At 40.5% G+C, this 72089-nt stretch overlaps 2 protein-coding genes and 1 pseudogene across 4 annotated transcripts in view; 1 reads left to right on the top strand and 2 right to left on the bottom strand.

Moving 5' to 3' along the window:
- The first annotated feature begins 32132 nt into the window (after positions 1-32132).
- pnoca (prepronociceptin a) lies at positions 32133-44666 on the top strand. The gene is made up of 3 exons (XM_047031229.1): positions 32133-32227; positions 40196-40346; positions 43058-44666. Exons 2-3 carry the CDS (start codon positions 40224-40226, stop codon positions 43679-43681), a joined length of 747 nt encoding a protein of 248 aa, XP_046887185.1. The 5' UTR covers positions 32133-32227; positions 40196-40223; the 3' UTR covers positions 43682-44666.
- A 6709-nt stretch (positions 44667-51375) lies between these two features.
- LOC124474886 lies at positions 51376-55729 on the bottom strand (annotated as a pseudogene).
- Positions 55730-70482: 14753 nt separating this feature from the next.
- The window catches only part of znf395a (zinc finger protein 395a), a 9925-nt gene continuing 8318 nt past the window's right edge, over positions 70483-72089 (bottom strand). For all 3 annotated transcript variants that reach the window (XM_047031588.1, XM_047031591.1, XM_047031589.1), the window contains one exon: positions 70483-72089. In XM_047031588.1, coding sequence (XP_046887544.1) covers positions 71978-72089 — 112 coding nt within the window. In that variant the 3' untranslated portion in view covers positions 70483-71977.

Genomic DNA, 72089 nt, shown 5'->3' with positions numbered 1-72089 from the left:
TTTCAGGAAATATCAGTACTGAAACTGCTCTGACCAAAATAATTAGCGACCTCAGATTAAACTCTGATGCAAATAAAGTCTCTATCCTTATCCTGCTAGATCTTAGTGCAGCATTTGATACCATTGATCACGACATCCTAATCAATAGACTGGAAAAGCTTATTGGGTTCACGGATAGTGTATTGAACTGGATAAAATCATATATCACAGGAAGGAAGTTTTATGTTAGTTTAGGAGACCATAGGTCCAAGAAACATGAGAACTGCTATGGGGTTGCTCAAGGAAGTTGCTTAGGTCCATAACTTTTTTCTCTTTATGTTACCACTCGGCGACATAATCAGAGAACATAACATAGATTTCCATAGCTATGCAGATGACACACAACTATATATATCCACTGAACCCAACGATGCAACGGCCATCAATTCCATTACCAACTACCTGTTGGCAATAAACAAATGGATGAATGTTAACTTTCTTAAATTAAATGAAGACAAAACCGAAGTCCCACTATGTGGCCCCAAATCCAAAAGAGAGATGCTTACTAAGAATCTAGGAGGCTTAACCCCCTGTCTTAAACCAGAGGTGACGAGTCTCGGTGTAATCCTGGACTCAGATTTGAATTTCAACTCTCACATTAATAAAGTGACCAAAACAGCTTTCTTTCACCTGAGGAATATAGCAAAGGTACGACCATTCATGAACCAAAATGATGCAGAGAAGTTAATTCATGCTTTTATGTCCAGCCGGCTGGACTACTGTAACGCACTTTTCACTGGTCTTCCCAAGAAAACCACTGAAGACTACAGCTCATTCAAAATTCTGCAGCTAGATTATTAACCAAAACTAAAAGGAGAGAACACATTAGTCCTGTCCTAGCTACTTTACACTGGCTCCCTGTTACCTTCAGAATTGACTTTAAGGTCCTTTTCCTCATATATAAAGCTCTACACGGACAAGGACCTAGCTACATTGCTAACTCCCTTATAAACTACACACCAGCTAGAACACTCCGATCATCAAATGCAGGCCTATTAGAGGTCACCAGAAGCAGTCATAAGAAGATTGGTGATTCGGCCTTTGCTAATTATGCCCCAAAACTATGGAACAAATTACCCATAAATATTAGGGAAGCAAACACGCTAGACATTTTTAAAAGACAGCTTAAAACCTACCTTTTTACCGAAGCATTTAAGTAATTTTATCTCAGAAGGGTTTTACTACTTTTATTAGTTAAATTATTGTTGCTATTTTAATTACTTTTAATTATTGTTATTTTATCACTTGTATTATTGTTTTTATTGATTTTATGTAAAGCACCTTGAGGTACAATTCTTGTATGAAATGTGCTATATAAATAAAGTCTTACTTACTTACTTAGAATCCTGCCGGTTTTTCTTAGGCAATGTGTGTAGTAGGTGTCCTGTAGGGCTGGGAGCTTCCTGCCGATGGTGAACTCAGCAGAACGGACCACACTTCATAGGGCCTTGCGGTCCCTGTCTGTGCAGCTCCCATACCACACTGTAATACAACCAGTCAGAATGCTCTCGATAGTGCATCTGTAAAAGTTAGTGAGGATGACTGAGTCCATACCAAACTTCTTCAGTCTCCTCCGGAAGAAGAGGCCCTTACGGGCCGCTTTGACCACCTTGTCCGTGTGAACAGACCAGGTGAGGTCATTGCTGATGTTCACCCCGAGGAACTTGAAGCAGCTGACCTTCTCCATATATATATATACTTATATAAGGGGTAATTACCATCCTTGGGAGGAATTTTACTTGAAAAGTTTTTAGGTCCAGTTCTGCTGAACAAACCCCAAATTCTGGCTCCTGAGTGTTTCAGAACCCGGTCAGTAACTCTATTAGTAAGAGGTTATGCCCCAATGGCTTTTATTGAATGACCAATGCCAGATACATCTTTTTACTGTTAAATATTTCTTACCTTAAACTCTCCAGTGATTTCTCACAAAACATTTTGGCAGGATGAAAACCATCAAACCAACTTAAGCTCTCATTACTGTACTGCCTGAAACCACAATTGGGTGGTTGGCTGATGGGTTTTCTAGAGCTGAACTGTGGCACGAATCCAAACTCTGCTTGTTTGTTCTCTTTCTCAACCATATAGACAATCAAGTCCTACCAGGTTCAGAAGTCAATGAATTCTCCCAGCTGCATGGAGATTGGATCCCGACTTGCAGCACCTGCAGAACAGAAGATAAGTACCCTTATCTCTCCCCCTCCCAACAAACCCAGCAAACCCATCTCTCCACTCATTCTCGATCCATCCTTCACCCTCCTATCCCAGTTCCCCGATCACAGAGCGGATGAGGTAGCCCAGAGTTAATCAGTAATTAAGGTCTTGACTGGGTGATTAGAACATCCAGAACCGAGAGGAGGGTCCAGTTATTGTGTTCTCCAAGACAAGTCTCATATCATAATGGGAGATCATCCCTGGACATTGGCAGAAAAAAGCAGTAATCTTTCTTCTCATTTGGAATATGTGTTCCTCCACCATGGAAACTTACAGAGGAAACAAAGGGTATTTTTAGATGTAATTTTCACTAAATACTATTTATCCATCAGTCATTTCCCTCCACGCTGGTTGGTAATGATGAGTAGCTAATGAGTCAATGAGTGACATTGATTAATTCAATAGGGAAACACTCTCATCAGAACAGATGTACAAAAAAAATTACACACACACAGACATGTGCTTTCACACCACATCACACCTTGCACATGCACACACAATCACACTTGCACACAAATATTCACGCACACACACACATAGACATTGCCAAATATCTAAGTGACAAGACATGCCCCTACTTTTTTAAGGTCTTATGAAAAGAGAAGCCCCATATCGCTCTAATAATGCCAGGGATCTGTGTGTGTTTGTGTGTGTGTACAAATTAGAATGGGTTTAGTTTTGCACGATCAACTCAAGAACCGGGCACTCTGCAAAGTTCAAATTCGGCAGGTGTCCTCTTTACAACCCAATGGAATGCAGTGCCGCGTTTGACGTTATTTGGAAGATCATTTCGACAAGCATTTGGATTAGTATTTGTCTCAGCTTGGCTTGCTCTCTACATGTCACAGTCCCTTCACCCTGATTGGTCCTCTGCAACGAGTTTATTACGACTATCTCGACTCGAGAACCGGAACTCGGAACTCTGCAAAGTTAATATTTTGCAGGTGTCTTTTTTATAATCCAACTGAGTGCAGTAGGCTACCGCAATTGAACTAATGTGATCAACAAATTTCTGTTATTAACTAAATGTTTAGATGTTTGTGCTGGTAAGACATTTTAACAGAGAACCAATATAGTAGATGTTGATCAACGTAAAACTAATTTATAACGTAGGAAGCAGGAGACAAATAAAGGCTACATAATCATCTGCACGAATGTAGGCTACCACAGCATTGGCAATTTGACTAGAATAGATGTGGAGGTTAAACAAGTGCTTCAGAGATGACAGAGAATTTCCATTGTGATCTGAGAAATATAGGTACCAAAATCACTGAAAAAAACTGTAATCACCAGCTGCATCACGGGAACTGCACTATCAATCTATAATTCCAGAAATCTGTGTGTGTGTGCCACCAATTTTATCACAGGCACTATTTTTATAGTTCAAGGAATCTGTATTTGAGTGTTTCACTGACATCTTAATCACTGATTGAATCATGGGCATTGTGCACTGGTACATGTTAAAGGGGGAGAAATTGTTGAAGAATAACAACTCATTTGGAAAGTAAAAATCTTTTATTAGCCTCACAATGCTGAATAATTGATCATTTAGCATATTTTCTCTTGGTGATGTTGCTGTAAGGCTGGGTGTCAAACTGCCCCACCTCATATGCTAAAATCTGGAGTTGCTCAACAGGGTCTCAACTTGATGGCTCTCACACCCCATTGTGTAACTTACTGTAGCATTGCTAGTCATATTACAGTGTGGTATGGGAGCTGCACAGACAGGGACCGCAAGGCCCTACGAATTGTGGTCCGTTCTGCTGAGTTCATCATCGGCAGGAAGCTCCCAGCCCTACAGGACACCTACCACACACGTTACCTCAGGAAAGCCGGCAGGATTCTAAGAGACTGTTACCACCCATCCTTCAGCCTCTTTACCCCGTCGCCTTCTGGCAGGCATTACCGCAGCTTCCGGTCGCGCACACGCAGACTGGACAACAGTTTCTACCCAAGGCCCATCAGGCTTCTGAATGGACACTGATATGGACTTTGAAATTGAACTCATATGATGATAGGTAAGGGTCAAGAAGTGGTCTGATTGGTTGTTCTTGTGTATAAAGGGAATTGTTCTGTGGATTCTTGATCTCCTGAGACCTTCTCCTCAGCTCTGGCTTGTCCTTGTACTCATTCTCCTTGCTCACTTGCTGTCTCTCTGATTTACAATAATCATGGTAGCGTAGGTAAGAGTTAACCTTAATTTCATAACATGTTTGCCTTGAAATTGATTTCATTAATTTGCAATGTTATTAAATGTATATTCCATTTTAACCTTACTATGACCAATCTTGCTCTGGTTTAACCCATAGTCAAATAACTGTAATTTGATTGGTATTGACATAATTTGGTTCATGTTAATACAATGTTCAGTTTCCCATCTTCCTTTAAACCATAGAGGGATTAGTTTTGATTGTTTGGCCAATATTCAACTCCCTACATTGCCAACAGTCTTGAATGTGTCTCTCTTTTCCTACAAGTATATGCACACTCAACAATCCGCACAAGGTGCCCTCCACAAACAAGATAAATTATCAGGGAATTGGCAATTTGACCTCATGACCTTACCTGTCATCTGTGTGTGTGGGGGATGTGTATGCGTGACCTATTGTGTATGTGGGTGTGTAATATGTAGTTTAGAGTGATAAACAATACTTGTAATCACAATGTAAAGAACAGAGCCCCTGAAGAGACCTGTGCAAAAAAACAAAACAATACTTTGTAGTCCGCAAGAGAAACCAGAGAAACCATTCACCAGACATAATTTGTCCACATGTAACTGTCACAGACAATTTAGAAACCTATTTAGATCACCACTAATGTTGTTTTTGGCAGCCTGTTTTAAATTTAGTTTTAGTCTAGTCTTTGTGTCAAACTGTCATTTTAGTTTGTATTAGTTTAAGTCACTTTCATACTCTTTTTAGTCAAGACATTCAGTTGACTAAAAGTCTGAGTGTTTTAGTCTTATTTTAGTCAGAATTATCCATTACTACATTTGTCAAATTTTAGTTGACGAAGACTGATGACATTTCAGTCTAGTTTGAGTCAATGGAAATTGTTTAAATTTGTTTAAATGTATGTATTGGTCTATAATATGGTATTCAAAGTCATGTTGTTGATGCCAAATTCAGTTCAGTATGATTGCTATGTGAATGACAAAACTAGCTACAGTATTTGGCCAACATGGGAATGCTTATGTAACGGATGTGAAGCGGTGAAACTCACTCCTCAAGTCTATAAAAGGCCACCTGCGTCAATGAAGAGCTAGCTTTTCATTGGGGTAGCTGGTAGTGGTCACGCTTGGCATGTCAGAGGTGGCGTGTTCGAGCCCAGCGAGTGGCGAACATCGGCCCGTAGACCTTGTGACGGAGCGTGGCCACGACTGTTACATAACTGTCACACTTAGTACACATGCAGTCAGTCAGGAACTAAGAACCCACTTTACACTCTCTCACACAAACAAATACACACACACACAGTAGGCTTGTTTTCGTCCCGTGATAAATGTTCGTTGACGACAATATTTATTCATAATTTTCGTTGGCCAAAGCAACACTAATCACCACCATCACCTAATTATCTTCACAATCGTCTTCACAATCATAATTGTAACAAATATCATCACCATCATCCAATAATTCAGAACTTTAACTCCAGTAGAACTGATAGTTAGATCAATCTCTGTAGAACGTTTCTTCTCTATCACCCATGGGCGCGCCCACCCACGGGCGCTTGGGCACGTCAGGATAAAATAAATATTTCAAATTCTCCTTCCTCTACTGTAATAGAGCAGCGATGGACGAAAAATAAAATTTTGGGACAGGAGAGAGACTCGTAAAAAGAAGGAATGAGAGTGGGAGAAGAAAATACTTAGAAGAAGATGGATAGAGCAAGTGTATATGTGAGTGAAAAAAAGAGAGAGAAAGAGAGAACAAGCAGAGTAATAGGTTATTGACCTCTTGCCCATTATCAACAGTAGCTAGCCACTATCTGTATCTTGCTGCCTGACTTCTTACCTACCTGCTTGTCCGTCTGTCTGTGGAGAGTGACATAGGAAGACAGGCATCATGTATCTTCTCTATCAGCCTGTCCATGTGTGGGTGGGGCCTGGAAGTTGGGAATTTCAGGACAGGCTTGTTAGATGACTTCTTACCTCAATTACTGTCTCATAAAGAAGCAAAGATGAATAGAGATGAACTGCCTGCCTGTCAAAGAAGCAAAGGCCCCAAATGAAGCCTGTCCGTATTGCATTTCCGTTTTGGCACTCTCAGGGTTGCCAGGTCCAGCAAAAAATTCCAGGTCCAGCTAAAATGTCCAGCAGTTTATTACAACAAATAATTTATCATTATCATGACGCTTCCTATCACCACAGAACAGAGACACAGAGCAACAATTACTTTATGAAAGTGAGGAGACACAGGAAGTGTATGTAGGTTATGAACTCTGAACTCTCCCCACACACTTTCCCCATCCGTGCTGTTTCCTTCTCTCCCAGCGCAGGCCACCACAGGGCAGATAATGCGGCAGCCGCAGTGAGATTTAGAAGTAGCCCAAAAACCCGCCACCCGCGAGCAATACATTTTCACCTGCGCCACTGTTTTCGAAGTAGCCCAATTTGGCTAGAAAACCGCGGACATGGCATCCCTGGGCACCCTGCTTTTTCCGGTATATTTATTCTTTTGACTCCAGTTAAAAAAAATCAACTCTCTATATGGAAACTGGCACCCCATTTTTTGGTTTATACCAAGACAAGTTGTCAGGAACTTAACTAAAGGGCATAAGCACAAAAGGGTACGTTATTAGTCTATTGCTGATTTACCTGGTGCTGACCTGGTCCAGGGAGAATAAGATCTTGTTAGATTCTTTAACAGTTTCGGCAACAACTGAGTAAAGTAGCTGGTTTTGCACATGGTGGCACACATACAAAGAAGAAGGCTGTTTAAAGAGTTTTAAGCACATTTTACAATTTTGTAATGAAAGTTATTATGTTTATGACATAACAAACATTATTATGATAATATGTTTAGTGACATGAGCATAGATTGTAGACATGTTTATCTGAAGCAAAGACATGAATACATTAAATCTGATGACCACAATATTGTCATAGTTATGCAACATTCAATCTCTTAACACTACAACAATGGCTTTAACAGTAACATTAGTAATATGAGCAATAATAATCATCATCATAATAGTAACAACAAAACATTATGTATAATATATTCCCCACCACCACTATCATCATGTTTTGTGTATTTGTTTATTTTAATTGTCTTTCTGCTGTACATTAAACGGAGGATAATGCATCTATCGTCTTGACTTGGCAACTACACAATTCACTAATCAGATGAATTGTGTAGGGAGTCAGATGGCTGAGCGGTGAGGGAGTCGGGCTAGTACATTGGACATTTAGTCATTTAGCAGACGCTCTTATCCAGAGCGACTAGTAATCAGAAGGTTGCCGGATCGATTCCTCGCCGCGCCACATGATGTTGTGTCCTTGGGCAAGGCACTTCACCCTACTTGCCTCGGGGGAATGTCCCTGTACTTACTGTAAGTCGCTCTGGATAAGAGCGTCTGCCAAATGACTAAATGTAATCATAAGCAAATTAAGGTTGTTTACTTAAACACAAAGCACAAAGACCAACATATGTGGTGAGTTCCATATATTTCTAACAATGCAGTCAAATATATACTATGCATGGGCCAATATACAGTAGCCTAATTATGGCACTGATTGTCATAAGCAGTTTGTCAGCATTCTCGTATGATATCTGCTTCTTAATTAGCCTTGCTGCCTATTGCTTACATCAGTATAATCATGGAAATAATCAATCAAATAGTGATTGGGTATTAGAAATGAAAGGGCTTAATTAAAAACAAGCTTGATGTTTTTTATTAAGCTAGATTCTATGTGAAGTGAAGCTCTCAAAACCGAGAAATGGACAGTGCCATGTTGAACTTCTGACTTGTGTGGTCTCGCTATGCTCCTAGCTCCGGAGCTCTTGAACGCTCGAGTCCAGTCGAGCCAAGTGAGCCGGTTCCATGCAGTGGAAAAGTGCCATATGAGCCCACATTTCCACTGCAGAAACGTTCTCCATGAGATTAGCCAAATTAGTCAGATGATATGTACATCTAGTTCTTATTTCTGGGGTATAGTTCCTGTGGTGGTAATGCGGACTCATATGACCACTATAGAAGAGAAAGCCCTTTGAAGAATCAACTTTCACTTGCCATGTGCAGGCTGCTTTGGGCTGGCTGATAAAATAGTAAATTAGTAGATGTAGCAAAAAAACTATTGGTCAACCATTTCTCCATGATTTTACATAATTTAGACAGGAAGGATTTTACAACACATTTTGACTGTTTTCATGAGTTTCCTGTGTTCTGTTTTATCCAAAATAATATTATATTACTTAACATTTAAAATTACAGGTCCAGGGTGCATCATGGTGCAGGTGCCCTCCTTTTTTGACAACATGGTGGTGCAAAAAAAGAGGTTTGGAATAATATATGCTCTGACCCAGTGTGCAAAATACGGGGAGTAACCCCCCCGATTAACCCATGGGCCTCCTGAAAGCCTCAAAAGCAAAATTTGAAGGGGGTCTCAAACATTTTCAAAATAAATAAATATTGTTACTAATGGTCACTAAAGTGTTTTTAATCTCACCATGTCCAGTATTCAGAATTAAAAACATTTATTCACAATTGTTTTTGCCAAGCGGAGCCAGCCAGTCCTGTGTACGTGTAGTTAGCCATGTGCGCCAAACAGAAACGTTGAGAAGTCAATGGCTAGCAAGCAAAAGCAGAGTGTATCATTCACACACTTTGGGTTCACATCCAAAAAGGTGGCACTCAGAGATGAAGAAGAGGCATCAAATGACAATGGCCGGGTTTCCCAGATTCATTAAGAAGCTCTTAACGCTAAGAGCTTCTTAGGGGCGTTCTAAGAACGCTTTAGAACGCTCTTAGAATGCTCTTAAGAAGCTCTTACCGTTAAGAGCTTCTTAACGAATCTGGGAAACCCGGCCAATGCTGTTGCAGCTAGCACAGTGGGCCCACTCACTACCAGAACAGACGATCCTCTCCCACCCAGTGATTCCCCAGAAGAACAACGTTTAGTTGAGGCCGAGTGCTCCGAAGACGCAGCAGGTGCTGAGGTAACGTTAGCTGCTACTACTGCTAGCACAAGTGACTTGCCGGATGGTTGGTCAACGAAGCAGGTGGGCGCATGGAAAGGCTGTCTCCGATAGGCTACGCCTGCCATTTATTCAGTTAATAGCTCTTGTAAATGCGCCAGATTGGTGCCAATCATTTGTCATGTCTGCATTGTAATGCACAACTTTGCCTCCTTGTTATAAACAGACCTGCAAACTCCTCAGAGTAAAAAAGATGACAGTGTTGCAGGCAGGGGCGTAGCCAGTATTGGACCAGGGCGGCACTGGCCCACCCACATTACTCACTGGCCCGCCCAGGCAAATTTGATCAAAATGCATTTTTTGTTTGTATTATTCAAATTTATTTAAGAAGATATATTAATAAAAACCTGATTTATAGTTGACTGGTGTGTGTGTTTAATTTGTTTTACCGAATAAAATGGAACTGTTGAAGCAAGTTGTAGAACGATAAGAGGTAGCTATGGTTTCTAGGGGTTGCAAAGACTCTTACCTAGCTAACAAAGAAAACACAATTAAATATACTTTTCTTCATTTTCATATCACCTCTGGAAACACAGACAATACAATAAGACCATAGTGTGCATCCCATGTAATTCAAATTGGATAAAAAAAAATAAAAAAAACGGGAGACCTCCCACGAGGCCCCCCGTCCCTGTGAGGCTCCCCCCGCGGTGCGGGGGCTGGGGGGGTATTCTGTACGGGCCTGTGTTTAGATAGTGTTTTGTTGTTGCCTTTGCTGAATATTGTAAAGCAAAGGTGTCACTGTTTTTGCAGTTCTATTATTTTTTTCTACTCTTTAAAACCATGTTTTAACTGGATGCGAGCGTACGACTGACGCGTTTCATGGATACAGTGTGGACGCTCTCTGTCCACACTGTATCCATCAAATTCACTTCTGTAAACTAACCACATGTGCTAGACTAGGAGCTTTCAACGCGAGCGACAACAAATAAATAGAAACAGGGCGTCCAACAAACATTTTTGCCACAACGTAGAGCTAATTATTATTCAAGTCTTTTTTTTCGAGGAAAAATTATAGGCCCACTCTCTTTTGCACTGGCCCGCCCAAATGACAATTTCTGCATACACCCCTGGTCGCAGGGGGTGGGGGGGGGGCATGCCCCAGGCTCGATTTTTTTGTGATTTTAATATGCAAATGACACATTTCTGAGCATGACTTAAAGGCCATATTGCAGGTTAAACATCACTGTTGATAAATGGGTACATGAAGCACTCAAGATATGTATTTCATTTTTTGTGTTAGCATTAGCATATTAGCGCAATTTGGTGATGACGTCACGTTGGGGAGACGTGGAGGAGACTAGGCATAGATATCCATAGACATAATATAGATATCTATGGAGACTAGCCTCACATTAGTACTAGAACTATGGCGAATGACTGCGACTCACCCGGACGCTTCACCAACTCCACTCATTCTCCTCGGACCATGTAACTACATAAAACATTTACACAATTTCTACAGAATGAAACACTTTCTGTTATGTACGCTATGGCAGCTTCGTCCCAAGATCTCTACAGACCATGCAGCTAATTTAATGCTCAACACTTGAACACAGGGGCTTATTATTTGAAAGACGAACTATAGATGGTACAATTTATGGGGAAAATTGTAGGGAGTACGTTGATTGCAGATGGGTCAGTTTATTATGAAACAAGCCAAACCCCCTTTGAAACTAGCTATTTTAACAACGTTGTCACCAGCAGTATTTTTCAGCTGGAATTGCGATTCAAACAGTACCATCTGCCAACTCAAAATATGCAGCCAAACACGTAAATAAGCTTGATATTTATTTAGGGGGAAATGGCTAATTCAAAAGAAGTTTGCTGGAAGTGATCATTGTCAGTAAAAAAAGCAGACCATTTGGTCTCAATCTAGAGCCCTGCATGGAGAAGCTGCAAGAAGAAGCTACGAGCCAGCTAGCCTAGCTGATGTTGCTAGCCAAACTTCACTGAATGTGCCGGTGTTGTCGCCCAACTGGTTACCACGCTAACTGGTTCCCCAGCTGTGCGTTCACGCATCAGTCTTCCTCCATCACCAGATTCGTCACAAATTCACAATTTATCATAATATCGTATGGGCGATTTTCAGGTCGGATCTCATATTTGCTGCGGCGAATATGAAAGTGTGAACGTATAGGCTACGTGCGCACTACATTACATCCATTCACAACTAAATAAATGGAGACAAAATAAAACATTTGCATGCTCGCATGAAGTGGGATTCGATCGCACTAGAGCAAAAATACATTCGTAATGGCAGACCATTGCCTTACACTGAGAGCTAGTTAGCTTACAAAATGATAGTAAATCGGTACGTATTTATTAACTACGTTGGCCTGCAGGTAACTTGTTTTGGCTTCTTCTAAAACAACTGGTTCCCATAGACACCCGAATGTAGGCTACTAATCACGTATTTGGGGTTGTTTCGAGCCAATAGCCGTATTTTCCACGACATCACAGCTCTTTCTGACACCACATATTCAAAATTCATACTAAGAACGTTGCTGCTAACCCAGATAATACGATCAAAATAGCATACGCGTAACCCTTTGAAACACAACATGTGTCCATTCGTTTCCTATGCGATTTCGTGTATGGCTGAGTGTTTCTTTACTGTATTTTTTCAAATCAGTTCATTTCATAGTTGTAACCTATATGTAGCGAGCACTAGCGTACAATACAGCCATTCGCCAGGATAAAATAAATGGAAGCTAAGAAAATAAAAGATTCGAGTGGGATTCGATCCCACGAGCAAAAACACATTCATCATTGAAGTCAAATGCATTACACAGCGAGCTACTGAAGCTGATGAGAATGTAAGTTTCAGTCACAAATTTATAAACTACATTGGGTTTCAGGCAACATTTTGTTTTGGCTTCTTTTGAAACAACTTGTTACCGTTAACACACTACCCGAATACTAAAAACTTATTTGACAAATGTATGCGACACTAAAAAGCCTACTGTGTTGCGGGTAGAATTTTACCCCATGTATAGACTGCTACTCGGCAGTGTTCGCATTTAAACTGATCGTATTGTCTGGGTTAACAGCAACGATTTAAGTATTACTTTGCAATATGTGGTGTCATTACGGGGCTGTGATATCTTGGTAAATATGGCTATTGCCCCAAATGAAAATACTCCCCCCCAATACGAGTCAACTCCCCCCAAATCGGATGACTTGTTCACCTCCCCCCAAAAATGAAAATACTCCCCCCCAATACGAGTCAACTCCCCCCAAATCGGATGACTTGTTCACCTCCCCCCAATACAAAAACGCGCTCCCCCCCCAATACGAGTCAACTCCCCCCAAATCGGATGACTTGTTCACCTCCCCCCAATACAAAAACGCGCTCCCCCAAATGGAAAACGACATTACAATAACTCAAAAACACATTACATTAACTCTGAACGGAAAGGGTAGGTACTACACTTTAGCGCTGATTGGATGCAGTAGGCTAACTAACAAGAAATAAGAAATTGATTGACAGAAGTACAAAATGCAATAGCCTGGCAGAGTTACGTGCACCAGAACATTTGTTTGGCTACCGAAGAATGTAGCAAATAGTAGGCTTCTTAGGCAAAAGTATTTCGAGTTAAATGTAAAAATCGATAGCCAAACAACTATCCCTGTCCACGTTACTCTGTCATTGTGGCATTTCATTCTTCTGTAGTGGACTATTAGTTTTTTCTTCTGAAAAGTCCTGATTCCTTCAACTGCGTTTTTAGCGTGCGCATAGGCTAGGCTACTTATATTGTGAAACGTTAACAGCAGATCTAAGATTATTTCATAGGAATGACCCTGATTAAAATAAAGAGTAGTGTAATGACTCTGAATTGTAAACATTAATGTTTCCTCTTTCCTTCAAATCAAAACAATTAATTTCATGATAATGACAGAGTTACGTGGACTAGTTGTTTGGCTATCGATGTTTACGTTTAACACTGCAATTTATGCTTTTGCATACATGCTTCGATACCCAAATGTCCTGGTGCACGTAACTCTGTCAGGCTATTGCATTTTGTACTTCTGTCAATCAGTTTCTTATTTCTTGTCAGTTAGCCTACTGCATCCAATCAGCGCTAAAGTGTAGTACCTACCCTTTCCGTTCAGAGTTAATGTAATGTGTTTTTGAGTTAATGTAATGTCGTTTTCCATTTGGGGGAGCGCGTTTTTGTATTGGGGGGAGGTAAACAAGTCATCCGATTTGGGGGGAGTTGACTCGTATTGGGGGGGGGGGCGCGTTTTTGTATTGGGGGGAGGTGAACAAGTCATCCGATTTGGGGGGAGTTGACTCGTATTGGGGGGGAGTATTTTAATTTTTGGGGGGAGGTGAACAAGTCATCCGATTTGGGGGGAGTTGACTCGTATTGGGGGGGAGTATTTTCATTTGGGGGATGTACTCATATTAGGGGGTGTCATTTGCACTTCAGGGCCACCGTACCAAATACGTTTTTGGTAGCCTACATTCGGGTAGTGTGTCAACGGTAACAAGTTGTTTCAGAAGAAGCCAAAACAAAATGTTGCCTGAAACCCAACGTAGTTGATATATTTGTGACTGAATATTTAATTATGCCATCAGCTTCAGTAGCTCGCTGTGTATTGCAACGGACTTAATGATGGATGTGTTTTTGCTCGTGTGATCGAATCCCACTCGAATCTTTTATTTTCTAAGCTTCCATTTATTTTATCCTGGCGAATGGCTGTATTGTAAGCTAGTGCTTGCTACATATAGGCTACAACTATGAAATGAATTGATTTCAAAAGATACAGTAAAGAAACACTCAGCCATACACGAAATCGCATAGGAAACGAATGGACACATGTTATGTTTCAAAGGGTTACGCGTATGCTATTTTGATCGTATTATCTGGGTTAGCAGCAACGTTCTAAGTATGAATTTTGAATATGTTGTGTCAGAAGGAGCTGTGATGTCGTGGAAAATACGGCTATTGGCTCGAAACAACCCCAAATACGTGATTAGTAGCCTACATTCGGGTAGTGTCTATGGGAACCAGTTGTTTTAGAGGACGCCAAAACAAGATGTTACCTGCAGGCCAACGTAGTTAATAAGTATGTACTGATTTAGTATCATTTTGCTCTAGTGCGATTGAATCCCACTTCATGCGAGCATGCAAATGTTTAATTTTGTCTCCATTTATTTAGTTGTGAATGGATGTAATGTAGTGCGCACGTAGCCTATACGTTCATACTTTCATATTCGCCGCAGCAAATATGAGATCCGACTTGAAAATCGCCCGTAACATGTTTGTGAATTTGTGACGAATCTGGTGATGGAGGAAGACTGATGCGTGAACGCACAGCTGGGGAACCAGTTAGCGTGGTAACCAGTTGGGCGTCAACACCGGAAATGAAAAACCTTTCTTTTGACATAAAGTTTAGCCTGTGGCATTGAAGACAGCGACGCACCACACAAGCTCGAGTTTAAATACATTATTTAATGTGACATTACTTACTGCACATGCAAGTCTTGAATTGCTTAAATGTATGATGCTGCCAGTACACCACAGCACGATAGATAGTACTTAAGCTACTAGTACTAGTACTGTACAACAGTCTATCCCATAGAGCGCTAGCTAGTTCTATCCAGCCTAGCACATATATGCACGTCGTATCTACTGCGTCGTCTCAGTTAAACTATCAGGGCTTGGAAATACTGAGACTTGCTAAACACAGACCTGGAAGACCCAGTGAAATGTTATATACAGCTAGCTAGCAAACTAACGTTAGCTAGCATCGCTAACGACATTGGCTAACTCAACTTCGGTAGGCTATCCTCAGTGCAAGCTGGCCAGTGCAAGTAACAGTTGACGCTGTGTGCTCAAAGATTCTGACGCAAGTGCTAAGATTCCGTTGGCCAAGAGAAAAAGTGCCAAGATTCCAATTGGCCCAGAGAAATGTCAATTATAAGAATGATACAATAATGTTTCGCAATTCTAAGCCTGCATGGCATGCAGAAGAAGGGAAGCCCCCCCCCCAAAAAAACTCTCTGGTTCTACACGATTCACGTAAATGACCCAATTGACCAAGAAAACGGCGATTGTCGCCGAAAAGCGACAAGTTTGCAGGTCTGTATAAAACAACGTGCACCCAAACAACTTTAGCCAATGCAACCTCTTATGGCAGTGTTGCTTTACGAATACTAGCCTACCATATAGAATAATACTACAATAATAGCATATAGGATTATCATAAATGGTTAAGTGTGTGCGTGTGTGTTTTGTCATGTAGGTTATAGACTGTTGTCTTGGTTTGCATCCATGAAATAGGTACTATATACCTACGGCCAGTAGCGGACTGGCCATCGGTAGCGCCATGTTTATTTTACATAAAGCTCCAAAAACAAATTTTTGCTCCAATCAGCCCCAAAAATGTCCTGTGGAACTCACTAGCATCACATAAAACCCAGGATGTACATGCATTAGCAGGGCACTGTGGTTGCGTATACGGGGACCGGTTCTGGTGGGCCGATCTGGATCTAAGTCCAAGTTCAAGTTTTTCAAGTTCAAGTTTCAAGTTTATTATCATTTACTCATAAACAGCATTTATCAGTAATGAAATTCTTTGTGCTCAATGTCCATTCAATTTAGAGAATAAATAAATTAAATACTGGAGAATGGAGAAAAAGGGTACGAAAAAGAGAACAAAAAAATAGTAGTGCAAAAAGTTATTTCAAGGACAGTTCAGCATCCTGATGTAATGTGGGTAAAAACTATCCCTGTATCTGCTGGTACGGGACCTTATACTCTTGTATCGCCTTCCAGAAGGCAGGAGGGAGAAAAGACTGTGGCAGGGGTGACTAGGGTCAGAAGTGATTCGCTTGGCCTTCTTCCTGCAGCGCTGGCTGTAAAGGTCCTGAATGGATGGCAATGCAGTCCTTGTAATACGCTGTGCAGATTTGACCACTCTTTGTAGTGTCTTCCTGTCCTGGGCAGTGCTGTTGCCAAACCATGTTGTAATTCCACCAGTCAGTATGCTCTTAATGGTGCAGCGGTAAAAATTGGTCAGTACAGTGCAGTCCATGCCAAATTTCCACTGTCGCCGCTGAAAAAAGGGCCTCTGTTACGCTGTCCTTGTAACCAAACCAATATGGTGTGTCCAGCTCAGATCCTCGCTGATATTGATACCAAGAAATCTGAAACTTTTGACTCTCCACAGCCGTGCCCCCGATGTGAATGGGTGCATGTTCTCCCTGCAGCCGCCTGTAGTCCACTATCAACTCCTTGGTTTTTGCTACATTAAGCAGCAGGCTGTTATCCTGACACCAAGATGTCATTGTTGCCACCTGTGCTCTGTAGGCAGACTCATCACCATTCTTAATGCAGCCGATAATGGTGGTGTCATCAGCAAACTTAATGATGGTGTTGGAGCTGTTAGTGGTTGCACAATCATAGGTGAACAGGGAGTACAACAGTGGGCATAACACACAACCCTGTGGGGCACCAGTGCTGAGTGTTAGACTGGTTGAGGTGATGTTACCTAGCCATACTGCCTGTGGCCTGTCTGTCAGGAAGTTCAATATCCAGCTGCACATGGAGGGACTGATGTTCAGGTCCTGTAGTTTCATGATGAGCCTGGATGGTACTATGGTGTTGAAGGTGGAGCTGAAGTCGATGAAGAGCATCCGCACGTATGTGTTGTTCTGATCCAGGTGAGAGAGAGCAGTGTTCAAGGCCAAAGCTACAGCATCCTCTGTAGACCTGTTCGGCCTATATGCAAACTGGAGTGGGTCTAATGCAGGTGACAGGCAGGATGTAATGTGGTCTTTGACTAACCGCTCAAAGCATTTCATCACAACAGAGGTGAGTGCGACAGGGCGGTAATCATTGAGACAACTCACTGATGGTTTCTTAGGGACTGGGATGATGGTGGCCCTCTTGAAGCTATTGGGGACGACAGACTGGGACAGGGAGAGGTTAAAGATGTCACTGAACACCTCTGCCAGTTCAGGAGCACAGGCCTTGAGAACACGGCCAGGGATGTTGTCAGGTCCTGGAGCTTTATGCACATTCACTCTCCTAAATGACTTGCACACATCAGTCACAGATACCTGGAGAGGGCAGCTGTCTTGCTCAAGCAGTACCTCTGACCTGGTGTGGGACTCAAATCGAGCATAAAAGGTGCTCAGCTCTTCTGCAAGAGAAACAGAGACCTCTGCTTGATGGCTCTTTCCTTTATAATCAGTGATAGTCTTCAACCCACTCCACATGTCTCTGGTGTTGGATCCTGTGTAATAAGACTTGATGGTTTTTCTGAGTTCATATCGGGCTATTTTGTACTCACATGGGTCTCCAGAATGATAGGCTGCTGTACGGGCTTTGAGTGCTGAAGACACTTCTCCAGTCACCCATGGCTTCTGGTTTGGAAAAGTTCTCACATTCATTCGCTGTACAACGTCATCAATGCACTTACATATATATCCTAATACAAATTCAGTGTATTCATGGATGTTAACAGCGGCATCCCGAAAAATTCCCCAGTCTGTTGTTTGAAAACAGTCACATAGTGCCTCATCTGACTGCTCTGTCCAGCGCTGTATTGAGTGAATCACAGGCTTTTCACGTTTCAGCGTCTGCCTATAGCATGGTAGTAGGAGAACAGAGGAGTGATCCGATTTGCTGATGGAAGGTCCAGGGCCTATTTTTACTACCAGTCTGTCCCTGCCAACTCCATATTGAGCAAATTTAAATCGGTATTGGGCAACAATCGCGAGATGGGGACCCCCCCGAATATTGACGTGTATTTCGCACACTACTCTCAGCCTTCACTGTAAAAACTATAGAAAAACGAAGAAATAACTAAACTAAACTAAGAATAAAGGAGGTAACATTTACCATTAACTTTGTTGGGTGAACTCCTGGGTATTCTTTACTTGATTACTGTATTACTTACAGTTTTTCTCAATTGCTAAAACACTAAAACCCATTGGCTGAAAAGAGTTCTCAGTTGTCTGAACTCATTTAGCTAATTGTGCAGTCTGTTGTCAATACCTTAAACCATTTCACATGGTAAACCACAATTTGCAGATCTCAGTTTTACTTTTCAGCAAAACTCTAAACACATTCTCATTCTCAAAACACACTCTAATGGACATGTCATCCTTACCAAAGTGGTAACAATCATACAAATATAAAAAACATGTCATTGATTAAACACAACCACTCAAAATAGATTTCACTTGTTTCAAATGATGTGGCACAACCAATATAAGCCAGTTCAGAGAGCAAACAGGTTGTTGAGGGTGGGAAAATATTGCTTGTGATGCCGACAAAGTGCTCTGGCCTGACCCAGCCCAAAGACAAAAAGAAGCACATTACAGGTTTACACGATTGCTAAAACACATTTCTTGAAACAGTCACCCATTTTCTCAAAACTGTAAACACAAAACCTCATCTTCAAGCACTATTTACAAAACCTCTGAATCCTCTTGCAAAATGAAACTTTCGCCTCAAAACAGATTTACCTGTGCTCAAAATCAAACACTGCTCATCTTATCATAAACAAAGTGATCAAAATCATATACACTATCAAGCAGTCAGTGAAAACACATTGTTCAAAACATATAGTTCTCAGGGAGAAGTAATAAAAAAAAAAAACATTTATCCGTAAGAGTTTTTTGATTGAGAGGGAGAGGAAGACAAGTACCAGGACAAGGGAGAGGAAGACAAGCACCAGGACAAGGGAGAGGAAGACAAGTACCAGGCCACGGGAGAGGAGTGGGGCATGGGAGAGGGAAAGGAGTGTGTGGTGGTGCTCAGAGAAGGCCCAGAGCTTGGGTAATACTGTAAATGGAAGCTATATTGCATATTTCTTGCAGTAATGTCCTGTTGCAAATGAAGTCTTTACTGTAGCAATTACAGTACGTGTCTGTCTTCTTTTTTTCAAAACAGTAACCGTACATTCTATAAAGCTACTCTGAGATGGGTCATTCATTTTTTGTTCTGAATTTATGCAGCAAAAATAAACAAAATGCATGCATTGTTCAAAACCCAACAAAACATAAATGTAGAGAGGCTTCAGAAGAAACTGCATTACAAACACAATCTATAATCCATATACTGTGAGACCTGACACATACTTGCATAAACGAATGCAGTTTCTGTAATTCCATCGGATGTTAGTGTTTTTTATTACATTGTGCTATGATTGACCAAATGTTCCTGTGAAAAGAGAACGTGTGTTAGTGTTTGGTACACATGGTGTCATGTTTAGTGTATTTTTGTGTTATGACAATTAGTGTTTGAGTTTAATTTACAATGTGTGATTTTGAGCATTAAATTAACAGTTTTGCCAATTGTGTGTGGTAGGTGTGTTGGTGCGTTAAGAGTTTAGAAAACTTGTTTAAGGTATTGAAAAAACTGTCATAGCGATTGTAAAAATCTGTAAATAAATGTTATCTTTACAAAATCATCATTTTTTATAAATAAATGTATTTATTTATTGATGTCGGTAAATGGATTCAGTTATGTAATTATATAATACTATATTTATATATTTATTGCCATCTTTTTAAATTTCAGAATTGATTTCATAGCCACATTTATTTATGTATGTATTTATCTATTTATTTACCTATTTATTTATTTAATTTTGACTAACTGCGTTTCTACCGATCCCCTTTTCCGAGCATGATAGGGTTAGGGTTACACGGCATATCATTTCCTGCTTCAGCCGAGCGATCTCGAACAAAATTGAATTCGCTTAGTTATACGCCGGGAGACGATTTTAAGACTGAAGTTTGATGTACTTTAATTCCTTGATGAATACCTAAGTTAATGTTACCATTTCCTGTCACAATCTGTAATTTATTTTAGCAACATTCTCAGCCCTTGGGCCTTCATCGCTAGTGCAACTCGCCGTGGACTTGCACTCAGATTTGACCAAATGCCTTTTGGCACTGAAATAAAGACAAATTATTGAAATTGTATTTGGACTTCTTTAATGCCTACAAATAAAATCTAACAATGAGTAGCCTATTTCTATCGGCTATTGTTCCTACAATTTACATGATTAATATGATTCCTACAATTTACATGGTGTACCGTCCTGTAACTGTTGTTTCAGCAAATCTATTTTAACATTGTTGTGGGTATATTGGCCAAACAACCAAAACTAATTCCCCTATGATTTGAAGGAAGATGGGAAACTGAACAGTGTATTAAAATTAACCAAATAATGCCAATACCAATTGAATTACAGTTATTTGACTCTTTGGGTTTAATCAGAGCAAGAATGGTCAAATTAAGGTTAAATAATATAATCATTTTATCATATTGCAAATGAATGCAATCAATGAAGTTAACTCTTATGCCTACTCTACCATGCGTATTGTAAACCAGAGATAGAAAGCATGAGGTGAGGAAGAAGGAGTAGGACAAGCCAAAGCTGAGGAGAAGGTCTCAGGAGATCAAGAATCCACAGAACAATACTTCACAATTTCATTTATACCCAAGAACAACTACAATCACACCAGAATCTTACTTATCAACATGTGTAGCAATGCTACAGTAAGTTACACAGATGTGAGAGCCATCAAGTTGAGACTCCATCCAGTAACTCCATATTTTACCATAAGAGAGGTGAGGGCAGGTTGATAGCCTTACGAGATCAGCCTTTATTCTTCTGCCCTAAGTACAACATCTCTCGGTCAAAATAGAAATTCAGCAAATTCAACAATTAATATTAATGTAGATTATTGTTCCTACAATTAACATCACCTGTGACCATGCATCCTCCCGTAACTGGTGTTCCGGTAAATCTTTTTCGAGATTAGCCTATATTCTTCTACCTTAAGTAGGCCTACACCATCTCTTGGTCAGTTTTTGGCACTTTCTTCATGAGGTGCAATTTGTACAACTCATTTACTTGTAACTGGGTATACATGAGATTACATTAGCTACATTTCACAGTTCCACATGCTAAATTCATCTGCCATTACTGTAAATGAACATCTCACTATATACAGCATCCATGCTCTGTTCAACAGGATCAGAATGTGCAAATAGTTTTTTAAATATTAGTTATTCTCACAATGTCAGTGCAACTGACAATTCCGCACAAGCCTGTAAATAAAAGTAGATGGGGAGAGAACTACCAGTAGCTACCATACATAATTCTCTGCATCCATTTCTGCGGCAGCAGTCAATGTCTCTTCGTCATCTTAATCATCATCATCTTTTGATGAAAAGCATTCCGTTGGGGGAAACTGCTACTACAAATTGAAATAGGCACCAATTGATATTTACTTAGTATCATGTCGAATATAATTAAAACTAAGGTGACCTCGAGGCTACAATCACAAGCGTATAGCCTAAGCAAAATATGCGTTACCTGTTCGTAATATGTTTTTACATTTAATAAAACATTGAACACTTTTTCTCCTGTAATATTACAGTTTTTCACAATTGTTAACACACACAAAGCTAAACTTTGGCACAATTTTCACAACCTTAACGTCATGTACCAATTGCTCGACCCAATTTATCACTACTTTACACTCCCTTATCTGCATTAGACTCTGACTTTCCTTTCCTTTACACACTGATGTCAATTACACATCACCTTGTTGTCAAAACACTACACACAATGCTCAGTTGTTGCACACACTTCTCAAGTAAAGTCTCAAAGCATGAACCTACAACACACAACTATTCATATCTCTAAACACTCAGGTCTGGTGAGCAATTTGCGATCAGGACTGCAGCATAAAAAGGGCCTCTGTTTTGTTTGGTGAACAAAGGAGAACTTAGAACATATCAACAACCAGAGAAGGAGAGGGGTAACAGTGAGAGGAGGAAGAAGACAAGGAAGAGGACAAGGAAGAGGATGACAAGGAGGAGGAGAAAGAGGAGAAGCAGAAGGAGGTGGAGGAGAAAGAAAAAGGAGAACGGTGATCTCTAATGAGATTCGGGCCACCGTGGTTGACCATGTGCTCAACCTTGGTTTGAGCATGAGGGAGGCTGGCCAGAGGGTCCAACCCAATCTCAGCCGCTTCACAGTTGCTGCCATCATTAGAAACTTTAGAATGGAGAACGGGTATGAATTATATTTGCCTTGTGTACTGAAATATTGCATATCAATAGTATACAGTGTGCTCACTGTATTTGTATTTTGCAGGACTGAAAGAGAACCATGACCATGCCACATTCAGAAACATCCAGACCGTTACCCTCTCTACACTGTACCGTGTTCTCTGCAGGAATGCCATGTGGAAGAAACAAGTGTACAGGGTCCTATTCGACCGGAACACATCAAGGAGTTACGGCAAGAGTTTGTAAGTCCCATACATTCAGCACTGACACATGCATGTATTGCACCTGTAATGTGTCTCACTGTACCCCACTGTGTTGACCCATCTGTGTCCATACTATACAGTAACTTGCATCATCATGCTGTCTGTTCTAGCAGATCCAGGATCATGACACAGCTAATGATCTATATGAATACATAAATACATATTCATTGATGAGGTTTGGACTCAACCTGGTGAAGAGGAGGCGCCGGGGCAGAAATGTAATTGGCCAGCGCACCATTGTTGAGGTCCCCTCTGAGCATGGTGGGAACATCACTTTGTGTGCTGCAATGGGTTGAGCAGGCCCGTTGACTGTACTGTACTGTTAAAAAAATAAAACTTTTTTTTGCTGCATATATTTACATTTACATTTAGTCACTTAGCAGACGCTCTTATCCAGAGCGACTTGTAGTAATTACAGGGACATTCCCCCCGAGGCAAGTAGGGTGAAGTGCCTTGCCCTAGGACACAACGTCATTTGGCACGGCGGGGAATCGATCTGGCAAACTTCTAATTACTAGCCCGACTCCCTCACCACTCAGCCATCGGACTCCCCTAAAATATGTGCATATGTGTAACTACATGTGCACAGCATATGTGTAACTACATGTGCACAGCATATGTGTGTTTGACTATGAAAAAATGTGGCTACACTGAGACATTTTACAAAAGTTGAAATGGCTCATTCTCCAGAGTCATTGTCATTCATATGGTGTGTTCCATTTTGAGAATTGTGTTTTCAATTTTGCACTACTGTGTGCTCTGAATGCTTGGTAGTGTGCAGCAAATGCTTTTTGTGTGTACTGTAATGAATGGTATGTGTGTGTCATTTGAAAATATGGCTGTGTGTACCAAATGAGAACACAAGTTCCATTTTGTGAACAGGTGAGATATTTGATGGCAAAGAGTCCTCTTGCAAAGGGATGTCAGGTTTAGCATTTTGTGTGTGAGGTTTTCAGTTTTGTGTGTGCAGTTTTGAGAAAGACGTTATTGTTTTGAGAAACGTGTGTTAACAATTGAGAAAAACTGTAACAGACAGTGGGGTTAAGTGTTCAATATATGGACTGGCTATTGCCTTCAAATGTATGCATTGACTCGGCAGTAATTGTCTCCCACGCCACTTGTATACGCTGCTACAGCCGTGTTGCTTTTTTCCAGGAATATGTGCTCGACCATAAACACAAAATAAAACTTGTATCTGAAGTTTAGTGGAGTAGGACATTGTTTTTTGTTGCCGGGTGGCATGGTGGATCCTAGTATCGGAGCTCCATTGATGTTGGCTTTTATAATAGTTCTCATGCCCGCGCTTACTGTAACTCTGAGTTGACTTACTCCGAGTTGAGTTAACAAATTCATATCAGCTTTTCTGGAACCAAATTTTTGGGAGTTTCCCATGTTAGAGTAACTCAACTCAGAGTTCAGGGTTAATCTCAGACTTTGTTAAACCCGCTACCCGGAATATCCCCCTGTACAGCTGTTTGCTCTCTGAACTGGCTTATATTGCTGAAACAAGTGAAATCAATTTGGAGTGGTTGTGTTTAGTCAACGACATGTTTTCTCTATTTGTATTTGATTGTTGCCATTTGTGTTTACCAGTATGGATGACATGTGCATTAGAGTGCAGAATGTGTTTTGAGTTTTGCTGAAAAGTCTAAGTGAAATCTGCAAATTGTGTTTTACCCTGTGAAATGGTTTACAGTTTTTCTCAATTGCTTTGACCGGTTTAAAGAAACTGGGATCCACTCGGTTTTCATAATCACTGTCTCAGCAGAGCAGAGGACACCTCTTGCAAATGTGTTACTGTAACACTTTCTCATTGGATTGACACATTTTCCCCACCCTTTTACAGAACAGTTACAGTTTTTCACGATTGCTAAAACAAATTTCTTGAAACAGTCAACCATTTTCTCAAAACTGTAAACACAAAACCAAATTTTCTAACTTAATTTCCAAAACCTCTGACTCTTCTGGCAAAATCAAACACTCGCTCCTAAACCATGTAACCTGTGCTAAAAATCAAACTATGCTTTCAGATCATAAACACAACCAATCAATATATAAACACTATGGAGCAATCATTAGACACAGCACAGAAAAGTGGAGAACACAGCATCCAGGGCATGTAGTTACATGTTAAGAATAATTTGTTTACAGTATGTTTACACAGTAAATGTATTTACTGTAGCAATAAAGACAATTTATTTTTGATTTTGAAACACTAGATTTTGGTGTTTCAACACCCATTTTCACACTTTCCTGATGTATGACTATGTTCAGCCTGTGTTCTGCATCTCTCTTTCGCCAACCGTATCTGGAGGAGGGGATCCCTCACAAAATTGCTCATCCCAAGGTTTCTGTAAATTGTTTCTCCTCCAGTGAGTTTTTCTGGGGCTTTTTCCTTGTCTACCTTGAAGCTTTAGGTTGGCTGAGGGGTAGTTCTATGGGCATATGTGAAGCCCTCTGTGACGTTGCTTGTAAAAAGGGCTATACAAATACTGTACATTTGATTTGAAAATATTACAGTAATCATCACAACTTAGTACTCTCAACAAAGAACGAAGAACAACCCCTCTGGTGTGCTGGATCCAGCCTTGAAAGCACTCCACACCTATGTTACCACAGGCCAATTCCATTGCCTGTAGGAAATTTACCCTGGTATATTGGTTTCAGTCAAATACCTTCTACCGCCATGCAGAGAAAGATTCTTAAATTGGGTTAAGGAAAAGGCTATATGGTGGAAGGCAAACATTTACAGTAAAAGATTCTGGTTGATGTTGTTGCTACACCACAGTGAAAGCTGACATTGTTCCAAACCACCATTACGTAGAGTGTGAACAATTTTGAGTCATTGTGTTTTACAGATGACAACTGTGTTGTTGTTGTTGTGTTTACTGTTTGCCGCCTGTGTTTACTATTTTGCAGCACAAGTGCATCACAGTGCAAAATGTGTTAAGTGACTGAGAATGTGTTTAGAGTTTTGCTAAGAGTGTATGATATGACAAATTGGTTTAGTTCACTGACCATTTGATTCAGAGAATTGGGTTTAGTGTTTTAGAGAGGCTGGACAAAGACTCCAACCTGTTCTGAACAGAAGCACTGTCGCATCTATTGTCAGAATTTTTCGAATGGAAAACAGGTAATGTTGCTGTACAGTATATACAGAAATATCTTCAGTGATATACAGTACTGTGCAAAAGTCTTAGGCACAATAAAAAAAATAAAAAAGTTAAAGAAAAATGCTTTAAGAAATAATGAAATAAAAAAATTAACAAAAGGTTTAGCAAAATTGCACTTTTATACTACTGCACAAATAAAAAAATTATATTACATATATTTCTTTGATTAAATGTTGCTGATACACTGATAAATCTGATACACTTAAACGAAAAAATTTAGCAACATTACATTTAGATTTACTATAATTCTAATGTATTTTTACTACAAATAGGTACGGTACAAAACTTTCTGCATCACCATAAGTATCCTCATCTGCCTCCTCACCGACGAGACACCAGAGATGTCGCCTACTAATTGATAAACTGCTTTGCGCAATTCCTGTGTTGTTCTTAATTACGAATGAAATATTAATAACAAAAGCTGCCTTCGTGTACACACCACCCTCATCGAAACATGTAATTCAAGAAAAGCTGTAGCATTTCATTGAAGAAATACAGTAAAAGACATTGTTTGTGTAAAAAATCTTGGGTGCCCAAGACTTATGCACAGTACTGTACTTTATGTAATTGTTCCATCATTCCCATTACATGTATTCTTCATAGAATCCAAAGGCTGCCATTCTCTGGTGGTAGAGGGAGAATGTTTAGTGCTGAGCACGAGGCAGCCATTGTGAACATGGTTGTGGCAAAAAATGCAATACGGCTGCGTGAAATCAGGGCAGCAGTGATTGAAGATCAGGGCACGTTTAGGAACATCAACAACGTGAGTGTGTCCACCATTGACCACATCCTAAGAAAGAACCATATGGCCATGAAGCAGCTCTATACAGTTCCATTTCAAAGAAACTCTGACGTTGTGAAGGAGGCCAGATGCCAATATGTGGAGGTAAGGAAACCTTACCACAGTATACTGTAATGCCTTGTCATATCATGCAATTACAGTCAACTGGAGTCACTTTTCATTGTAATTTTGCCTTTTTTAACTTAGAGAATAATGGAACTTGAAGCTGAGGGGGCACATGTCTTCATTTATGTTGATGAAACCAGCTTCGATCTCTGCAAAGTGAGGCAACGTGGAAGGAACCTCATTGGGCACAGGGCCACTATAGCAGTTCCAGGACAGAGGGGCGCCAACATAACCATGTGTGCTGCCATCTCCAATGATGGTGTCCTATGCAATATCCACACTATTGGCCCATACAATACCGATCGCCTCATAACGTTTCTGGATGCACTTCATGACAAGCTGATCCCACCTGAGGAGAGAGGGCTGTTGAGGCCTGGCATGCCACTCTTCATCATCATCTGGGACAATGTGACGTTCCACCAATCTCGCCTTGTCAATGAGCGGATGATGATGCAGTTCCTTCCAGCATATACCCCATTTTTTAATCCCATAGAGGAGTTCTTCAGTGCTTGGAGGTGGAAGGTTTATGATCACCGTCCCTATGAGCAGATGCCCTTGCTAAATGCAATGACTGCTGCTGCCCAAGAAATAGGTGCAGAGAAATCTCAAGGTTGGATAAGGCATGCAAGAAGATTTTTCCCTCGGTGCATTGCAAGAGAAGATATTGAATGTGATGTGGATGAGGCCATGTGGCCCCATCTTCAAGACAGAAGAGACTGAGTATCAATAGTAGCTATTTCTTATACTCTACAGTAATACATATTTATACTTTACTCTAATCGATTTTATTTTGGTTTCTATTGTGTCATATTTACAGTATTTCAGTTTTCAGCCACAGTTTGAAAATAAGAATCAATGTAATCAATCAAATTTGCATCAAAGCATTTCTGATTCTGGATCCAAGTCTTTGCAAGGCAAATTTGACAATAAATGGCACTGGCATGAACGCTACGTACAGTAATGGGCTACAATGACAAGCAATGGTGCACTGATTCGCACTGAGTGCTGTATTTTATATTTAGCTGTTCACTGTGTAATGGTTGATTGGAAGAGCTCATACACTTGTTTGCAAGTTGTGGTGTTTGAATGCAAAATTTGCTTTTGTTGCATATTTCAAATCTTTTGGCATGGTTACAACCCTTTGCAAACATCATGTGACATCATTTTGGTCAAAACTCGTGGTCAAAACATCATTTTGACCACGAGTGCTACTGTTTTGGCCTGTGTGTCAACTGTTTTGAAAAAGTGGAGTTTGAGTTGACTGCTGAATCAAAGCAATCCAGAAAAACTGTAAGGTAACACAATGCACAATTAGATACATGAATTCAGGCAACTGAGAACTTTGTTCAGCCAATGGGTCATAGTCCGTCCGTCCGTCATCTGCCGCTTGTCCGGGGATCGGGTCGCGGAGGCAGCGACCCTATTGTATACTGTAGTACAGTGCATTTTAGGCTGTTTACTGTACAATGAACAAATGGTATGGCACTGAACATAGTGCTTTCCATTTATTACAGTAACAGTACTGACTGCTCAATATATTTTGACTGGTTGCAGCTTCATATCAACCAAGAACAAGAATTACAGTATCAGAGACAAAGGACAAGTTTGTGACATGCAGGGTACAGTATGGTGTACAAGGGGGAGAAAGAACAAAGAAAATTCCAAAGAGCAAAGCAGAGTAGTAATTTCTGATCAATTTTGAGCTACTATGATAGAACATGTTTTCGTTCATCAAAAGACAATGACGGATACATAATAAATCTGTTTTGAGATTGAAATTGTACTTCTCCCTGAAAACTATTATGTTTTGAACAATGTGTTTAGTATTTTTTGCTGTATTGTTTACCGACTGCTTGATAGTGTATATGATTTTGATCACTTTGTTTATGATTTAGTAAAAGCAGTGTTTGATTTTGAGCACAAGTAGGCCTAAATCAGTTTTGATACGAAATTTTGATTTTGAGCACAGGTAAAACTGTTTTGAGGTGAAAGTTTCGTTTTGCAAGATGATTCAGTAAATAGTGCTTGAAGATGACGTTTTGTGTTTTCAGTTTTGAGAAAATGGGTTACTGTTTCAAGAACTGTGTCTTAGCAATCGAGAAAAACTGTAATAAGCGGAGCTAGTTCCGGCATGGCAATCGGGCAGCGTGCGTCATCCGCCCATTACTACACCCGTGTTAGCAACGCAAACCCATTGGGCCATGTCCGATAAGGCGTCATTACTGTAAAAGCCGCCCGGATACGCACACACTCACCCCGGTTGTTGTATGATCAGTGCTTCTGCTGCCCATCCCCTTCTACCCCTTGCTGTCTGTATGTTCTATCCATCAGGGGGATTTAATCTCTATTGCTCCCTGCCTCATGTCATGTATGTGTTGCATCGAGGAGGAAGGGAGTGCTTCCCTTAGATCATCCACTCTGCCAAAGTCAAACCTACATGTCCATATCATGGTATCAATAAATGGTCAAATCTAATACATGAGTGTCTTGAACTATTACTAGCTTAACAAAATGTACTTCACAGTCATCCGCACAGCATGCAGCGGTGAACAACAGAGGCCACTATAATTATAATACACTGATACATAAAACTTTGTGTTTCGTAATTCAAGAGTAGGTAGAATTACAAAAAGGTCAGTGGAAAACGTTGCCTAATTATTTTGCACAGCAAACCCTGGTGGAAACAACAGTGCAGACCCTGTCAGACCCTGCCCCCACGGTTCTAAATTGTCGGCCTCAGAGTAAACACTGGAGGCCTGTCGTAGCCTATTACTTTTAAAGAAGCCAATTTAAGACTGCCTTTGTTGACACAGGGAGACAGAATGCAACAAGCATTGCTGTAACACACACAGCCTTCCAGAAGTTGAGTTGAATAAAGGATAGATGGATTATGTCTCCATGGGATTTTAGATTCTCTGAAGAGAGACGTTTGGTGCTCTCCACAGAATTGAAACATTATTGTTCTTGTGTCTGCACTCTTGTTGAAAACCTCTACGTATTAACATTTACCTCCCAATGCAGACTTCAGAATTTAGTTTCTGTTCATGTTTTTCACAGTCATTGAGACTCAGAGGTCAGAGGGGTGAGTGGTTTGTCTATGAGACAAACAAGAATGGCAACAGCCTGAAAGTGTTTTAATTGGATCCAAATGTGACAATCTCCTGCAGCCTTACACCCCCACCCGCCACCTACGGTCTTCTTCAGACAACCGCCTGGTGGTCCCACCACTCGAGACCTCCCGGTCCCAACACATGCTCTTCTCCTGTCTGGCCTCCCAGTAGTGGTATCAACTCCCCACCTCCATCAGAGACACTGACTGTCTCTCCACCTTCAAGATAAGGCTCAAGACGCACTTGTTCCGGGAGTACAACGGTAGTTAGGAATGGTTTGCTTGACCCGATGTTAGTTTCCTCAAGGATCACAATGACTCTTGCTTAGAGACTTGATTTACATTTTTGTACTCGCTGTGATATATTGTTTTTATTGTTGCTTGTTTTTCTACAGGTACACTTGAACTTATAGCGGTTCATGTTGTTTAATTGTAACTTGCTTAGCTACATGCTCTTATGGTTCTTCCCTTTGGCACTTATTTTGGTTGTTCACAATATGTACTTCATGTTTTGGCTACTCGCAATGTTTTGGGGCTATCTTGTTGTTATTATCAGTGACCTATGCACTTTGTAAAGCTCTCTCTTGGAAGTCGCTTTGGATAAAAGCGTCTGCTAAATGAATACATGTAAATGTAATAATCTTATTCCCAGACTAGCCAGGTGTGGACAAAATGTATTGCAAGGTCAATTACCTGTCAACATGCATGATGACGTGTGTTTGGTTCAGATCCGAAATAGGTCAGGTTTGACCGGGCTAATGGGACCTTGCATAAGTGTGCGTGTGTGAGTGTCTGTGTACAGGGGATATTGGAGGTATTGAGCAAACCTTTCTTTGATTCTGAAGTGGGATTGTAAAGAGGCTGTAGCAGTTTTAATTGGACTCTTCTATTGAGGCCTGATTCTGGCTGGATAGAAAAGCAGCCTTATTGGCCTGATGGAAACTCTGGTCCAACCAGGAGAGGCTAGGGTTGCCATTAGAAGGCCCTTTAGTGCAGTGCAGGAAATTTACTTGGGATGTTTGTAAGAAAACTGCTCTAAACACCCTAATAAATGTCTAAGTGTAAGAGAGAGGGTCTGAGTATACTTTTGACACACACACACGATAGAAGTATACTGTAAATCTCTCACTGGTAGCAAGTTGTTGTTGTGTGTTCCTCCTCTCTGATCTTCTCTGCACCGGATGAACATAATAGAGTTTTTTTTTTGTCTCAAGCACCGAGAGTGGTCTCAGATAAGCATGAACGATTTATGGATTGGCTCATTGATTCAGACCAGGGTTTAAAGATAACACAAGGAGATGAAGAGGAGAGTGCTGTGTCATGTCACATAATGTCATGTTTTGAAAGTAAACAGAATAGTTAGAAACAGAGACTGAAAGAGAGAAAGGAGGAAGAGAAAGTACCAGTTCTATTTTCATCCTTCATTGTCTCTCCATTCTAGAGGTGTCTTGGGTGAGTGAAACCCTTACAAGGGATGGAAGGATGAAAGAATGGATCGAATGATGGCGTGACATGGAGGAATGGACAGAGGAAGGGACAGACGGAGAACTAAACATGGGTACAGAAGCTTGGAGAGAGAGGGGTGGTGGTGGAGGGAGCCACAGTGGGGGGGGGGGGGGGGGGGGGGTCTATGGAAAAAGGTCTTGGGATGATGATCGTAACCACAAACTAAGAACTTCCGGTATATTTTTAGCCTGATAGTGCGCAGGATGTGTGATGTCTGACGTAGGATGTATTAGGCTCTACCTGCTCCTCCGCCTCTACACACTGTTGCTCCTGCTCCATTTAATACTGTACACTTGTTTCCTATATCCCATCCCACTCTCTCACTTACTCCTTCCTTTCCTCCTCCCTCCCTCCCTCCCTCCCTCCCTCCCTCCCTCCCTCCCTCCCTCCCTCCCTCCCTCCCTCCCTCCCTCCCTCCCTCCCTCCCTCCCTCCCTCCCATCTCTCTTCGCTCTGCACCTCTCTCTCTTTACAGCTTCACTCACACATCTCCCTTCCTCCCTCACACCCCTGCAACCCTCCCTTTCTCTCTCTGATGAAAGGGGGGAGTTTTGAAAGAGGGGGATGCAGGGGGGCTGCACCATAGAGAGAGGGAGGGGGTGTGTCTCTATAAAAAGGCTTAACAGCAGCCTCTACATAAATGAAGCAGACTGGGGACAGAGTTCCAGACTACTACAGAACCAGGACAACTGGACACATACAGCCACTGCCCTACACCTCCCAGACTCCCAGGAGCCACGCCTCAAGCCCCGCTACTGAAGCATCGGTAAGACCCCCGGTTGGGTTCTGACTTTAGAAATCACTACTCAATTACTTATTAGTGAAAAGTGATAGTTATTATTTTATGTATATATCTTTATTTATTCTTATTTTCATACATGAGTGATGATAAAGAAGTGAGCAACTGTTCATTGTGAGAGGACTGGGTATTTTGCTTGAACCTCGGCATTTTGTTTCTTTCTCTTCTGGGTTAAAAATACTTGGGGTGGAAATGTTGTCGCATCTCTGACCTTGTATTGTCTTTAGAGAATCAATGGACTTGGAACATAGAGTTTTGACTGTAGTTTTTAAAATGTGTAAGATAGGTATAATCAGTTCACTTTGAGTTTGTCTGTCCCATGCCTGAACAGATAGTAACTGAGATAGAGACTCAGAGAGGTAGTGACAAAGAGGGTGACAGCGCATTTGCAAAACAGGTTTCCCTTGAGGGACTTACATTACAGTTGTTTTCATGACATTTGATTTTTTTACTACTACATTATAGTAGTTTATGATCACATAGCAATTGTTTATAATGAAATTATAGGTGTTTACAGACTTCCGGGAGTGTTTCAACTTAAATCCAGAGTAACTGCTGTCTCAGTGGCTCTCATCCCCCTCCTGTCTGTCTGTCTCTCTCTCTCTCTCTCTCTCTCTCTCTCTCTCTCTCTCTCTCTCTCTCTCTCTCTCTCTCTCTCTCATGTCTCTCTCTCTGTCTCTTTCTACATACAGTATTCCTGTCTTTTTTCTTTCATCTCATCGTCTTTTTCTTTCTCTCATCCTGTCTGTCTGTCGCTCTCTCTGTCTTTCTCTGTCTCCACTAGGACAAGAATGTAATGCGCCCATCTTTCTCATTCTCATTCAGTTTATTCTAGGAATCAATGCGTCTTCACTGAGGCTCAATACTGTAAAATGATTATTGTTTTCAATGTATGTAGGTGTGCAGAGGCAGAAAAAGCAGATCCAAATCCTCAGTAGAACATCACTGGTTAAATCATTACAGGCTTTCATCTCCGCTACTTCTGTCAATGGACCCACATAGTTCACTCAGTTATGTACAGAGAAAGGCTTAAAAATTGAATAAAACCAGGTATTTTTAAGAATGGGAGAGAAAGTGTTTTCCTTCATGGAATAACATTTAGCCAGCCCAAGTCAATCAAGTTGAGTGCAAGGATCAGACTTATTTCTGGATTTAATTCATTGCTCCATTACAATGATCATTGTAGTTGCAGTATATTACTAGATTTCTTCCAGTTCAATCAAAATACTTCATCTTCTCCCTTTCCCTTTGAAGTGACGCGTATTCATATTGATTCTAAAAGGCTGTTTATCTAATCACTTAAGTCTGGGGAATTTAATTTGAGGGTTATTTCTGTGTAGAGTGGAGAGTTTATTGTGTGACGGGTCTACCTGAGAGGCAGAGGTTAGGAGCGGAGGATCTTTCCCTGAGAGGAAGGTTGGAAGCAGGTTGTGTCCCTCCTGGGAGAGAGATGACAAAGGAGGATTTCTCTCCTGTGAGAAAGGTGAGGAGCTCAGAATCCTGTGGCCTCTCCCCTGAAAGAAAGATTAGTATTATACAGAGGTTAGAATAATATGGTCTCCTTTGAGAAAGACAAGCTGTGGGGGGATTTTAAGGGTTCAACCCTGTTCTGGTGGACCGGTGGAGACACTATGTTTTCAAAAGAGAGATGCGTGTTTCTAGGAGTGGAATCAATCAAAACAAATGTTTTATAAAGCGCACAATTCAATTTTCTTTTGAGTATCTAATTTCAACTCTCAAGGATTCTTGTTCTAAATGTTATTAGTTAACTGATGCAGATGTGAGCCATTTTGAAACAGTTTTAAACTGAAAAGAGGTACATTGCAACAAGCTAAACGTGTGCAGAGTGTGTAAATGTGAATTTAAAGTGATGCAAAGACAATTAGATAGTGCCTACTTATACTCCAGGGCAGAAGAATTCAAAGCCTCCCCCGGCCGGCACGACTCAGATTTGGGGGAGCTGTGAAATCAGACTTTGATGAGATTCCTGGCGTGTTCCTCCACAGCAGCACATATTGGAGGATGGTGGAACAGATAGAGATAGGAGTAACCAGTGTGTGATTAAGAAACATGCTTTATCTGGTACTAGTTGGGTGATAGTTTAACTAGCTCTTTTTGGAATTACGTTTTTGTTGTTGCTTGGTTTCCTGGACACAGTAGATATAAAAAAGAATAAACACATTCATGAAACATACAAATACAATACAAACACACTCATACAAAAAATGAAAATATCTGAAAGGAAATTATGGGAAAAAATGGCTTTTTTTTGTTCTGGGCTCTACTTAGAACAACAATGGGGTATGATTTTATGGTACGTTGCCACTTTAGGAATAATTTAGGCTAAGTAGGTAACCATAGCTTTAAGTTGCCATTCCATGTACCATACACTCATATATAAATTAACATTCAGATTTTGTCAAATTTATGCAGACAGGCCCAGCTTTCAGTTGCCGATGTACATTGTGATTTTCCTTTGGCCTTTTAGGAGTGTGATTGGCTGTCAGAGAGTTCACAAGTTCACCAACAGCAGGCTTTACTGAAAAACAGATCAGGAAGATTCCAGTAAAAAACATTCAGCAACAAGACCTTCTCATCTGAAGGCGTCTTACTTCTTCAGGAAAAAGAAGTGAAAGGAGCAATGCTCTACCCGCTAACATGCCAGCAGGTGTCTTTTTTAACAGGGATCAAAGATCATGAGGCTGCTGTACACCTGGAGATTGAAGAGATGTTGGGGGTGTTGTAGATGAGATCAGATTAATTATGTTATAATCCAGACACAATAGACACATGCTGTGGGGTTTTCCTCTCTTCTTTTTCTATTTCTCCAACTCCTTTCTCTATCTCTCTCTTTATGTCTATCTCCTGCCACTTCATGTCTTTTCTCTTTTTCCATCCACCTTCATCTGTATTCCACCTTCTCTCTTTCTTCTTCAGCCTTTCTTAGATTCTATGTCTTTTCTAGGTTTATTATCCTTCAGTATGTTTGATAAACAGCATCTTCCAGGGCTTCCTGGCAAATAGACACTAAATAACGCTTTCTGTGTTTACGTGTGTGTTTCTGTGTTTGTGCCCTTACATCCTTGTACTCTGAAACTCACACCTTTTTACAATCAAATTTTTACCAACCACCTTTGCTTTAAAGTTCCACCTTAATGTAATTCAAATCATTAAAGGGACATATTGATAAGCGCCAATGTGTATCTGACCCCTATTGCCTTTCCTATCAGAATCCCCCACAACGCGTCACGCATGTCATACTGCATCATGTCTGGTCTTCACCCAGACACGACCCATGCCCACTAATATTATCAGCCTTTATTGGCTAATCATCACAGAGGCATCACAGTTTCACCTCAGTGGAATGAGGGCCGAGGGTAAATTTTTGTTTTCAAATTCAGTTTGTCTGTTTCCATTTGCGTGTGCCGACACTTGATTTTTAGGAGTGTTGTAAAGCTTAATCTGAAAGGACAGGCAAGGATTCCGGTATGGCTCTCTTTCCAGCCACTCAAATGAAAATAAGCATGGATAATTGCTAGGTGACATTGAGCACTGAACGTGTGTGTGTATGGTTAACAGAAGGGATTTATTGAACAGCTCTTCATGCAAGGAATTACAGGCTCTGTAAAATCACATATCACTGGGCACTCTTTAAGATATACAATATATACTTCTGTGTTGGCCATGCAAGCCCTATCCATCCGCATGTTATCGGGATCAATCATAGAAGGGCCCATCTCCAGAATGCTGGAGACCCAATTGTATGGGGCTCTGTTGGATTTGTTAATGTCACTGATCCCTAGGGTCTGACAGTGAGCAGTATCTATCTGCATTGATCTGACTCAATGTATGTGTTTGCTTCTGCCCAAATGGATGGAGTGAAAAAAGATTTAAGCCTGTTTAAGCCAGAGCTGCTCATTGATTAAATAAGTTTAAAGCAAAGTAAATCAGTGACCTCATAAACATCCATCTGGTCATTGATCCTGTCTGCCATGTTTTAGGTCAGGGGTTTGTATGTGTGTGGAGCGGGTAGAGGAGTTGCCTGTGTATGTGTTATGGCCTTAGCCAAGTCAGTACCGTGGATAGTATGCACAGACAGTGTCTTTGTTACCGTGTCCCAGTCAGCAGAGCAAACACATGGCTGGGGCATATCAGCTCATTGGTAAGGAAGCAAAGTAAAAAAATAGCCAGTTCACTTGCACAAGAGCGTCAAGTACCGAGAGAGAGGGTGAGACCCAGATGTCAGCCAAGAAATAGTTTGAAACCTTGTTCTGCCTTATTGTTGCTGACCGCTGTTGACCATGGTGGAAAGTTAGAGAACTTCTACAACTTACCCACCGAGAGGAAGACCCTGATTTTGTTTGTTTTTCAAACTTTAACTTGTGTTGAAGTTGAAAATAACTTGTCTTGAACTGCCTCGACTGCGTTGTCTGCCTAAATTGTATGTGGCTCATGCCGGTATTGCTCAGTGATTGCCACATTGTACAGTGTGTGTGTGTGCTAGGCAGAGTGTGTTTGTGAGTATGTGTAGTTACCATCCTGTCTACATTGTTAAAAGGTAGCTTGACAACTGGTATCCTTCTCTACATTAACATAAAAAGGGGGAAAAAAACTCATTTGAAGATTAAATGACAAGAGTTCAAATTAATTGATTGTGCAGCAAATCAGAGGATTGTGTTGAACTCGTGGAGCTGAACCAAAGGGCCCTGGTTGTGTAATGGAGGTAATGGCCCGCTCTTCTCCTCTCTTTCAACTCACTGGTGCATCTCCTGAGGTTTTATTGGTCCTAGACAGATACATAGATAGAGAGAGAAAGAGGTGGGGGGAGGAAGTGATGGAGATTCTTTGTCGATATCAGGTTGGAGAGTGGAAGTAAATGGACCGTAAAAGAGGACTGTGTGTACCTATATTTGACTTTGTGAGGCACTGTGTTTTGGGTTGTAGTGATGTGAGAGTTGTAATTCCTGGTAGTGGAGCATGCAGCAGAAAATCCAGTGATCGATATGTCATGGAGTTGGGCAACTCGGAGGAAGTTCAGCCAGCACTTCCTGGTGATGTCCAAAGAATTTGCAAAGAAGCTTCAGAGATGTTCCACGTGAGGCTATCTGTTTACAGGGACTTGGTTCCACTTCTTCTTAGATAGATTTATGTACAGCCATGGCCTAAAGTATTGGGAGCGACATACATTTTGTGTTTGCAAAGCTTGCTGGGCCTTGGCATAAAATGACTGCTAACATAATTTCAGTAAGTCATATCATCAGCACAGGGGAAAGTGTGAACTAGTTTTAGCCAGGTGAAATCACCTTGGCCGCGTTTCCCCGATTCGTGAAGAAGCTCTTAACGCTAAGAGCTTCTTAAGAGCGTTCTAAGAGCGCTCTAGAACGCTCTTAGAATGCTCCTTAGAAACTCTTAGCGTTAAGAGCTTCTTCACGAATCGGGGAAACGCAGCCCTTATCGTTATGATTGTATTTTAAGAGCAGATTGACTGCTGTGTAAGAGGGGACTATTTGCATATATTGAAAATGTTCGCCCCCAAAAAGCTTTACAAAATATGAAATGTGCCATATTGTGATTCCAGTATTCTATAGAAACGTGAAAACTTTTTCCTCAAATACTGAACCAGCAAACTTTGCAAAACACAACATTTGTCATTGCCGAAACTTATGGCCACGACTGTACATGCCCCTTGGTGACACAGGGAAGATTTCAGGTCACAATGGATGACCTCAAGAGAAGCAGTTTGGGAGATATGATGACAAAGTAAGTGTAGTAATTTTAAGTTGATGACCATACAGAATATGATGATTTGCATTCTAGAATATACTGAATAATGAATTGCTTTCCATTTGTATTTTTGAATTAGTAGTACGTGTATGTGGTCTTTTAGGATGAGTAAAGTGGCCAATGGGACAGATAGTACAGGCTTCCACTGCAACCATGCGTAACTAATCCGGCTTTGACTCTTCTTCCTCCAGTTGATGCATTTATTTTACATTTCCGCTCCATAATGAGAAAACCCCAGTAAGGTGGAGAGGAACGAGAGAACAATGAAGAGATACATAGAGAGAGATAGTAGACCACACAGACAACGCCACTCCAACAACTATAATCCGTCACAGCTGTGTGTGTGTGTGTGTTTGTGTGTGTGTGTGAATGTGTGTTAGAACAGGCATGCTGTAACTCCCTTTGAGGCAGACAGAGGCAGATATTCCACCTATCAACTGTTTTATTTGCAATTTCACTTTCAAATTTAATTTCATCCCCCCCATCCCTCCATCCCACCAGCAGCGATCTTGTTTGGCAGACGGCCCTTTCCGTAATCACTTAATCAACCATTTATGATGAAATCAATTAAACCCGGTTAATTAAAGCCAGTAATTGGGTCATCAGAGCCCTCTGGTGTGTCTGTTAGTCATCTTATTGTACCCCAGGGGTTCACCCCTGTATGCCTTGTGTATGGAGGCAGAATGTAGCTTCTGTGTAGCCACATGGTTCTCTAGTTTAGAATGCTGCTATGATCTAGTTTCTCTAATGTGTGTGAGGTTAAGTGTTTTTTTTGTGTCTCACAACAGGCAATATTATCTTAGCATAACAGTGAAAAAATTCAGCTTTGGAAAGTCAGTAGCTGGGGAACTACACCATAGTGTAAGGGCATCTACCTCTCACGCTATTCTTGAGGCTTTGAGGTATCACGTGTCGCAATTGGCCTATAAGTCTCACACAGGCCTCTCAATACATCCCACATATTCAACAGTATCCAGCACTACCACTTATCAAACATCTCCTTTTCTCTGATGAGATGAAACTTCATACCAATTAGATTTGCTCCTTTCAGACCTGTCTCACTCTAGCAGACAGTAGACACCATTCATCTCATTTAATAAGATGCTTTTTACAATCCCACCTCAAGAATCCTGTCTTCGTACCTGAGCATCCTGCATTTTTATTTGAAATTCACTTCCGTATGTCTCTCTCTCTCTCCCCCCCCTCTCTCTAAGTCAGACAACTTCTCTTTCTCTACATTTTTCTGAACAGCACTGAAAATTGTCTCACTCAGAGAGAGTATTGATTGTGTAAGGAGCCGCCAAGACACCCTTTGTTTCACGGCTGAGTCAAAGGAAGGGAGAGGTGCACACAATGCCTTGCATTGTTTGTTTCATTTAACAGTAGCTAAACGAAACAGACCTCCTTTTTCTTGTTTAGTGTCCAGTGATGACTATTCAGTTATATCCAGGTAATCAACAATTACAAAACATTCTAAGGAAATCATTCAAAAGAAAGTTTGTAGATGTCCCATTAGCATCAAAATACATTAATTGAATGAATGAATTAAGACACAAACGCACAGATATTATGTATACAATAGTGTATGCCTCCTTTGTCTTTTGTTTACATGTGTGTCTGTGAATCTCCCATCTCTTTCAAATCAATTCTAAATCTAAAACTGACTAATAAGCCCCCTCCCTCTAAGTTTTTTCAGGGTTCCATTAAGGAGATGATGAGTTTGGTTAATGAGGTGCATGGGCCCAGTTTTTTGTGATAATTTCACAAGTCTTTGGTTCAACGTCAATGACGGAGACTCAACGAGGAACTATGCTGTTTATCTGTCTTTTTATATGCCTTTCTGTTGTTATGTCATTCTTTCCACTCTTTCTCTCTCAAATTTTCTATCTCTCTGTCGGTCTGTCTGTCTCTCTTTCACTGCTTATGTATTTTCATTTTTTTCTCTCTTGGTATCAATATCCCTCTGACTGTCCTCACATGTTATTTTGTCCCTGCTTGATAATGTAAGCAGGTAAAAAGTCAAAACATTCACATCTACCCCTCTCTCCAATCCAGTCTCTTTACTTATTTCTATCCTACCTTTGTATTCTCCTTATCTACTGTACCTCAAATTTACCTCTCTTCTCCTCTGCTGTTGTTTCCTTCCACCAGGTTGTCTTCTCTCCGCTGTGCCACCACTATGAAGAGTCCTATGTTGGCACTGCTGTTGCTTTGTCTTTGTGTGCCTGGGCACTGTAACTGCCAGGCTGAATGCTTCTCCTGCGCCCAGCTTCTGCCAAAAGAACTCAACTTTAACATCATGGTGAGATAACCTGCCCCATGGCCCTTATTCTCTCTGTCTCTCTCTTAGTCTCTCATCTCTTTCTTTTTACTGACTACATGGCCCCATTCAAGGCCATAGCTAAGGCCACAAAACCACATACTCCAACCTCAAACCTGGGTCTGAATCCTGGTCAGCGAAGCCCTGTCAGTCCCCCTCTCAGTTCTCCTTATGTTGTTACATTACATTTATGCATTTTGCAGACGCTTTTATCCAAAGCGACTTCCAAAAAGGGTTTTACAAAAGTGCATAGATCACTGATAATAACAACAAAGATAGCCCCAAACATTGCGGGTAGCCAAAACATGACGCATCCATTGTGAAAACGAAACAAGTCACAAAGGGAAGAACCATAAGCGCATGTAGTTGAACAAGTTACAATTAAACAATTTATCAACATGAACCTCAAAAGTGCAAAGGTGTACCTGTGAAAAAAATTAAAAAGCAAGCAACAAAAATGTGTTACACAGCAAGTACTATAGTTTTAAGTCAGTTACAACTAACCAACAAGAGCAACGAGACTCTCAATAAGAGTCATTGTGATCCTGAAACATCAGGTCCAGCCAATCATTCCTAAAGGCTCCGTCACACCGTAACATTACGTTCTTTGAAAGTTCTACTCGTTCAATTTCGAGCGTTCTAGGGCGAGGTGGACACAACTGGCGTGTGACTAACGTGTGACTATGACGCATGACTAGCGTGGGACTGACGCATGAGGAGCGTGTAACAGCGACCAAGTAAGACACCCCTGAAAACTATTAGCGTGTGACGACGTGTCACTGGGTCGCTACGACGTGTGACGAAAGCAAACGATGAAAAGGAACGCTAGGGTAACGACTGACTAACGATAGCCAAACGCGTTCAACGTTAGTCAAACGTTCCACAAAAGTTCTTCAGCGTTATCCAGCATTTAAAATTAAACGTTGAAGAACGCTGGTCTCCATGAGAACTTTTGTGCCTGTTCAAAACTTTTCGTTTTTGTTCTCCGACAATCACCGACAATTACTGACGATTACCAGCGTCACCAGCGTCCACATAACGCTCTTCTGGTGCGACCAAGGACGATTACCAACGTTTCTTCTTACGTCATAGAAAGTTGATCAGAACGTTATGGTGTGACAGGGCCTTAGGTGCCATTGTACTACCGGAACAATTGCGTCTTGAGCCTTTTCTTGAAGGTGGGGAGACAGTCAGTGTCTCTGATGGAGGTGGGGAGTTGGTTCCACCATTGGGGGGCCAGACAGGAGAAAAGCTTGTGTTGGGACCGGGCGATCTTGAGCGGTGGGACCACCAGACGGTTGTCAGAAGAAGACTGTAGGTAGCGGGTGGGGGGGGGGGGTAAGGCTGGAGGAGAGACTTGATGTAGTCGAGTACAGTCCCGGGAACTGCTCGAAAGGTCAGTACCAGGGTCTTGAATCTGATACGAGCCGTGATGGGAAGCCAGTGGAGGGAGATGAGGAGCGGGGTAACATAGGAGCGTCTGGGTAGATTGAAGACCAGGCGAACCATGTTGTTATAGATTATGAAAGAAAAAACTATTCAATCAAATCCCTTTAGTTAATACACTCATTTAGAATTATTGAGTTGATGACCAATGAGCTCAGCGACTATTTAGGATGACAATCAAGAAAGAGCAGCAGGTTAGACATCAGCTGTGCACACTCATACAAAACATGGACATGCAAACACACACACTAATTACACATTTTCACACTCACTTTCAAGTTGTAAGAGTCAATAAAGAGACATTATCACCAGTGTCACTAATCTCAAAGTCTCTATCCCTCTCTAGCCTCCAAACTCTCACCCCCACATCTCCACATCCATCCATTAATCACTTTACCACACTCTTCTCTTCCCCTTATCTCCTTTGCCCTTTTCTCATACCTCATTCCCTTTCTCTGACTCATGAAATTACCCCCCTGGCATTTTAGTTTTAATTTGTGTTGACTAATTGATTTCTGAGGATAGATATGTCCCCCCTCCCCCAAACACACACACAAGTCCCCCCCATTGCCCCCTCCTTGTTCCGTAGCTCTGTGTTTGTTTGTATTGCTGTCATTCCCTTTTGCATCCGGGACTATGAAAAGAAAATTTGTTTTGCTGACCATGACCTTGAAGGAGTGTAATGGCTAAGAATATAATAATATAATAAAATTAACCCCTCATCCCTTTCTTTGGTCTCAAAACCAAAGCAGCTGTGACGTCTACTGGTCGACTAGTCTGGGCTTGGCGTCACACACACAAGCACATACATGCAAACACTCCTGCGTATAGAGTTCTCGGGCTTGGTGCTTGTCCTTGAGCTGGAGAAAAGGTGTCAGAGATAAGGTTAGCTGTGAAAGTGGTGTCCATTTCAATTCTGACGCACTGAAACATCTCCACTGAGAGTTTTACAGATGAGGGTAAAAGGAAGTAAAGAGGTTAAATTTGTTGTTGCTTTCTCTGTCTTTCTCTTTCCCTGAGTTTTTCATGTTCTCGTTCTGTTACTTTAAAATCCACATCTGCACCAGGCCAGGGTGCATTCACACAGGTACTCTGAGACCTTAGGGTTAGGGGTATGGTCACACTCTTCATGAATTTATCATCATGTAAACATGGAATTACTTTTAGTTTTTCAAATTCAGTGATGTAGCTTTAACACCACAGTCTGTGTGTTTGCATGTGTGTTTGTCTGTGTTTGCATTTCTTAGGTATGTGTGGTGGAGTGTGAGGGCAGCATCTCTTCAGCATACACCTGGGACCTCTGTCGCAAGGCCTCTGTGGCATCACAGTTCCCCTCCCTGTCTCTAAGGGGCACCATGCTAAAACGAGCACAGGAGCGGGTGGAAGCTCTGCTACCAGAAGCAGAGGAAGAACAGGGGGAGGAGGGACTCCTGTATGGGCCAACTCTTCAGCGTTACGACCAGGTGTCCCATGCTCTCGGCCTGGACCAGCTGGATTTGGACAGCTGGAACAATCAGCTTGCAGGCTCCGCTGGCTACAACTCGCAGCAGCCCCAGGCTGAGGAGGAAGTTGAGGGGGAAGGGGTGGAGGGAGAAGTTGCAATGGAGCAGGGGCAGGAAGGAGCAGGGCTGAGCCTGTCAAAGCGCTTTGGGGGCTTTCTCAAAGGGAAGCACGGTTACAGGAAGTTGATGGACCCAGGGAGGTCGTTCCAGAAGCGTTATGGAGGGTTTATTGGCGTTCGTAAATCTGCCCGCAAGTGGAACAACCAGAAACGCTTCAGTGAGTTCCTGAAGCAGTACCTGGGAATGAGCACCCGGGCCAGCGAGTACAACAGCATGTCTGAGGACTTCACCCAGCAGAGCGAGGTGTAGCCCCACCCATAACCCTGTCCATAACACATGACACATGGCCCAGGCTCTAAACCAGGCCTCAACCACCACATACTGAAGGCTATTTTAGACCCCATTGCTTGACATGTCGTGCAACAGTTTTGGGGCGATTTACCAACGTTCTATTGTCGGATGACTTCAAAGATGTAATTGTTGTTATTCAAAAGTATATACCCAATAGCGACAGCAGGTTGTAACACTGTACTGCCCCTCCACTTTGACAATTCATAATTAAACACATGCTTGCCTTTATTCCCTCTCCAAATTGATATTACAATTTGTTACTTTACAAACAACTAAGAAATCCATTAACAGAGTTACTAACGAGCCTAATATTTTACATTTATCAAGATATCCATGAACGTCTATTCATGTATTGGATCCTGAGCCTTGCTCTCAAATAACCATGGCAAGTTTGGTACTTTTTATCTGCAACATGCAGGATAACCGTCGCAATGTCACCAGAGTGAAGTAGTTCAGAGATAAAGTAACTTTGAGTATAAACTATCATTGCAACATTTTGATTCTCAGTTGTAGCCCGACATGTTGAGTAATGGATTATAAACCAACCTTATTACCTGCAACCCGCAAACAACCATGTTTCAACCCTGCCCCATAAAAACATGCACACGCACACACACACACACATACTTAAACATACAGTACCAGTCAAAAGTTTGGACAGAAAATGTGTACTGGTACTGTACATGGGCGCACACACACATGCATGTACATGAATACACCTCTCAAAGTAAAATTTGCCACCTTGGAGAATGATCTATCCTGACCACAACCTCATGGATATTCACAATGAAGTCAAAGACATGGATCACTATCAGCTTCAGCCTTAAATATTCTCTCATAGATGAGAATGATAACATGTTGATAACGATAAGGTATTAAGCATAAACTATTAATGAAGTGTGTATAATTAGATTTTCTGAAAAATTCCATCCAATACTGTTACTTTACAGGACGACAATAAACAAGAGTAAAAAAAGACAAACTTGCTTCATGCTATTCTATCAGTTGCATCATTTTCAAAGCCATTTTGCCTTTATTCGTCATAAGGATGCAAAAGCAGTTTCTTTTGTTTTAATTTGTTATCGTTTTGTTGCTTGGACATTCAGTGAAAAACTTATTAACACAACCTTCTGGTCAACAAGGTAGCAATGGCTATCTGACATCAAAGCAGTTTCCACCAAGGTACATTTTATGATGGGTTACCACAAATTAAGATTTGGCTAAACTGTCATCCCAGTACCACCTAAGCATCACTTTGCACCTACCCCATCACTATTTTTACTGGTAGAAGGCTTAGGGCATGTTCATTATTACACCTATACCACCCCCTGTGGCTGACAGTAACATTGCAGTCCATGAATTGGAGCAGAATCGATCACAATGAATGATAATGGGTGAGTTTCGACCAATCCCAGTAATCCAGTATTCAGTCAATCTTTCAACTGAAAAAATTGCAGTAGTGGTGGCGCTTGGGAAGTCAGAGGTGGTGAGTTTGACTCCCCGTGGGAGCGGACGGATGCCCGTATACCTCTGACGGAACTTGTAAGACCACGTCTGTTACATATACACTCTCATTACATACAATATTGATGCTTCAGCTCTCTTCTCTTAGTCTGTCACATTATTCTGCATATACATTTATAAATTACAGGAGTGTTTAGACAGCAGCGAAAGTAAAGAGTCACAGCAAAAAAGAGCTGCAGGTCTTATATTGCTTAAGAGTGGTTTTGTTAAAGCAATAGTACTCTTGCTCGTGGGGTTGTTGAGGAATATACCACACGGGTGGTGTTCGGCCGTAGCCACGAGGCCGGAGGCCGAATTGCTTTTATAAAACAATTTTATAGTCAACCAATTAACATTTAAATAAAGCTATTGATTTCCCATTTCCGGGAGGACACCTCCCAGAAATGGGTCTCTGCAAGTTGGGATGTCTGAAATAATGGCTGTTTATCAATCCAAGTTTTTTTCCATTCTTGTGTTCTTGCGAACTCGTTTGACGTCATCTTTTATTGCCCAAGTACGGTTCCAATCCAAAGAACACAAGTCACCAAGAACGCCAAAATACCCGGAAATGTTCCTGATCCGCCCCTTTTATCGAGGATGCACCGGATGGTGACTTGACCAGAGAGAACGCTTCTGATTTCCCAGAAGTCATTGCGAGATGTCAAGCGAGGCAGACAAACCTCACAGCTGTAATTTTTTACTTTTCATATTTCAGCGAAACGGTACGTGTAAATCAGTGCAGTGCAGACACTAGGTACTGTAAGTTAGCAAGGGCAACAGAAAACGTTAAATTACAGGTAGACGGATCATTTTTTAGCTTTGTTATCTAGTCTTTGTAGTTAGTCAGTGTTATCATAATGCTGCGAGTCCAGGAAAACCCTAACCACCTCAATTCATTCTCCGTCCTTGCGTCCTTGCAAGACAATTCTTGTAAGGACGCTTGCAAGAAGGTTCTTCAAAAGAATGTACTTGCTTTCTCAACGTTCTTCGGATTGATAAACAGCCAATAGGGGTAATGCGCAACATTCTTCCGGGTTCTACAAAACAGATGTAACTACTTCTGGCCGGCCGCTTTTGAGGTAAACACAGCGTAGTAAAGGCCACCTACTATAGCCGGTGTTTAAAGGAGCTACCCTTAATTACAATTTCCCATGTACACAGGATTGCCAAACGGGCTTCCAGAGCTCCGAGGACCCTGGGGAGTAGCCTTGTTTTGCTCGCAGACGATTAAAACAGTCAAACGAAGACTGTGCCTGTAGAAGTTCAAGTGGACTCAAAGAATGCAGTGTTTGGCAATCAACTGCAACAACTACCAGTGTGACAGTATTTATTTACAGGTCCATTTTGTCAGTAGCGTAATCTTATACACCTGCTAACTTTAACGTTTTTTTGACCTAGTAGTAGGCTAGTAAACGTAATTTCTTCTAGGAACAATAGGTCCTAGCTATAGAAACCAGAATAATGATATGGATATGACACTAAATTAAAATGAGCTTCTTAAATTAATTTGCTGAATTCATATATTTCATTGATAACTTAGCACTAGTTGTGTAGCTATGTAGCCTACTGTAACGTTATGTGTAGAGCTAGTGTTAGTGCTACCTCCTGGGAAACGGTCTAACGTTAGGCTATTATAACGTTATATGAACTCATCACTTTATTCCTGTCACACTTAGCCTAATGTAGAGAGTAATACAACTTATAAAATCCATGAACTTCCCTGTCAATATAAGTTATTTGGATCACCTAGCGCTGCAGATGTGTACAGAAGTGAGAAGCGGAAACGATTACATCTGTTTTCCGGTTCGAACGCTGAGCGCTCCGCATAACCCCTATTGGCCATGTGTAGAGTTCAAGCCCCCACCCTTCGCCTCTCGGCTTGAGGCAACAGCCCCGGTGGATGTAGGTGGTCTTGCATTTCCGATTTTCTACCCGACTCGTCTGGTTGTTTTTATTCTATTAACTCCAGTCAACATATCTAAAACTATCTCCCCCAATAATTTTTGTTCGATTCTCGAACCTGGCTCATACTACTAGCTTTTTCATAAAATAATTTTTCCTGATTTTTGCTAAATTTGAAACCAATCCGAAATGGGTATACCAGCAGCCAATTTTTTTGCTTACGTCAAGAAAAGTTGCCTGGAAACGTGTTTGCGGATACGAACAGGGGACGAGCACAAAAGGGAACATCAGCAAATCGCTGATTTCACTGAGTTGAATGAGAACAAGGAGAAGGGGCTTGATAATCTACATTTGCCTGCCTTTATTGTAGCACGTTTTACAAATGTTTGCACACATACATGACGGTTGTTTGTAGAGTTTAGGTCCGTTATTTTACAGCAGATTTAACCATTTCGTAAAGCTATTATCGTGGCATGTTAAGGCGTCATTATTGATTGTTGACATGTTATTCTGGAGCAAAGACAAATATGAATAAATCATGTCTGATAGCCACAATATGGTCTTATATTGTTATAACTTTATGTCAACACTACAACGATGGCATTAACAATAAGCTAGTAATAGTAAACAACACATCATCATTATAATAGCAACATAGGTAGGCTATAGGCTTAATTTAGCTTGCTTTGCAAAGCTAGAACAATGACGGAGCCAGATATTTAAGTTTACAGTTTATTTATCCGACACAATACAGTAGTCAAACTATAAACACGTAGCAAAAAGAACAACGTAGGTATAGGCCCTGCACGTATAATACTACAGTACTAATAGTATTGATCTTCGTAACGTTCACATGTATCTGCTTCTTGACCGAACTTGACCACATTCTGACAGTTTTCTGCTATGCCTTAGCTCGAGCTCAGAAGTTTGCGAGTGGTTGTCGCAAAGTATGACGTATACAGCTAGTTTCAAGCATGCACGAGTTTCGGAGCAAGGGGAACACCCCAACAAAAACATCAGCTAAAAAACTGAAAAATGACAAGACCCTGGAGGTTTCCAACGCAACTCTCATGGAAATTTTAGTTGCCAGATTTGATTTACAAGATGGCAAGTTGAGTAGCATTGAGCGTAAGATTACTGAGAACAGTCTACACAGTAAAATTTGCAGTGTCAAACTAACACTAAAAGAGTTCAATTTAACACTTTTCCTGAGTATATTTGGTCCTAACCGGAATTGGTGTTAAATTGACTCTTCTCCAAGTGTTATTATTTTAGAGTTAAATTAACTCTACATTGAATAAAATTTTAACACTTGCTTACACTGTATTGAGTTATTTAGACTTAACACTAACACTTGCTTACACTGTATTGAGTTATTTAGACTTAACACTAACACTCGCTTACACTGTGTTGAGTTGTTTAGACTTAACACTACAGGTTAAATAACTCTTGACAGTGTAATAATTATTCTAAGTAGTGTTAATTCATTCTTCAAAGAGCTCTTCTTTGAGTTAAATTCCTATGCTAATTAACACTACATTGAGATAAAAGTTTACACCACACTTGTGTAAACCTTGGTGTTTAATCTACACATCAATTATAATTTTCAATGTCAGGTTGCAAATACTTAATGTTTCAATGTTACAATGTCAAATATACCTTAAGTGAGTAATCACAAGTTACCACAAAATAATGCATTCAACAACTTTATTTTCATCAGGCCAAAGTATCAAAGCATTTCAAGGAGAACACACAAACTCCTTTAAACCACTGACCTCAGGTCTGCATAAAATGGCAATATGGAATTACATACAGGATAGAATCTCTCATTCCACAAGTCATTTGAGCATCAAATGGTTTGAAGTAAAACAGATCATTTATGTTAAACACCTTTAGAACTCGGTCCGGATGCAACCTGACCTTAAAAGCATGGTAATGGTCATCAAAACACACAGTTTCCAACAGTTTTCCACAGAGCAATACACTGTCATCTTTCAAAGCAATAGTTTTGATTTGATAAAACACAGGCATCTCAAATGCTACTTCAGTACAGACAATGAAGTCACGGCGGTACTCTGTACCATTATGTTTTATCCACTTGGCAGAAAACACACTAGTTACAGCTCCAAACTTAGAAGCAATATCTGCACCTTCTTTGAGCTCACTAAGCATCAGGATCTTTCCTGGACCAACAGTTAATCTTTCTTTGCTAAAGGACTCCTGATACATTGCCATACAACTTTGGTGCTTTCTTGCTAACGTCTTTGTAATGTTTTTAAAGCTTTTTAATTGTCTCTTAAAGAAATTATGTTTGGCTTCATAACGCATGCACCACATGTGCAAAATTGGTCCGACAGTCCTTATAATTCGAGGGTAATGTATAATAAAGTGATGCTTTGGCAAGAGGTTGATTGTAGGAAATAACTGCTTGAAGAGCCGATGATGATCAATAATTAAATGTTTGAGATAAATGGTCATGCCATCTGACAAAACTGGTGAAAATACAATGTTAACAATCTGTAGAAGCAAAAGCAGAAGAAGCCAGTACTTGGCACCTGTCTCTATTAAATCACCAAAAAGCAAAGGCATATTACGCAATAAGCACCAAGACTGTATGGCATTCAACCCTAAATCATTACTTCCATTAAACAACTTAACTCTTGGCGGACGGTTTCGCTGCTGATTGTAACCGTAGTCAAAAGCATGTATTCTACCAGCCAGTTGTTCAGCATTTAGAAAATTCTCCTGAATGTACTGCAGAACAAGTTTCACTTCAAACTGAGCAACACCCTCTAAAATATCATGCATGATATCTACAGAAAAATTGTTGGCTGTGTTGAAATACTGAAGAGAATTTAACAGACAACTGCGTTTCACACCATATACATGAGGTAGCGTAGGATCTGTTTGTATAGTTTGGCAGTGTTGTTTATGCATATCAACAGTTCTTAGTACAACTTCTGGGTCATCTTCACAAAACAGTTTGAAAACAATTTTTCTCAAGGAGACAGAAACGACAGCAATATCGAGCCGAAAATGACTCCACAAACCCAAAAAGACCATGCAAACCAAGATTGTCCCCAGTGACCTGAACTATGGTACCATGAATCAAATGTTCAAACATAGGAATTTTGAGTCCTTCTGTCTCGAGTACTTTCAGATCATTGACAAGTGGCTCAAGTATCAAATCAAAACCGTAACGCTTGATGTCCTGTGCATGGAAAAGTGCACCCAAATGAATATTTATCAAAGACGAATTAAAGATTGGGGGGAAATTCCTTAACGTAAAATATATAGCACCTAATTTACGTAAACCCTTTTTAGAACCCAATGGATTTGCAGTTTCAAAATCATCGTAAAACAGTTGAATTTGTAAGGCATCTTTTTTAATAGAAAATAGGGGACTTTCTTTAAGATAAGTGGCATCTCTCAAGTCTATATATACACCTTCCTTGGAGATGTGCCTGGGCTTTACCATGTCTGGAAGTTCAGGGTTTTGAAAAATTGTCTTCAATGTCTCCAAAATGGGAACATATGCAAACTTATCAGTTACAACGACCTGGTCATATGTCCCAGTGGTTTTGTTTCTTCGGCTGTCAAATCTTGTTCCCAGCACTTTTTCAACAGGCTCAACATTTCCCCATTTCTGTTTAAAGTGTTTGTTTCGTTTAACTTCTGAATTTAAAGCTGTGAATGGGTTTTCCAACTTTTGGAATGATTGTTCTATTCTGTTCTTATTTTCTTTGTCCTCTGTAGATAAGCACCATAAAGCTGCATCTTTAGCCTGACAATGTATCTCGGAAACCACTTCTTCCATGGACGAAACAAAACTATTTACAGTAGACTGACTTAATCCTGCTGCCTTGAGTTGTGCAACAGCACTGGCACACATGTCTAGAGTGCTCCTATTAGACCTTTTTGACAGTTCCGATGTTTCGGGTGTATCATCCACATCAGATGTGGTGGCTGTCTTGTATCCATTATCTGACACTGCCTCTCCTGTACTGCATGAATTTACATTAGTGTCAAACTGCTGGTCTATATACTCATTGTGTTTGGTGTTTAAATGTTTCCTAAAACCAGAAAAAGTACCAAACACAGAGCTACATCCAGACTGAACACATTTAAGACAGAGATTTTTTCCAGGTAAGTAACCGTGAACTAATCGTAAATGTCTAACAAGCATATTTGAACAAGTTAACTCGGCCTGACAAACAAAACACTTCACGGTGGAGATACTTCAAGCACTAATGAAGCAACCTCGCCCTAACTTCAGCAACACGAGGACTCTCCTTGACTTTCCCAACATCAATATTGTAAACGGTTGTCTGGATGAACGTGTACATGTTGTGGAGCATGGTGTTGTATGATGTGCCAAACACAAAATGGGCCTTAAAGATTTCATCAAAAGCACCCAGAGAAGAGGTTGACCTGCAAGGTATGGCATTCTTGTCAAGTATGATGAAGAACTGGTGGATTGCATTCTTCCTAACTCCAACAACCAGGAGATAGGGTTGAGTGCTTGCAGTGATGGCATCGAGATGCTCTTGGATGCTTGTTCCAGTCTGAGAAGACAAACACACATGGGAGAGATTATTAGAATTACATGGTTGTAGTATCATTCAAAACAGTGTATACTAAATTAAGAAAAAATACCAACCTTTTTGAAGATCACAAGATGTTTCTCTGCGTGTGTTGCCGACACCTTTCCTGTTTTTTTCCGACCCTGAGCAGAGGGAGGAATCAGGTGTAACAGCAGCAAAAGCGATGAGAGGTCACTGTCCCAACCTGTAAAATAAGTTTGATGTTAACACACTTGGACCATCAACATAATTAAGTCCATCTGTAATGTAAACAAGACATCAAGTTGTAGGTATTATGTAGATCAGGGATGTTCAATCCTGGTCCTCGAGAGGCCCTGTCCTGCATGTTTTAGATGTTTCCCTGCTCCAGCAAACCTGATTCAAATCAATGGGTTGTTATCAAGCTCTGTGAATTGAATTGAATTGATGTTTATTGGCCATGAAAGTTTGCACAGACACGGAATTTGATTTGGCAGGAGAGCCTACCTAGGCAGCCATCAAAGGCGCCCACCAGAAAGATTACAGCAAAGCATAACATGAGGAGAGAGGAGGAGAGAAAAAGGCAACCCCCATACAATGCTCCTAGAGGAGTACAGTATGGGAACAGGCAAAAACCTCAGCACATAAGCCCACAAACATTAACAACACAACATTACAAACACTTGCAATGGGAAAGGGCGGTGGGGTAGACCAGCAGCATCTGGACCTGCGACCGTAATAGGCGCTGGACACAGACCCGCCAGCCACCCAGGGAAAGCAATCGAAGGCGTTGGATGGGGGTGGGGGGGTGGTGGTATCTGTAGTAGGTGAAAGTTAGTGTGTGAGTAGGTCTGGGTTGGCGCCCTCGACCTAGGCCACAATCAGTCCGAGTCTCTCTATGCAGATAGTGTTGGCAAGGAGACGTCCTTGGTCATGACCCGGGTAGAGACCAAGCCACAGATGTTGATGGTGGGGGAGTGGGAAGGGAAGAGCAAGATAGTCTCGCTTCAGCGCTCTCCAGGGGAGTTGTTTTCCAGCAACGGCCTTGGCCAAGGCCTGAGCTGGTTACGGGGCCGAAAGTAGATGAGATTGGTGTAGATGTTTAGATGAGTAGATGCGACTCAATTTTCACGTCCACCCTTCAGGAAGGCCTCCAGATCCTCAAACCTTCTTTGCTGAGCCGCGAACTTATCCCTGTTGTACTCCCTATTCTGCTGTAAGTTCACAGTCAGTGCTCCAACGGCTCTGCCCACCGTCTCAATCAGGTCGGGCAGCCTAAGGGGGCTTTTGATGGCTGCAGCCGTTTCCTTGACTTTCCGATACACAAGCCAACCGCCTAATCCACACAGCAGAAAGCCTGTAATCATGGTTCCGAAAATAAAGATGTCTTCAACATCCTCAACGGAAAGCGCCGCTAGACACACGACACGCCAATTGTCCCACGCGTCCATCGTGTAGCCAGCTGCAAACGTCCCGTCCGGACATTTGGGTTCCCCCGAACCCGATCTTCTCTTCGAGAAGATGGTGTCAATTGCATTGAGAGACCAGCTAATTAATTCCATGCTTCCAGTTTCGGAGAGTGATGGTGAGAGAGTATCTTGAGACAGACAAGACAGACAAGACAGAGCGAAGCAGGGAAGGTCAGGGAGGGGAGGATAGAAAAATGCGACCGCCTTCGTCGAGAGCCAAGAGGGAAGGGCCAAGGTGGAAGTCGGGTAATGACCATTCATTTGAATCGGGTGTGCTGGAGCAGGGAAACATCTAAAACATGCTGGACAGGGGCTTTCAAGGACCAGGAATTAGCACCCCTGATGTAGATGATTACACATGATACATATCGGTATATTACAAGTCTTTCAGTGCATTACAACATGAACAGTATGTTTAAAAGCAGCTTGCCAGAGTCAACATCCACTTCTGTGCCATCCTCAGGAGCATCAGCTGCCATCAGGAGTTCTTCAAGCTCACTGGTGGATGGAAGCTTTCTACATTGTTGGATGATCTTCTTCTTGTATGTGGTCGTCCACCGCTCCAGAAGCTTGTCTGATACACCCTCTCCAAACATCAGAACAAAATCCTGTTCAACCTGGATTGGGGTGACAATTTCAAGATTTCACAGTCACAGTTAGTAGTTGTTTGAGGATCACTAAAATGCATATCTACTGTAAAAAATAAAGTCCAAATAACGACAGAATACTACCAAGCCTTTGACGTCTTTGAAACGTGGAAAGTCAGACAGTATGTTGCTTGACTGCAGGGGGTTGAGAACCATGTTGCGGCGATAGTCGAATGTCAACTTCATCTTGTTCTTCACGATGTCCTCGTCAGCTGAATGTCTCATCAGTGACATTGCTTCCTTGCACTCATCTTCACTCAGGACAGCATCTGGAACGAATTGGGACTCTCGTCTGACAGTTGGTCCTCCAGACTTTTCTCCACCAGATGTTCCTTCCGCTGATGATAAACAAAATGGGAAAATATATTTTCAATACGGACGACAACCATGTACATTTAAAAACACAAATAACTTGGATTCTTACTTACTTAGAATATATTTTTTGTTCATTATTGTCTAAAGAAACATTATGTGCAACAAAGACAATAACAGATTTTGTGATTTATCTTTCTTTTTTTTTTTTTTTTAACAAATTTGCGATATTAGTTACCTTCAAATGATAATCTTCTGTTTTTAGCAGAGCATCTCTGAATAGTTTTAATCCTCCAGGCCAAGTACCCAGTGCCACTCTCAGCATCATAATAATGCTCCTAGGAGGGGGAAAGGATAACAAAAACAGACGCTTCATAAAAACATTTAAAAGGGAAAGACACCATGCTCTGGTAGGATTCAAAATCTATCAATATAGCATTTAACGTTACCACAACCATTACTGTGTTCAACTCACGTAGCCTTTCTTAGAGTAGGGGTCCCGAAGGTAGGGGAATAATGTCACAATTCCGTTGGCATACATTTCTTTCACCTGTCTGGGTGGTTATGTACTGCAAGAATGAAGAAATGATTTCTCAGTCAGATTCCCTGAATTTAATTTAGATTCCAAATTAATCTAAGAGCTTGAGAGAGAACACAATGGCCAACTGAAAACAATTAGCTAATTACCCATTCTTCTCTCTCATGTCAGCTGCCAGCATGTTCACCATCTTCCTTCTCGTTTCATCCACCAAGGACTTGGTTCGATTATATTCATTCATAATGCGTTCTCCACCAGGTTTATCGGTAAGAATGGATTCCACCAACTTAAAACACAATGCAAAACAGTTCAGCATGTTAGAATCCACTGCAACTCAAAAATAACTTAAATGCTGGAAATTATTTTTTGGGGAATGGATTTCAAAGTGTTAGAAGAAAATTTGCACTTGATAGTTAACTCTTACTTGCTTAGCTTCTTCATCGAGCCTCTGGCGTTTTCTGGAGGGGCTAACTGACACAATGACAGTATCCTGTGAGTCGGATGTGCTGAGCGACGATGGTTGTGACTGCTCAGGAGAGTCCACAGCGGAAACTGAGTCTAACCATGATTGGAGAAGCAGGATGAAGAAAAAACATTATACACTGTCTAATGAACAGATGGTTCACATGTCAAAGAATCAACTTTTCCATTAAATAGGCTAATATAGATTACACATTTAGCTGAAACAAACCTGTGTCATATTTGATCGTTAGCACCCCATATGAGGGATCCTTGACTATTTCTTCAAAAACATCGTCATCCAACTCAGTCCCTGAACTGTCAAACACTTTAACCCCTTCTGTGACAACTGGGACACCGAATTTAGCAAATGCTAGGAAACAGGCACAAAGGTTTGGGTAAACAGAAAGGTAATTATATCCAATAATTGAATCTACTCCTCACTAATATTTCCTGAATTTGGAATACTACCAATTCCACAATGTACATTTCTTACCTGCAATCAAAAACTCAGTCAGATTTGGCTCTGCTATTCTAATAAATCTTTGGACACCACCAAGTTTTGCTTTAAGCAGCATGCTCCCTGCAGAGATTATCAGCACATCATTTCTCATAGTTAAAAGATCAAACGTTCATTACTAAAATTAACAAAACATTTAATATATAACAATGTCATGCAAATTATCTGCTAATTGTGCTTTGCAAAAACAGCCATCAAGTTTAATTAATTAGAGGTAGAGTACATCTTCTAGTTAGTTGAGTTAATCCTTCTTAAATTAGTGAGTTTAGCCAGCTCCTCACAATTGCAGTCTAGTTACTATTTTACTGGAATCTATGGACTTTATAATGAATACAACACAATTACCCCTCCATATTATTTAACATCACGTTTTAACTTGTTGGAAATTCTTGTCTAGTTTGACTCACTAGCTAGTTAGCTTTATTAGCTAGCTTGTTGCTCATTTAAGCAAGCGATAAACTCGGTTACCTCAGCCCTCTGAAATGCGGTATTTTAAAATACTAAAAAAGTGTTTAACCATGGTGAACAACTATATAAGGTTTTTCAAAATGCTGCTTTTGTTGCTAAATAATTTGTTCAATAAGTGATTAGGACAAATTCGACCAACAGTCTTGAAGAAAAATTGCGCCTTAAAAATTGGATTGCACGCGCAGGGATAACTACTAGTAGCCAAGCTAGCTAGTTAAGCCAACTCCCCGCCCATTAAGTTTTAGCTATTTTACTGGAACCTATGAACGTTACGAAGAATACGACACTTATTACCCCCACATTATATTAAAGAAAACTTTAACATTACCTCTTGTTGCCATTGACACGTCTGACATTAGCTAGCTTTGTTACTACAGTAGTTCAGTACAATAGAACGTAGAGCTAGCTAGCTAGCTATCTCTAGCTATGTTGCTCGCACATTTTGAGCTAGCCATCCACTCGGCTAACTGAGTCTAAGCCTTTGAAATACGGTATTTTAAGATAAAGAAACAGCTGGAGTGTATGGTGAACAGCAATGTAAAGTTATTCTAAAATGATTCCTCTGTCAAAATGCCAAATAATTGGTTGAATTGTGAAAAACTTACCTCAGTCACTCGCAGTCACTCGATGAACGTTAGAATGATGGCCCCGTGGAAATGTTGATCCGTTGGAAGAAGGCGGCTGGGCGGGGCTTTCCAAAGTGCTTCTTACTCCACTAGTTTAACTATGAACATTTTCACCAACACTTGGGGACATATTACTCAAGCTGTAGTTGAAATAACTCTGAAAGAGTACATGTATTTTGACTCTGCATATTTTACACTGAGGAATTTACTGTGTAGGCCTACTGATCGTCAGCCTGACAAAGGCAGTGGAGTTCAACGCGGCGGAAATAAAAGACTGTAAAGCTAAAATCAATCTGTTCGACAAACAACTTAACTTCGTTACCACATCTCATGCAGATCTGATAAACCGCACGTCGGAGCTCGAACGCTACAAAAGACGATGGAACCTCAGAATTATCGGAATGAAGGAAGTAGCTGGAGAAGATATCCGAAGAGAAGTCATCTCACTGCTAGCAGAAATTGTTCCTCACCTACACCACAAGCTTGAAGAGATTGTGGATACAGTCCACCGCATTGGCCCCAAAATGAAGGATAACTCCAGAGAGGTGATCATTCAGTTCTGCATGCGGAAATACAGAGACGAGTTCTAGCGCTCCACTAAAGGCTCGGATGTCTGTAAACGCAAAGGTGTAAAGTTCACCGAAGATTTGTCTAAAGAAGATCGTGAAGCCCGCGCTGCACTTTGGCCAAGGATTAGTGAGGCTAGAGCTGCAGGGAAGAAAGCATACTACCGTGGTCCCTATGGCTACATAGAAGGCACACGGATCATCAAGGAAGGTTGATGTCAACCACGTTCATCCTCCTGGCAGGAGGTGTAAATGTGAAGGCTTGTTATATTTTTGCTGTTGAGCGAGATCGTTACAGTGCTCTGTTTGACAGAAACGTAGCCTATTCTGTGTGCTTAGAGCACGGTTAAGCGTTATTCATTTCACTTTATCTTTTTACTACATAGCCTATAGGCTACTTAATTTGATTTATTATCTATTTCTTATCAGTTAAATGTTCTCAGTGAAATCTTATTTCTCATGTACCTCTTTAAACGCAAGGGGCCTCCGTAACTCTATCAAAAGGAAAGCTTTCTTTCTCTTCTGCAAAAGCAAAAAGTCACACTGCACATTCTTGCAAGAAAGTCATTCCAGCCCTGATGACGAGAAGTTCTGGGCGAGTCAATGGGGGGACAGGATAATCTTCAGCCATGCTTCTACGAACTCTGCAGGAGTGGCAATTCTATTTAACAACCTGCCAGGCAAGATCATAAAGGTACTGACAGATTCACATGGCCACTGGATTTCAGTTGTTATAAACATTGACAATATTTTGTTTATCTTATTTAATGTGTATGGTTACATTAGTGTTCCCCCAAATAACAACCTACTCTCTGAAATTTCTAATGCACTGTTTGACCTGAAGCTTATGTATCCTACTGATAATATAATTATAGGAGGAGATTTCAACATGGTTATGGATGAAGCATTAGATCGCTTTCAGCCCAAATTTGATACCTATCATCCAAATCTTAACCTTCTCAATTTTTGTTTGAATAATAATATAGTGGACGCTTGGAGAGCTGGGAACCCAAATCTCAAACAATTTACCTGGTTCAAAGTTAATGGTACTTCCAAATCGAGAATTGATTATTGGTTAACATCAGCTAGCCTTACCGACTTCATTAAAGATACCTCAATATTCGCAGCAGCTTTGACAGATCACTGTTGTATCTCTATATCTTTCTACCCGGGTAAAAGAGAATCACGTAACAAGGGTTACTGGAAATTCAATGCTGATTTACTAAAACACAAAACCTTTTGCTCGCAAATCCAATCTTTAATTAATGAGGTAGCATCGCATAAAGACCTTATTTAGTCTCTAAGTAAATGGGAATTTTTTAAAACACAAGATTAGAAAATTTTCGATACAATTTTGTAAAAATTTAAGTAAAGCCAGAGCACAAGTGGAGCTAAAAATAACAAGAGAATTAAACTCTATGTAATAAAAGTGAAATGGACAATGAAACTAAATTGCAAATTCTAGCCTTGCAGTCCAAAATTGACGAATTATATATTTGAAAAGCTAAAGGAGCATATGTGAGGTCCAGAGCAAAGTGGATAGAAAAGGGTGAAAAAAATAATTATTTTTATAGACTTGAAAAAAGGCGGCAAGAGAAAAATGCTACAACCTCTCTCTATGTAAATGGAGTTATAAAAACATGCCCTAAAATCATTTCCTCAGAAGTTTCACAATTCTACAGGTCCTTGTTTAACTCATCATTCTCTGTATCTGCCTGTAAGACTTTCTTTGATAATATACACACTAGTTTACCATGGTTAGACCAGGAATTTAGAGGCTTATGCGAGGCTGAAATTAAAATAGAGGAACTAGATACAGTGATTGATCAATTATCTTCAGGGAAATCTCCAGGCCCTGATGGCCTTACGTCTGAATTTTATAAGTTCTTTAGGCTGGAATTGAGAGAACTATTGTTTCAAGCCTTTGTCGAATGTATACAAAATACTACATTGTCTTCGACTATGAAACAAGGTTTAATTATTCTTATTCCCAAACCAGGTAAAGATGCACGACATATAGATAACCTTCGTCCCATCACGCTACTCAACTGTGATTATAAAATTCTAGGTCATATTTTTTCCAACAGACTCAAGAAAAACCTACATAAAATAGTGCGTGAATCACAATCTGGTTTCATAAAAGGCAGGTCAATACATAACAACATCAGATTAATCCTGGACATTTTAGATTATCAAGACTGGATTGAGGATGACGGTTATATTCTTTTTCTAGATTTTAGAAAAGCATTTGACACGATCGAGCACAATTTCATAATTAACTCCCTCGAAAAATTTGGTTTTGGCAGTAAATGTATTTCTTTTATAAAAATGCTATATAAAGACATCAATAGTTCTATTTTACTTTCATTTGGAACAACCCAAAGATTCAACATTTCACGGGGAATAAGACAAGGATGTCCCATTTCCCCTTTTCTGTTTATCTTAGCAGCAGAAATGCTTGCTATTTTGGTAGATGAAAACAGCAATTTTGATAAACTAAATGTGTTTGGAAAACAAATTGGTATTGGCCAGTTAGCTGATGATACAGTGATCTTTTTAAAGGACCAATATCAAGTTGATAAAGCCATCCAACTAATTGATCAATTTTCCAAAGCTTCTAGCTTATACTTAAATTTAAATAAATGTGAGTTATTTGCAATTCATAGTAGCGAGTTGGACTCTTTATGTAACATACCGGTTAAAACATCTGTAAAATACTTGGGGGTAACAATTTCTAGAGACAGCAATCAAAGCGTTCAAGAAAACTTTGTTAAAAATCTTTCAAAGGCAAAACATATTCTCAATAACTGGCTACAAAGAGATATCTAATTTTTTGGAAGAGTTTTGTTAACTAAAATGGAACTGCTCTCTAGATTTGTTTATCCAGCCTCCTCGCTAGCGTTCCCACTCCACTTACTAAAAGACTGTAACACTGCATTATTTAACTTTATTTGGAAAAATAAGAATCACTATATAAATAAAAATTATTTAGTTCACAATTACGAAAACGGAGGGTTGAATGTTATTGACTTAGAAATAATGAATAGAGTTTTAAAAACTAAATGGTTAAAATCGTTTCTTTGTAATACAGACAGTTTATGGTTACGGTCTCTTCTTCAATATTTGGGAAAATAGGTGGCCTGGATTTTTTGATTAGATGTGACTTTGAGTTATCCAAATTACCTCTTAAATTGTTTGCATTTCATCAACAAGCTCTCTTGTGTTGGAAATTATCATTTTCTCACAATTTTAGTCCACACAAAACTTGTATTTGGAACAATCGTTTTGTTCTTCACCACAACAAATCTTTATTCTATGAAAACTGGGTTCGATATAACATTTTTTCCCTACTGGACATGGTGGACAATTATGGTAATGTTCTTAACTACAATGATTTTTGTTTGAAACATGGGTTTGTATGTCATCCTAGAGAGTTTTATGCGGTTGTAAAAGCCATACCAAAACCCATAGTTTCGTTGGTAAAAGGGATTCTTTCACATCAATCTGTAACATTCTCACTCCCATCTCCTTGTCTGGGTGAATTTTCTATTAAAAATCATAAATGCAACAATAAATATATGAGAAATATATTCATTTATAGACTTCATCCAAACAAAGTTCAACGTTATTATGTTTTCAAAGATTTTGACCCGGAGGAAGTGAAGGAACTGAGAATTAGTTATCTTACCTTTCCCAGTCTCCCTAAAGTGAAAGAACTTCATTTTAAAATGATAAATGACATATACCCATCTAAAAAATTCCTTAATACAAAGTTTAATATTGGTGATAACTCATGTCAATTTTGTGGAATTCACATTAAACTACGGAGCATATTTTCTTTTATTGTGACTCTTCAAAGTTGTTTTGGTCACAGTTGTACAGCAAAATGTCACATATTATTACAACTGTGAACCCCCTTGAATACAAACGAGTTAAGTTTGGTGTAATGAAAAAAGATTGTTCACAACAATATATGGTCAATAACCTTTTTCTATTTGCCAAATATTTCATTAATAAGTGCAGATTTTTGAAGACCCCTCCATCCTTTCCTCATTTTATTAATGACCTTACGGCTTTTGCTTCCTCGCTTTGTACCATTTCAAATGAAAAAGCTACTAGAGTAGCTAATTTCTTCAATGAGATATGTAACCTATAACTCCTAGGTACCCCTTGCAACAACCTACTTTGAGATGCATGTTTGTTTCCTTCCTTTCTTTACCTTGATTTGAGGATTCACTGATGCTAATTATTGTAATGAGCAACTATGTCTGACTTTTGAGAATTGTTAATAGTGTTTGAACATAGCCTATTTTGTATGTAAACTTGTCTATTTCTCCCCAAAAAAGTTTCGGAGCCAGGAACAAGCGCTAGACCGGACGAGTCGGTCTGGAAAGATGGCGCGGTCCATTTAGCGCTCTCGCTTGCCTCACTGCGCCACTGAGCAATTTTCATAGAAATGAATGGGGACGCCATCTTGGAAGACAGAAGTAGCTGTCTCTAGTTATATTAACTCTATGGTAGAGTTGCTGCCACTCCTGTCGTGTCGGCCGCAGCCAGGCCGCAGCCCGTCTGAAGTAGATTAACTAGCGAGGTAGAGAATTATGGAAGCAAATCGTGACCAAAATGAAAATGCATTTCCAGAAATGCATTTTCATTTTAAGAATGTTGCTGCATTATTTGACTCATAAATGGAATTAGAAATCAATCATCCTATTTGCATTTTAATTTTCAAGACTGCACATTTTATGCCATAATCAAAAAGAAAACAAAGCGGACATTGAATTTTCGTGTTCTGCCCACATAGGAACTAGCCTGGTCCTAACCAGACCCTCGTATATTTCATTTGTAGTTGTTACTAGTACAGAAGTACGGTAGCAGAGCCTGTTTAAGGAGAGCCTGCCCACTCCCTATTAAGCCCCATTGTACCGAATTGTGTTGCAGTTCCACTAGAGTTCCACCGGGAGTGATCGCGGTCGAGTGCAAAATGAATGGAAGTCTATGGAGCTAAACGGCTAAATTAGTCTCTTTCGCCTGATTGTCGTTGATAAATCTCAGATTTGATTATAGTTTTTACATGGTCGACATGGATTACAGGTCAAAAGTTGAATGAACGAGTACTTATGTCCTTTCGATTTCTTACGGGGTAAGTCGTTGTTGCCCATAACACACTAGCATTCTGCTAACGAATGTTGATTGGTTAGTGAAGGACTGACAGAGATCCCGCTTGATGGCATCCGAAGCAGAACCAGAATGTCAGAGCATTAGCAACAACATTAGCAAGCCAAAACTCTTTCTAGCATTTGTATTGACAGGGAGAGCCTAACTTGTCAGCTGTGTTGTCGATGCCTCAAGAGTAAAGTGAAAGTAACCAGAGCTTGTCGTCAAGCAGCAGCTCTGGTCGTACGATGTGTATGACGTCAATGCCATTGTCAAAGGCTTTTTAGAACAGAAAGGCGTCTTAAAAAAAAATCTAACACCCAGAGGTGTGTGTTTTTTTTGCCTCCCCTTTCGATTTCAGAATTCAAATAACTAGACAAAAAATTGTATCCTGAGAAAAGTGGATTTTGAGGGGTATAGCTCCATAGACCTCCATTCATTCTGCACTCGACCGTTAGCGCCCTCATATGGAACTTGAGTGGAACTGCAACCAGTTCAGAACCCGGAAGTTTCCCGAGAGTGGGAGTTCTCTCTTTATTAGACATTCTCTGAGGGTAGTATGGGTAGAACTAGTACCATAGAGTTAATATAACTAGAGTAAGCTACTTTTGTCTTCCAAGATGGAGTCCCCATTAATTTCTATGAAAAGTGTTCAGTGGCGCAGTGAGGCAAGCGGGATCGCGAGACTGGACGCGGCCATCTTTCCACTTCCGTGTCTTCCTGTCTAGCTTTAAACAGTGGCTCTTTTTTTCCCTAGCTCCGAGAGCTCATGTAAATCGGCTATCGGCCAATGTGAACTTTTGTGCTCGTGCCCTGTTAGTATCCGCCAGCACATTTGCAGGCAACTTTCATTGACTAAGCAAATAAATGGGTTGCTAGTTTACCCATTTCGGATTGGTTTCAAACTTAGCAAAAATCGGGAAAAATTATTCTATGAAAAAGCTAGTAGTATGAGCCAGGTTCGGGAATCAAACAAAACATTTTGGGGGAGATAGTTTTGTAAATGTTGAATGGAGTTAATAGAATAAAAACGACCGGAAGAGTCGGAAACCTAACCGTACATGCAATACCACCTACATCCACCGGGGCCGTTGCTTCAAGCCGAGGGGCGAGGGGTGGGGGCTTGACTAGTACAGAAGCAAAATCCAAATTGAGCGGAAGTACGTAGGAGGGCAGGGCCAGGCTAGCAAAGAACTGCCCACAATTGGGGTTATGCGCAACATTCTTCCGGGTTCTACAAAACAGATGTAACTACTTCCGGCCGGCCGCTATTGAGGTAAACACAGCGTAGTAAAGGCCACCTACTATAGCCGGTGTTTAAAGGAGCTACCCTTAATTACAATTTCCCATGTACACAGGATTGCCAAACGGACTTCCAGAGCCCCGAGTACCCTATTAGACAAAGTATTTACGTTTTACGCCTCCTCATTTATTCATAATTATGAAGGTATTATGTAGCTTTTGCTAATGGCACCGGATATAGCGATTGAGTTAGCTAACATGACAGTAAGCTAGTTAGTTTAGACTTGTATGCTATCAGTAGTTTAGCCTTTTTTTTTGCTCGCAGACGATTAAAACAGTCAAACGAAGACTGCATTTTAGCAATGGGGTTATAATACCAACAGTATAAATACTACGATGTCCTGTGTGTTTAAATGCTGATCAGTTAGGTAATCCACCTGACTGTAGGTCTAACGTGTCGACTGTAGGTCTAATGTAGACTGCTGTTCTGACAGGTGTTTCAGATTTCTAAAACATTGTTAGAATAATAATAAAAGTACTGAATGGATGAATGTTGTATCTTCTTGTCCACCAGTTTCAAACAAAGACAGGTTGACAGGTAATGTCAGTGTCAGAGCAGCTTGTCACTCTCCATGCAGAATAATAAAAAAGAATAATAAGAATAATAAAAAAAGCTTGAGAGTAGGCTAATGTTTAGGGATGGGTTTACTAGACCAATTCTTAAATCAGCAGTATCTGAATAGTAACAAAATTCAGATAGTGCTACGTGATTCAGAACCTGTCGTCATGATCTCCAGTCAGTGTTCGTGCAAAGCTAATCCCACTGCTGCAATGCTCATTTCAGAGCTCAATATCCAGGTTGTCCCTCTTGTTCATGCCTGCACAGAAACAACAATGGCACAAGCCCAGAACTGCAGTAAGGGTTGAGGAAAATGTAGGCTACTGTATACGTACAGTGCCCTCCAAAAGTATTGGAACAGTGAGGCGAATTCCTTTATTTTTGCTGTAGACTGAAAACATTTGGGCTTGACATCAAATAATGAACGTGAGACCAGAGATCAACGTTTCAGCTTTTATTTCCAGGTATTTACATCAGGATCTGATGCACAACTAAGAAAATATCACATTTTGTTTGAATCCACCCATTTGTCATGTGATCAAAAGTATTGGAACAGATATACTTAAAACATATTTAAGTGAATAAGACTTAATATTTAGTTGCAAATCCTTTGCTTTCAATAACTGCAGCAAGTCTGTGACCCATTGACGTCACCAAACTTTTGCATTCTTCCTTTTTGATGCTTTCCCAGGCTTTCACTGCAGCCTCTTTCAGTTGTTGTTTGTTTTGTGGGGTTCCTCCCTTCAGTCTCCTCTTAAGCAGGTAAAATGCATGCTCTATAGGGTTTAAGTCTGGAGATTGACTTGGCCAGTCTAATACCTTCCATTTCTTGCCCCTGATGAACTCCTTTGTTGTTTTGGCAGTGTGTTTTGGGTCGTTATCTTGCTGCATGATGAAGGCTCTGCCAATCAGTTTGGTTGCATCTTTCCTTAAATTGGCAGACAAAATGTTTCTGTAGACTTCCGAGTTCATTTTGCTGCTGCCATCATGTGTTACATCCTCAATGAAGATTAATGAGCCCGTCCCAGAAGAAGCCATGCAAGCCCAAGCCATGACATTACCTCCACCGTGTTTCACAGATGAGCTTGTGTGTTTGGGATCATGAGCAGTTACTTTCTTTCTCCAAACTTTAGCCTTTCCATCACTTTGGTAAAAGTTAATCTTTGTCTCATCAGTCCATAAAACTTTGTCCCAGAATTTTTGAGGTTCATCTCTGTACTTTTTGGCAAATTCCAGTCTGGCCTTCCTATTCTTCTTGCTAATGAGTGGTTTGCATCTTCTGGTGTAGCCCTTGTACTTTTGTTCATGAAGTCTTCTGCGAACAGTAGATAGTGATACCTTCACTCCTGCCATCTGGAGGTTGTTGCTGATCTCACTAACAGTTGTTTTAGGGTCTTTCTTTACAGCTCTCACAATGTTTCTGTCATCAACTGCTGATGTTTTCCTTGGTCTACCTGTTCGACGTCTGTTACTTAGTACACCAGTAGTTTTCTTCTTCTTCAGGACATTCCAAATGGTTGTACTGGCTATGGCCAATGTTTCTGCAATGGCTCTGATTGATTTTCCATCTTCTCTAAGACTCACAATTGCTTGTTTTTCACCCAAAGACAGCGCTCTGGTTTTCATGTTGTTTTCACCTCTGAATACAGTCTGCATAGACAAAACCTATCTTACCCAATCTGAACCTGAGTGTAGACATTCAGTGGTATTTATTGATTGAATAATGTATGTAATAGGACACACCTGGGCAACAAAACACACCTGTCAGTCACATGTTCCAATACTTTTGCTCACGTGACAAATGGGTGGGTTCGAACAAAAAGGTGATATTTTCTAATTTGTGCATCAGATCCTGATGTAAATACCTGGAAATAAAAGCTGAAACGTTGATCTCTGGTTTCACATTCATCGTTTGATGTCAAGCCCAAATGTTTTCAGTCTACAGCAAAAATAAAGGAATTGGCCTCACTGTTCCAATACTTTTGGAGGGCACTGTATGTAAGAGTTAGGCTATGTATGCAGCAATAAAAATAGTAAATTGGTAAAAGAAACTATTGTGATCTAAGGTCAGAAACATTTTGAGGTGCAGCGTAATATAGTGGAGACTCAGTTTATTTTCCGAGCAGTCTTCTTCCGACAACCGTCTGGTGGTCCCACCGCTCAAGAGCGCCCGGTCCCAACACAAACTCTCAAGAGATATGACAACGAAGTCGAAGTGGACTCAAAGAATGCAGTGTTTGGCAATCAACTGCAACAACTACCAGTGTGACAGTATTTATTTACAGGTCAATTTTGTCGGTAGCGTAATCTTATACACCTGCTAACGGCCTAGTAGTAGGCTAAACGTAATTCCTTCTAGGAATGGAAACCAGATAGAAACCAGAATAATGATATGGATATGACACTAAATTAAAATGAGCTTCTTAAATTAATTAGCTGAATTCATATATTTCATTGATAACTTAGCACTATTTGTGTAGCTATGTAGCCTACTGTAACGTTGTAGTTAATGTGTAGAGCTAGCGTTAGTGTTACCTCCTGGGAAACGGTCTACGGCTATTATAACGTTATATGAACTCATCACGTTATTCCTGTCACTCTAATGTAGAGAGTAATACAACTTATAAAATCCTTGAACTTCCCTGTCAATATAAGTTATTTGGGTCACCTAGCGCTGCAGATGTGTACAGAAGTGAGAAGCGGAAACGATTACATCTGTTTTCCGGTTCGAACGCTGAGCGCTCCGCATAACCCCTTTTATCACCCTACGTCACACAACTGTCATTTTCAAATTTTACATTTCGAATTGAATTTTTGTATCTATTTGCTGGGGCATATTTTGAAAATTAAATTTCAATTGTCTTTTTCGTTTTCATTTTAATTAAGTGAAAGAATGAGCAGTCTTAAAGAAGAAAATAAAAATGCTAATAGGATCTTGATTACTCATTTCATTTATGAGTCAAATAATGCTGCCACATTCTTAAAATGAAAATGCATTTCTGGAAATGAATGAAAGAATTTTGGTCACGATTTGCTTCCATAGAGAATGGGATGTGAGATGAGCGGTTACGTGACACTGACACATTAGTACATTCTGAAAATATTTTTTTTCCAAATACGTTATAATAAATATTGAAGTCAATCATTGTTGTTAAGACAAGTTAGCTTGTTAAAGTCTTTCAAAATTGTAAATGGAGGCTTTGACTCGTCCCCGTTGTTATGGTTACTTATTTGTATCAACGCGAATGTTTCATCGCGGAGTGATTTGTTATTGGAGGGAAAAGTCAGAGTGGGTTGTTGTGGGATAATTCAACTCATGGAACGTCTCTCGTCCAATCAGAAACAGCTATTTAAGTCGATAAACCCAATTGTTTTATAATCATTATTATTTTAAACCAAGCATTTGTTCAACATTTCATTTGGCCCTTTACACCATCTTTACTTTCAGTTTCCCTTCAGCTGTTTCAAACCAGCTGTTACAGTTTTTCTCAATTGGTTTGGCTCATTTCACGAAACAGAAATGACATTCTCAAAACAACACGTGCAAACCTCCAAACCGCTGGGCACTTGTTCACAACAGATTGGAATTGTTCATTCCTTTAATCAAATTGCAATTGTATTAGCACATCCTTGTAAATGACAAGTGCAATTGCCTACAGTTTGCACACATTTCAAATGATTTTGCACATCTTTGAAATGGTTAGGTATAATTGCCTTCAATTAGGCCAACTATCAATTGAAAATATCTTGCTGGTCTAAACTGACTGTTATTTCTCAGTCAAGTGGTTGTTCTCTGCAAAACATATTGGCATAATTTCCTTGTGTACATCATCAGCTGCACAATAGTTCACTCCACTGTCAAAATCTTTCAGGCACATAATACCATGAAAAACATAATGGTATATACTGTAATATGGATCTCTTGGATCATCTACTTACAGTCATTGTCAGGTGCAACTAGAACTTTACTAAACAAGGGGACACATCCGATCACCAATCACACAGTAAGTTTAGTTAGCTGACAGGAGCTATCCAGGAGTATAAATCCTTCCATCAAATATTTAGAGCTTGTCCCAGGCCAGCTCGGGGGAAACATCACTGTTTTTGCTGCCATTTCAGAGAATGGTGTAGTCACCCACATTCCCAGTCTTGGCCCATACAATACCCAGACACTCCTGGTGTCCTTGGACTGCCTGCACTCTGATCTTATCCCTCTACATGAGACCACTTTCTTACATTTGTCATTGTGTGGGACAATGTAAGCTTCCACCGTCACCCGCTCATCAGGATTCACTGCCCATCAAAGAATGCTAATGGTGCTCATATCACCTAACTCCCCATTCCTTAAACCTATCCAGGAGGTTTTTTCTGCATGAAGGTGGAGGGTTTATGAGCATCGGGCTCAAAACCAGAGGTCCCTGCTCCAGGCAATGGATGCTGCTTGTGATGATGTCACAGCAGATCAGTGTAGGGGATTGTTGCGGCATGAACAACAATTCTTCCCCTGTTGCATCGTAAGGGAGAACATCAGATGTGATGTCAATGAAATCTGTGGCCAGACAGACAGTGAGGACGACAACTAGTGAAACTCCAGCTTTGCTTTACTTTCTTACTGTATTTGTTTCCTTCTTGCCATGAAATGCACCCTCTGCAACTCTGACTAGGAGGGGGTCACTTGCCTGAAACTTACTGTGGTTACTCATACTACTAGTGTAGGTTATACATAATGTTAGTTTTGATGTGCTTATTGTATGAAAGTATATTGTGCTGTACACATTTCCTGTAACAGTAACCATGATGTATGGCAATTACAGTAACAATTTCCATGGCAGTGTAAGTGCAATATGTGATGTGAAACCTTGTAGGTTACTCTTGAATTACTGTAATCTTTTTTCTGTTTGAAACACATTTACATTTTACATGTATTCATTTAGCAGACGCTTTTATCCAAAGCGACTTCCAAGCTGTCTGCTTTACAAAAGTGCATAGGTCAATGGTCCTAAACAATGAGATAGCCACAAAAACATTGTGGTTAGCCAAAACATGAAGCATACATTACAGTATTGTTGCTTGCTTTTCTACAGGTGCACTCTTGCACTTTTGAGGTTCATTTTGTTTAGTTGTAACTTGTTTGGCTACATGCTCTTATGGTTCTTCTCTTTGGCACTTTCTGTATTTGGGTTTTTCACAATGTATGCTTCATGTTTTGGCTACCCGAAATGTTTGGGTATGTTGTTACTGTATGATCAGTGACCTATGCACTCTTGTAAAGCTCTCTTGGAAGTCGCTTTGGATGAAAGCATCTGCTAAATGAATAAATTTACACTGTAAATGCAGATTGAGACACATTGTATTCTGGAAAGAAAACATCTACTACAGTAACTGTAGCACAGTGCACATGAGGGATATTTCTAAGGTCCACTGCCATACTGACAAAACATCTAAACATTTTGACCTGCAGTGTTTACACAATGCCAAAGGGACTTTTCATTTTGGGGGCACTGACTATTTGTATGAGAGAAGGATTTAGTTTTGACTGATAAGTTGTCTGTTTTAGGAAAGAGATGACCCTTTGCAGGTGTTCCATGGTGTTTTGCTGAACCATCTGGGTTATTTTGGCAAATGTATTTAAAGGTTTGAGAATGTTCAATTTTTTCGAGCGATGAGCCAAAGCAATCGAGAAGGAACTTTTCATTTTGAGGGCACTGACTATTTATATGAGAAAATGATTTGGTTTTGAAGCATGAGTTAACTGTTTTGGGTGAGATATGACCTTTTGAAGGTGATCTATGTAGTTGTGCTGAACCATATAGGCTATTTTGCTAAATGCACGTGGAGCTTTGAGAATGTCATTTCTGTTTCAAGAATTGAGCCAAAGCAATCGAGAAAAACTGTAAAGCAGTCTACATTCAATCTGCTACGATACAGAGCAAAGATTCAACAGATCAATAAGACACTGAGTTCCATTGTTCCTCAAGTGAATGATATTCATGCAACACGCCATGCCAGTCCAAACATTGCATATAACTCAGATACAAATTCATTAATAATTTCCAATCAAAGCTACACAGCTGTCTTCCAGTTAGTCTAGTTCAGATTCATATCAACAGTACTGTAGCAGTTGTGTAATTTGAATTTTAGAATATTTAGAAAATAAACAAGACCCAACAAATGAAGAATCAGTCTTTATGAAGAGTTTTCAACAACAAACATTTCAGATGGTGTATAGAAGAGTACATGGCAAAAAATGGCTACATACATGGCTAAATTATACATAGCACAATATACATAAATAAACTTGATTTGCTTTTTTGCTCTGTGGATTCATGGCTGCAGGTTATATGTTTTTAAGTAAACCCGTTTAACAAGTGTTTGGGTTTATCACAGTCGTCTGCCTCGGCAAGTAAAAGTTATGACATACATGTTTCTAATATAAGACTAATATACTTGCAATGTAAATAGATTTTACAATAAACAACCCTTGACCTTCTTTAAGAAGTTAAATGAAGACTCCAGGTATCCATGTCAAGTTATCACGGACATATATTTCCTCAACATCACAATGTCATGTTTGGCATGTAGACTGGTTCTAGCAGGATAGATCTGTATTCTCTTCCAGAATATGTCCTCAACACCCCACCAGAGATAAATGAATAGGGTAGTTACAAAACAACATATTTCTGTCACCACACCTCACTAACAAGGATGTCCAATATACAATATTAGCTTTTAAGGCAATAATGAAAGGACTGGTTTGTGAAAAGATGTTTCACTTGGAAGATAATGCACAGGTCTGAGAGGTAAAGGGTTTATGGTTCAGAAGAGATCCAATGTGTTACCTCATGGCCAGGTGGTTCAGTAAGTATTACTTTAAGTATTATCACGACACCTGAGAGAAACTTTTCTCAGAGCAACAGCGGCAACACAAAGACAACTTTATAGCATACAAAAATGCACAAAATACACGTACAAAACATGTTTTTTGTTCCCAAAAGAAAAAGTTAATTTCATCAAAAAGCTACTTGCAGTTTTGAAGGGAGAAACACATGTATTTATGTAATCCAGAAACTAGTATGGTCCAAATATACACTTATCATCAAATGACGTATGTCCAGTTCTGAGTGTTCAGACATGTTGACCATTAACTCGTTGACAGACACCTTTATAGCGGAATCAAGGGAATATAACTTCCTATCAGTGCGAAAAAGGCATTTATCAGGAAATGGAATAGATAACATAATTTTGAAATGACAACAGACCCCAATTGTTCAGTCAGAGGTCACAGAGGACAAATGGCATTGCTCATTTACTCTGAAATAATTTCAGTCAGATAAACTGAGGGATAGGGTGCTGTTAGCTGCTCTTAAAGATCATATTTGATTACAGCTGCCCTCTCCCTGTTCAACGCCAGCAGCGGCACTAATTTCAAAATACACCATTACACTTTAGGAACCCCCCCCAACCATAAAAAAACATCACAAAATGTACAAAAGTACAAGTTGAAAAGAGATACTAACACATACACTGGTGCTCTGCTGGTTGACTCCAGGTATCATCTCCTCAGAGTTTATTAAGGAGGTGAACCCTCCTCTGTTATAGTCTATCTTCCTGTCTCCTCATCCTCATCCCCCTCTCCTTCCCTCCATCCCTCTCTCCAAGAGTGATCAGTCCAGAAAGCGCTGGCAGGCTTTTTTCCAGCGGCATGCTGTACACCACTGGTCCCGGTGCTCGATGCCATACACTTTCCGACACTTCTTAGCCTCTCCACGCACCCTC

The sequence above is a fragment of the Hypomesus transpacificus genome, chromosome 12, assembly GCF_021917145.1.
Source record: "Hypomesus transpacificus isolate Combined female chromosome 12, fHypTra1, whole genome shotgun sequence".
NCBI classification, from domain to species: domain Eukaryota; kingdom Metazoa; phylum Chordata; class Actinopteri; order Osmeriformes; family Osmeridae; genus Hypomesus; species Hypomesus transpacificus.
Note: the sequence above shows the minus strand (reverse complement) of the source record. Positions and strands in the feature narration are given on the sequence as shown.

Excerpts from the sequence above, each read along its gene's own strand:
- pnoca (XM_047031229.1), top strand. The coding sequence starts at position 40,224 with ATGAAGAGTCCTATGTTGGCACTGCTGTTGCTTTGTCTTTGTGTGCCT. Across the intron at positions 40,347-43,057 it reads AACTCAACTTTAACATCATG|GTATGTGTGGTGGAGTGTGA; the intron begins GTGAGATAACCT and ends TGCATTTCTTAG.